At 47.0% G+C, this 60,948-nt stretch overlaps 1 protein-coding gene across 2 annotated transcripts; it reads right to left on the bottom strand.

Moving 5' to 3' along the window:
* Positions 1 to 2,932: 2,932 nt before the first annotated feature.
* VPS26C (VPS26 endosomal protein sorting factor C) lies at positions 2,933 to 48,122 on the bottom strand. 2 transcript variants are annotated; one of them, XM_019420334.2, is made up of 8 exons: positions 47,937 to 48,122; positions 23,529 to 23,672; positions 22,190 to 22,339; positions 14,782 to 14,862; positions 11,306 to 11,380; positions 6,627 to 6,777; positions 6,234 to 6,386; positions 2,933 to 3,645 (listed from the first exon to the last, which is right to left on the bottom strand). In XM_019420334.2, exons 1-8 carry the CDS (start codon positions 47,991 to 47,993, stop codon positions 3,563 to 3,565), a joined length of 894 nt encoding a protein of 297 aa, XP_019275879.1. In that variant the 5' UTR covers positions 47,994 to 48,122; the 3' UTR covers positions 2,933 to 3,562. The 2 variants fall into 2 exon arrangements, with proteins under 2 accessions (XP_019275879.1, XP_053759055.1); XM_053903080.1 differs by lacking the exon at positions 11,306 to 11,380.
* Between the last annotated feature and the right edge of the window lie 12,826 nt (positions 48,123 to 60,948).

Here is a 60,948-nt window from a genome sequence, read left to right as displayed (position 1 = left end):
AGCGCTGTTGATGGGGCCAGATCCTAAACGACGACAAACGCTCACGTATCTCCTACTCCCACTAGACCCAGAACCACCGCTGGTCTCTCTTTTTTTTTTTTTTTTTTTAATTTTTTAAGTTTATTTATTTTGAGAGAGAGGGGCAGAGTGAGAGGGAGAGAGAGAATCTCAAGTAGGCTCCTCACCGTCAGCACAGAGCCCGACTCGGGACCCGAACCCACCAACTGTGAGATCCTGACCTGAGCCGAAATTGAGCCAGTCGCTCGACCGACTGAGCCACCCAGGCGCCCCCACGGCTGGTATCTCAACATCCAGTGACTGGGAACCGCCAGGGTGGGGCACCCCCCACCCCCACCCTGAGCAGGCAGCTCGAGGCGCACCCTCTGGAGGGAAAGGAGGAGCCTCACGGGAGGCAGCACCTCCTGACAAGGTTCAAGGACAGGTCGGGGCCGGCTCAAGACCCTCGAGCCCACCCTCGCGAGCCCGCTGCAGCTCTCCCCCCAAAGCGGAGGATACAAGGATGCCGTGCAGCTGTCTTCCCTGAGTTCACTCTTGGTGCTAAGCCGGCCCTTCTCTCCGGGGAAACCAGCAACTTAGTCCTTTTAATCGACTGAGCACTAACCGTGAAAACCAGCCCTGGGTCCTTCCACTCGGGTCAGGGAGGTTTTCCTGGGTGGGGCCGGGCGTGGCCACCCAACGGGTGGCGATGGCGGCTCCCAGGGGAACTGGGCTTCCTCCCACCCTGGCACTTGGCCAGCCGACCCCAGCAGGGTTCTGGACCCCTGAGAGCCTCGAAGCCATCTCTCAGCTCGGAGGGTCACGAAGATGTTTGTTGCACACGCGTGGGTACCTCCGGCCCTACCAGGCCCGGGCCCCGGTGTGGGGCTCCTGCCCTTCCCGCCACCCGCTCTGGGGCAGGGTTGGGCTGCCAAGCCTCCCGGCAATCTGGAGGTCTGAAGAGGTGTCCCTTCCTTCCTCCCGTGGCCACACAGGGTGGGGAGGTGAGCCGTTCTTACACGTTCGGGGACGGGTGTCCCGCTTCTCCGCCATCCCGGAGGGCGCTGAGCTCCGGCTAGGCTGAGCTGGGCGGCAGGCTGCTCCTGGGCCCACGGCCTCCTCATCACACAACCACACCCAGCAGCAAAGGAGTTGGAAGTCAGTCCCTACTCAGGAGGCCTTGGGTTCACGGAAGCACATTATTTCGGAAAAAAAATTCTGAAAGGGATCGTGCGATCCCAGAGTGTAGCCATCTGCCACAGCCCACATCTCTGCCTGCACGTGGAGGTAATCTTCTCCCCTAAAGTTTTTTAAATACTTTTTTAAACGTTTATTTTTGAGAGACAGAGAGAACATGCGCAGGTGCACACAAGTGGGGGAGGGGCGGGGGGGGGGGGGGACAGAGGATCTGAAGCAGGCCGTCAGCCTGATGTGGGACTCGAACTCATGAACAGGGAAACCACGTTTACCTTAACTGATGGAGCCACCCAGGCGCCACCCCCCACCCACCCACCCCCGAAGTTTTAAGAGGAGAATTCAGACCCAGACTGGGAATTATGAGATTCCAATGGTGGGGGCAGACGGGGCACCAGGGTGTTCTTCCCCACCAGCTACCAGAGCAGGTAGGCTCAGGACATCAACTGGACGAATTCAGGCACAAACGCTTTGCCTTTTTCACACCTGATTTCTGATCTACCTCTTACCTTTACGCCGGAACTTACAACATGGCGGAGAACTGGAGCCAGGCCCCTTGCCTGCCGATCTCTGACAGCCGAAGTGCGTTCCTGCCTCGAGGGGCGTTTCCAAATTAATACAGGTAGACACTCACGGTTCAGACTCTTTCCTTCCCCCCCCCCACTCCTCTGCTCTTGCTCTAATGGGCGAATTTGGCGGCCCCGGGCACCTGACAGCGGATACCCCGGCCCCAGCCAGCCAGGACAGTAGCCGGGCGGTTGCCGCTGTCCGAGATATCTACACATCTGTGTTTCCCTTAAAAAGCCACGGGAGGGTAGCGGCAAAAAACAAAAAACAAAAAACAAAAAACAAAAAAACAGCCACGGGAGGTGTCTGGCCAGGAAGGGGAAGGACATGGCCAGCCTGAGGCCCTTGCCTGGGCCACTCGGGATCCAATGAGACGAAAATCAAAGCAGCCAGGCTGCTGGCAGGTCTTGAGTTAATAGCCCCTAAGAAGGGCAGTCGTCATATTTATATCCATAAAACCGGTTAGCTAAGGAAATTCTATAGCAACATACATCCCAAACCTTTTCTCAAAATTCTTATTTAGCTTTTTTCTTTTTTCACTAAAAATGACTTCTGCTTTTGAAATTTCCCAGAAAGTATGGCCTCTTTGTCTTCTGATACTCTAAACACATCATCAAAGACAATTATTAATGCCACGTGAGCATAAAGGGCGATTTATAAACCGGAAACGCGTTCTCTGGGAGCCAGCTTCGGAATGACTCCGTGGATAAGCGCTGTCAGTTTCGCTGGCGAAGCCCCAGAATAAGGCGGTGCCTGACCCAGGCGTGTCCGTCCTGGGCCTCACCCGTCGCAGGACGCCGTCGCGGAAGAGAGCGGCGTGGCCGGGGTGCGGGGGGGTCAGCCGGCCGCCTTGCTCAGGCCTCACCGGGCGGAGGGACCGTCAGGGAGGCCAGGGAACGTGCGAAGCACACGGCTTATCTCTGAGGCCTGTTCGTTGCGGACCAACAGATACAATGGCAGGATCAGAAGGAAGAAACGCGTCGCAACAGGCTCACATTCCGCGAGCCACGTGGCTTTACCGAACGCACCTCCGTCACAGGCTTGGGGGCAGGCCAAGTTCATCACGTCCGGGGCATTTTCCCAGCACCACCCACCGCAGAGGGGTCTTCGCCTACTGCCCCGGGCACAGGTCTCCTGCCATTCGGAACCCACCCAGCAACAACAGGTGCAGACAGACGTTTTTTCCTCCCATGCCAGGAAGGGACGCTTTATTCCAGTTCCCTCAAAACTTGGAAGTTGTTATGAAAAATGTTACAAAAGGACTACAGAACAGAATCGGGAAAAAATGCCACACCGTTCTAGAGGATGCCGCCTTGCGGCCCTGCGCGGATGATCCGTAGACCCCGTCCCCGCAGCCCCGCGCGGGCGGAATCCACCAACGTCGTAAGCCGGGAGCTTGCCCATGACCATCCGGCGAAGCTGCTTTGCTGCAGGGGAGTCTTCGGTGCGGAGGGTTTCCTCGGCCTCCGGGATCCCACTTTCCGGCCAAGCACAAACGGCTGTTTGTAGTTTTACTGCCTCTAAAAGGGGGCAGTTAAGTCAGGAGTCCCAGGAAGTTTTGCTTTCTGCCAAGCGATCTGGCCAAAAACAACGGAGTCCTGTTGAGTCTTAAAGAAGAGGTCTGACGAGAGGCGAGCACTGGAAGCAGAAGCTTCACGGTGACTGTGGTCAGGGGTCAGCTCCGTTTCTGACACAGATTCATCGAGAAAGGAAGCACAAGCTGCGGGCTTCGGCTCCCATGGGTCGGCCCCCCAGCCGCATTTCCGCCCCGCAGCTCCCGCCGTCCACACTGCCCGCTCCTGGGCTACATCCTGCACAGCTTCAGCGGAAAGTTCTCGGTGATGAGGTGATCGGGGTGGAGAAGCACAACGATGTTAACCTCAAATTCTGAGAAAAGAAAGAACGGGCGTCACACTCACCTGCCCCCGCAGCAGAGGCCACAGGCCCACCGCCCAGCTCTGAAGGTGAGGGGCGCACAGGCAGCCCTGGGGGCTTCTGTGCCCACGACCCGCGACGGTCACCCTCAGCTTCCAGGGGAACTGGGGAGGACTCTCTCTAGGGGAACTGGTCTTCTCTCCTTGGAACAGGAAGAGGTCAGCTTCTCAACCACACTTTCCTCATCCTCTGTCCTTACCAGAGAGAATCTTCTAGAATCCTTTCTGCTCATTCATAGTCTTGCTTTTTTTTTTTTTTTTTTTTTTTTTTACTTCCAACAGTTCTTCATGGAAGAACCGACTGGGAACTGGCCAGCTGTGTGGGTCCCTGTCTCCCGCCCCAAATGAGAGACTGCGGTTTCACTGTTGTTCTTTGCGGGAGGGGTTAATTCACCCCACACGCCGGTTCAAAGAACGGTCTCTCATTGATGACGGCAAAAGCGGTGTGTGTTGAGCGGGGAGCTCCGTGCCAAGAGGCCAGGGCCAAGCACCAAGGCAGCTCGGCTGGGGAAGGGGCTCTGGTCACCTCACCCAAAGCCCTCGTGGCTGGAGTCCTGAGGATAGTGTCCCCGAGGGTGTCTGTCTGCCTTCCTGGGGGGGGAGGGGGCGGCCCTGGCAGGAGCTGTCGGCCAGCAGTGCCCCCGTCTCTCTCCTCATGGTGACGATCGCCACGGCACTCGAACGGCCTGCTGGGACTCTGGTGGCCATCGTCTTCCCCCATCCCCCCGCCCCCCTGCCATCCTCCCTGGAGGGGGCAAGGCGTGGCTGGATGCCCAGCAGGCCGGCAAGGCCCAGGTCAGGGAGCTGGTGCTGGCTCTCCTTACGGCAGAGAACACGGGGCAGAACAGCCATTCCGCCCAGGCTCCGGGGCCCCGAGCCGGTCCCCGCGGGAGGACCCGGGCCCGACGGAGCACTGGGTCACGTGTGGTCAGCACCAGCAAAGCTGAAAGGCGTACACGCAGGTACCGCTGGACACTTGGGACGTACGGCTCGCTCCCACCTCCCAGCCAGACGCTCGGAGCCTCACCGCAGCCGGGCCCATGGACGGCAACTCCAGGGCCCACGGGAGCTGCGGGGCCCAGCCATCGGGCCTTCCCTCTGCTGCGTGCACTCCCGACCAGCCGTGTCCGGCGGCCTGTGAGCCCCACCAAGTCCCTACTGGTGTCCGGGAGCCTGTCAGCCCCAAACCACACGAAATTCACGATCAGGTCTGAAGAGCATTACTGCTGTCCCGGCTGAAGGACTGAGGGCATGATTTATATGGAAGAATCGCAGGCTCGCATGACATGTTATATGGATACTTTCTAAATCTGATAGAAACAGCATGCAAAAAGTTAGGTGCTTAAAATACAGCACAGAAGAACAAAAATGTTTAGAGCTCTTGAAGTTTATGTAGAAAAACCAAGTGAGAAAGCAACAGATAAGCTCCTCCTTCTGGCTTAAAAATCAAAGTATGCTGAAATAAAACACGGCCTTTAGGGCGCCGTGGGCAGCGTGCTGGGGGCCTGACGCTGGTCGCCAGGGGGGCACCTGCGGGGGGAAGCGGGCAGCGGAGGGCGCTCACTCTGCACTCCAGCCCCTGGCGCCCTGCCCTCTCTGCTGTGGGCACACACCAGCTATTCGATAATCATACACATGTTTTGTGAGAAAAGTCACAGCGGCGGGGCGCCTGGGTGGCTCAGTCTGTTGGGCGTCCAACTTGGGCTCAGGTCATGACCTCACGGTTGGGGAGTTTGAGCCCCGCATCGGGCTCCGTGCTGACAGCTCAGAGCCTGGAGCCTGGAGCCTGCTTTGGACTCTGTGTCTCCCTCTCTCTCTGCCCCTGCCCTGCTCATGCTCAGTCTCTTTCTCTCTCTCTCTCTCACTAATGAGTAAACGTTAAAAAAACATTTTTTTTTTTAATTAAAAAAAAAAAAGTCACAGCAGCTTAGCTCGGGTCAGATCTGACCCCACGCTGTCTTTAGCAGACATCGCCGTCTTTGTACGTGTTTGGCAAACAACGGAGTCTGGTACCCTCTGCTCCTGCCACGATGTCCTGACCCCATGACGTGCTTGTTGTGATGTCACATGGCAGGTAAAAGCACTCAAGGGGCTTCACAAATATTCGTCATGGAAAATGACCAAGACGCCGCCAGCTGGTGGAAGACAGCAGCCTTCACGGTGATCACACTGATGGTCACGTCCGAGTCTCCCCCAAATGCCAGCCTATCAGAGGAGCCTGCCTGACCTCCTCACGCACACGGCGGGCTTGCTCCCCGCTGTGCTAGTTTCCTTCTCGGACCCACGGTCCCTGCCCCACGGCGACAGGGCCACGCTGTCTCCCCGTGGAGGGCCGGCGCCGCTCACGTGTACGGCCAGGGCTGGCACGGCAGCCTCTCGGGGAGCTCCTGCCGAGCGGCCGGAGGACCGGGTGCTCTGGGCCGAGCCCGCCCCAAGCAGACCCGCGTGGGTCTGGGCCTCGGGCACTCGGTGGCCCTTCTGCGGGCCCCGCCTTCGCGGGAGAACCCCGGCAGGCCCGGGGCAGGGAGCCAGCGCGCTTACCCACTTTGAAGTTGGTGGTCTCCAGCGTAGGGCAGGTGAACAGCCGGGGGAAGACCATGTATATGGGGACAGACAGGCTCCGGCAAACATCTCCGTCGGCGATCTGAATATTCTGAATCTCCGTGGCGTCTCGGGCATATCCTTCGGCGCACCCTGGGGGAGGCGGGCCGCCGAGCGGTCAGGACACAGCGGGTGTCCAAACGGGCCGAGCGAGAGACCCCGGGGACCCCGTGAGCACCTGTGTCACCCCGCTCACCCGGCGCTGCCGTCTGCCCCACGCGACTCGAGCCGCCTCCCTCCGCGCGGCGCCTTCTCCCACGGACACGTCCTGGAAGCGGGAGGCGCGCCCTTCGGCCCGCTCCCCCCTCGGCCGGCCGGCCGCCGGGTCCTTACCGCAGGTCTCCACGCGGACCAGCTGCAGCTCTATGCTCTTGATGGCGGCCTCCGAGCTCTCGACCAGCAGCTCGCCCGTCAGCGGCTGCGTGATGACGCAGCTGGTTGAGCTGAGATGGCCCCTGATGAGAAACTTGGGGAGCAGGGCTCTCTAGGACAAACAGAAGCAAGACGTCAGGGACGAAGGTGCCAAGGGAGATCGCTCCACAGTCAGCCACTCGGTGCAAGTAAAAACCGAACGCGAAGCTGGGTAATTTTCGTAAAACCCACGGTCGGGTCGGCTAACAGACTGAATTACTCAACAGCTGCCCGCAGACACCAGGCGTCCACACGGCCCGCACGGAATGGCCGGCTCCCTCGGAGCTGTCCCGATCGCCTAGATCAGATCTGGAAAGCTCCTTCTTGCCAAGCAACACGACCGAAAAACGCCCGAGGAAGTTGCCAAGAGCGTGTAAGGGCCACGGGCAACTGGTCACACATACACCCAAAAGGTTTTAAAAAAATAATCAACTTAAAAATGCCCCCAATTATGTGCGCCTGGGTGGCTCAGTCGGTTAAGCGTTCGACTTCGGCGTAGGCCACGATCTCAGGGTTCGTGGGTTTGAGCCCCGTGTCGGGCTCTGTGCTGACAGCTCGGAGCCTGGAGCCTGCCTCAGATTGTCTCCCTCTCTCTCTGCCCCTCCCCTGCTCATGCTGTCTCTCCCTAAGAATGCTATGCTCCCAATTATGCAATTTTGAAAAGCCAAGGCATTTATTTTATTTCAAGGACATTTAAAAAATTTTTTTACATTTGGTTTTATTTTTTACTATTTTTTTAAGTAGGCTTCACTCCCGGTGCAGAGCCCAATGAAGGGCCTGAACTCATGACCAGGAGATCCAGACCTGAGCTGAGATCAAGAGCCAGACGCTCAACCAACTAAGCCACCCAGGCACCCCTCAAGGACATTTAAAGAAAACGATTGTCATCAATGCTTGACTAAACCTTCTGGATGCTTCCTCTGTAGACCTAAGAACCTGGTCACAGGTGGATGATGATTTCTTGTGGGAAGTGGATACAAACAGAGGTAACTGTTCTAGAAGCCTTCACCTCGCTGGTCCCAGTTACTAAAGTGGAGTTTGGAGCACTGCTGTCTCACAGAAACAAAATGCAGCCAAAATGGGAACCACCTATGTAATTTAAAATTTCCTAGTAGCTATATTTTAAGGAGTAAAAGGAAACAGCTAAAATCAACCAACAGGTCCAAACTCTCCCTTCCACATATAATCAATATTAAAAATTACATTTATATTCTCTTTCTTTTTGAAATCCAGTCAGGACCTGACACCCAGAGCTCATCCCAGTTCAGACCAGCCACACCTCAGGGGCCAGCGATGGCCGTGACTGATCTCCCCTGTCGGGCAGCGCCGGAACTGGGATGGAGGGACCCGCACCTGCTGGCCCCAAGGGCAGAGAGCTCTAAAAAAAGACTTGATTCAAGACAAAGTTCTAAAAATAACTACAGAGAGGCTATTTGTTCCGAAAACTAAAAAGCAGTAGCAGTCTGCATTAAAATTCTTTTAGGCAACTGGCAAAAAAGAAAAGCTCTCAACGCCCAGCTAAAGATTCTGACTAATAATTCACTTTACCCCTCCTCCCAGGGACATGACGTTGGCATAAACAAACAAACAAAAAAACAAGCTACACAGAGAAAGACTAGCCCGGTGAAGTGTTTCTGTGAATAAAAGTGCACGGACAGTGAAGCTCCCAGCTCAGGGAACCACGTCCTGCGGTTAGAAGGCAGAGCTCTGCACACGCGTGCTCCCAGCGGGCCCTGGGCAGCCCTGAGGTCAGAGGTGGGGCCCACCCGGGGAAGGGGCAGTCGGGGCGGGGCAGTCACAGGGATGGCGGAACTGGCCATGGGCGGCCTCTGTGGTCAGCGTGTCCCCCTCGAGAGGGACTTCCCACCCAGGACGCTCCCAGAGCTGGCTGGGCGAGCGTCCCCATTTACGGCCACAATGCAGAACGACAAGGCTCTGACCCCAGAAGACAAGCCACCTGCACACCTTCAAAGAGAGCCCACAGGGCCGAATGCCCTCCCCTGCAGCAGAGCTCCTCAGGTAGAGTGTGCGTGTGTAACCACAAGGACAGATTATCATTTGGGCCGAGGACAGAGAGTCTGGTTAACAAGGCCACACACGTTTGATCCTCGTTTATATAAACATAAGCTGACACCCAAAAACCGATAGACACTTGAGGAAAATAAAAGCAAGAAAAAGAGGCCGACGCCAGCCAACAGGATCACCAGGAAGAGAGATGAAGGGCCGTGTGTCTGCAGGAAGAGGCGCTATCTTGCGAGAGGAACTGCTTGGAGATGAATCACACCGCTGTTGAAGCAAACGTTTCTTTTATTATTATCATTATCATTATTATTATTATTATTTTTAACGTTTATTTATTTTTGAGACAGAGAGCGACAGAGCATGAACAGGGGAGGGCCAGAGAGAGGGAGACACAGAATCCGAAGCAGGCTCCAGGCTCCGAGCTGTCAGCAGAGAGCCCGATACGGGGCTTGAACTCACAGACCGTGAGATCATGACCTGAGCCGAAGTAGGACGCTCAACCGACTGGGCCACTCAGGCGCCCGAAGCAAACGTTTCAATAGCTGGGCTCCATACCAACCAAAGAGCAAATAAGTGAGCTGGAAGACCGAGCCGAGGACTCTGCTGGGATGCATCTAAGAGACACTGAGAGATGGTCACAGAGCTGAAGGAAAGACAGCTGAAGGAAACATCAAAATCTGGGCAAGGGCTTAGACGTTCCACAATGCTAAGGATGGGGAGATACTGGAAGTTTTCAGGGCTGGGTAAGGAAGAGGGAGGAGACACAGATGAGCTCGCACAAATTTGGGGATCAGGTCATCATCAGAATCACGAGGCACCAGAACACCAGGCAGCTACTTCCCAAGTTCTAAGGGCAAATGAAATTAGAGCCAGAGTCTTCGACCTGAACAAACTAGGGTTCCAGTGTCTGGTGTCTGTTAGACACTCAAGGATGTAAGTTCACTCCTTGCCCTTTCTCAAAGAATGACTCTAGGATGTACTCCAGCAACACAGAAAATAAACTGAAGACACACGAGAATGGGAGAGGAAGCAACAGGCAGCAATGACCACGGTGACACCTCCAGTAAAGCAGTGACAGTTAAATCCTGACTGTGATAGTTCAGGCAACTATGAGAAATGGCTTCTAAGCCAACAGAGGCTTAATTAACACTGAGAAAAGTGAAACAGACAAAGCGGACCTTAGATTTCAGACCATTTCAACAAACAAGGGTGTGGTAGGAGGAAAATGCGAAAATGTTATAAACCTTCCGGCAGAAGGTTCTTGTTCTCCGTGTTGTTACTGAAACGCATGATTGTCTCTGCATGTTTGAACATTTGGGGATCACTGTTAGGAAAACAGAAACAGGATGTTAGAGAAAAAAGGAGCAGGTAACAGTACGCTAACAGAAAAAAAACCCTCGCGACCTTAACCAATTAGACCAAGGCCGGGCAAAGAGAGAAACATTAAGGTCCACCAGAGGGTGCAGGACATGACGGAAGGAACAAAACACTCGTTCAAAGGATCTGGCTGGGTGCTCTTTACAAGACGCTCTTGGATCTACTCAGCCCCCCTCCCCTCTCCCGTTCTGTCACCTGGTTCTGTATTGTTTAGATTCCTAAGAAACACAAACCAGTTAAGAGCATGAGTGCCAACTGGGACACCACCGGGTAGTTCTCGGGCTGAACAGCCGAGGCCGGGGAGGGACCAGGGCAGTGAGATCCGGGCCGCGGCCGCAGCCTCAGCCCGTCACTCCCACCTGCACTCCCTGCACGTGTCCAGTCATGTTCAAATCCCTGTGAGAGTACGAGCCGACCGGGCCATGGGGGTCCTGTCCCCTCCAGATGGTAAAGGGACTTTCTGAGAGGCACCTGAGGACATACCCCTGCCTCCCCAGGGAGGCCAATAACCGCTCCTGTGCCCCAGGCCTCCCAGACTTGCCTTTAACCCAGATGACAGGGTCCGGACAGCAGAATGCGGGATAACAGCAGGGAAGAAGAGCCAGGCCCTTGGACAAGAGAGCAGGTGGCCAGCTAAGAAGTGAGGGGTGCGGGGGTGGTCGGGACTCAGGCAAAAGGGGCTCTGACTGCAGCACAATAAAACCGGAGGGGGGGGAGGACCATGGTGGGCATACAGGCTCCCGGAGCAGCCTCTGAAAAGCATTCTTCTTCCAAGTAGTTACCGAGTTTAAAAAGAAATCAAACCAGGGGCGCCTGAGTGGCTCAGTCAGTTAAGTGGCCGACTTCAGCTCAGGTCATGATCTCACAGTCTGTGAGTTCGAGCCCCTAGTCGGGCTCTGTGCTGACAGCTTGGAACCTGGAGCCTGCTTTGGATTCTGTCTTTCTCTGCCCCTCCCCCCACTCACATTCACGCGCGCATGCACACACACACACACACACACACACTCTAATACCAATAAACATTAAAAAAAAAAAAAGAAATCAAACCAAAAATCCAGGCTACTTTGGGTACAGAGATAATCAGAACGTTACTCTTTGCTGATGACCTCATACCCAAAGAAGGAACCCTTGGTCAACGGTCTGTCCGCGGGGTCCGGTCACCAAGAAAACATCTCTGGCTTTCAAGTGGGAAGTGCACGTACCTCTCGGACGTTCTGCAAGGTTTCGGGAGTGATAGTGAAGTCCACAGGGCTCGGGGTCAGCTTCCCCTTCTGAGGCTAAAACAGGAGGTAAAACCAACATCAGCTGCTTGAAGGCCCAGGGTTCCACGGGTCCAACTTCCCTTTCCGTTTTTAAACAGACGAAAGGCAGCAGAATGGATCGGGGGACGGGGGGGGGCGGGGAGCTGGCAGTGCAAGGCAGCTCACCTGGGTTCTACGAACACAGCTCTGCCGAAAGACAGTGTTGTGCTCTTTGTCACATTTCTTCATCCCCTGTGACTCAGTTTCCTCATCTGTAAAATGAGGGACCACTTTCTTAACCCATCAGGTCCCTTTCAGGTCCGGGAATTAAAAATCAGACCTAAGAACCAAGGGTAGTAGTATTGGAAGGTATTCACGTTAAAGCTTTAGAATAAGAGCCGGCGCCAAGTACCTCTGATGCGCTCCTGACCGAGCGCGACGAGCCTACGGGGTGCTGCTGCGGTCACCGGCCCCACTTCACAGACGAGGACAGTGAGGCACAGAGAACTCGGACGGTCTCAAGTGGCAGAACCGAGAGTCAAACCCGGGTGGTCTGGCTCCAAGGCCGGCACTGTGAGCCACCCAGCCGTCCAAGTGTCCACCGGGAGGATCACTCCCATTAAATAATCACAAATGTTGCCATCGTCAGCCAAGCACGGTCACCTCCACGTTGCACAGCTGCGGAACCCATCGGCACCGCCGAGCTTCATGAGGGCCTGCCTGGCCGATTCCGCTCCGGCGCTGGGATCCCGAGGCCACTGACACCCAGATGCCAGGAGCCAAACTGCCAAGTTTACTCATTTACCAAAGGCGTATTCTACGCGATATTCTTATTAATAGGTTCATGAACATAGTCTTTAGTGGACATATTCTTCCTCACGGCATTTAAAGGAGTATTTAACTTGTCGACTAGAGATCACAGCATGGTTTTAGCCTTCTCATGAAATCGTTCGTAAAAAAGAACAGGATTATTTTTGTAGTTTTTTTTTAAGATTTTATTTTTAAGATTTTAAGCCCCAACATGGGGCTCGAACTCACAACCCTGAGATCAAGAGCTGCATGTTCCAGCAACTGTGCAAGCCAGGCACCCCAAGAACAGGGTTCTTTTTTTATTATTAGTTTTTTAATGTTTATTTATTTTTGAGAGAGACAGAGAGGTAGAGTGTGAGCAAGGGAGGGGCAGAGAGAGAGGCAGACACAGAATCCGAAGCAGGCTCCAGGCTCCGAGCTGTCGGCACAGAGCCCGACGTGGGGCTCGAACCCACGAGCGGTGAGATCATGACCTGACCCAAAGTCGGACGCTTAACCGACTGAGCCACAAGGCGCCCCCAAAAACACGGTCCTTGAAGGCTGGGTGTTGGTAAGCTGCCAGGAGCATGGAGGAAGCCCCACACGGCCCTGACCCTGGTGCCTGCCCTGAGCTGACCTCGGACAGGGCCCTGCAGTCACAAGCAGGCTGGGGGTCAGGGGTCAGGGAAGACCTGGCCTGGAGTGTGGCTCTGGGCAGGGGGCTGAATTTGGGTTTACTCTCCTTCACAAAGCTGGAGGTTCTTTTTGTTAAAGACATAAAAGGGTGTATGTCTCTTTTACGGAATAATCCACATTAAAGAAAAAATATTTTTTTTTGCTTCCATGTGAAGACCTTTGATACAAAAAAGGAAAATACCTAAATCACATGACTTCCAAAAAAAGATAAATATTTTTAATATTTTATATAATACATTATCACTAAAAGACACTTAAACAGTGGTTATTAAACACTTAATAAGGGGTTAATGACAAATGTTAGACGTCCTAAAAAAAAAAATCACAAAAATGATGGAAATAAAGGACATCGGTGATTTTGCCCATCTTCTGCACAAGAGATTTAAGTCTTACATTTTTATGTAACCATGACTAAAAGACATCCATGGACATTTCATAACAGTACAAAAGAAATACAATTGCAAATTTTCCACAAAAGCAACGTGCCTCCCCGCGGAACTCTGTAGAAGCCCCCATTTACTAAGGCACGTGGCAGGGACGGTGGGAGACGTGTGGGGTCCCCGGGACGCGGCGCCTTGCGCAATTACCTACGAAGGGAAGCGAGTCAGGGAAAGCTAGTGGCTTCTGCGTCTGTCCAGTTTGGTGCCATCTTGACACGGCCCGCAGCCCCGCAGAACCCGTTCGCTCACGGAGCACACGCACGGGTCTTACCCGGCCCGGTGAGGCCCTCAGAAGCGGTGCTCCCGGGTCAGCCCAGGACGTGCGCCGACACGTCCAGACCCCGTTCACCTGGGCGCCTCCAGGAACCCCAGTTTGGCCACCTCCGTCTCCAAACTGCTCAGGATCAAACGAAAGGCAGATGCGCTGCGATCTGAGCCTAGGCGGCCATTCAAGGGGGAGCTAGGCTAGCGCTGGCCTAGAGAAAGCAGGAGCCGGCCCTGACCTGGAGGTGTGAGCACACAGCCCAGGGAAGGGAAGGACGACACGGCCTGCAGAGAGGCCCGGGAGACAAGGGAATCCAATGCTGTGGACATCCGCCACACGTGTCACACCTAGGGCGGACGTGGCCAGTCACCGTGAGGCTCTGCATGACGACCAAGGAACAGCACAGATGGGCTGCGGACTCTACCTTGAATTCACCCGGAATCGCCAACAGTCACAGGGGAGAGGGATCCAGTTCCCTCAGTCGGCACGTGAAAGGAAATTTTAAAGAATATGTTGTAAAACATTTTTAAAAAATGAATAAATAAATAAATAAATAAAATAAAGAATATGTTGTCACTGCAAAATAATAACAGAAGGTGCTGGGAGAGGGGTGCCTGGGTGGCTCAGTCAGTTAAATGTCTGCCATTGGCTCAGGTTGTGATCTCACGGTTTGTGGGTTCGAGCCCCGCGTTGGGCTCTGAGCTGACAGCTCGGAGCCTGGAGCCTGCTTCTTGTTCTGTGTCTCCCTCTCTCTGTGCCCCTCCCCCACTCATGGTCTATGTCTCTCAAAAATGAATAAAACATTTAAAAAAATGTATTAAAAAAAAAAAAAAAAGGAAGTGTTGGGAGACGCGACCCACCCTGACCCCGAAGGTCCCTGTGTGCTCTCGCTGGGCGTGCCAACAAGGTAAGGTCCTGACCATCCCTCGTCTGAGGCGGGCCACTGCTCTGGGTTGTGTGGCCGTCATGACCTTGGGAAAGGAAGAGATGCGTCCCTCGGAAACAGGCCTGCTGCTTCCTATGACAGAGGTGGCGCCCCTGCCCGCTGTTTCTCAGCGGAGGCACGGCCCCCTGGAGGGTTCTGATCCTGCCAGAAGACACTAGCGTCCCTGTCTCCAACCCAGGAGTCTCTTCCCCAGCAGCCATGACACAGCACCAGGCTAACTTCTTGGCCTACAAACGGGGGAAAAGACCAGACCCTGCGGAAGAGTCCCATCATGATGCGCAGAGCCCCAAACACAGCTTACAGCGGAGTGAACGATGAATTCGCAGGTCTTCGTCACGTCCTTGGCCAACAGAGACCGCCTCATGTCACAGCGCAGGGTGTACTGGAGGGCGAAATCGGACAAGAAAATGCCGTTTTAGTGTGGTCTGCTTCCACCTTGGAACTTTATCCAAAGACCCAAGAAAGCCAACTTTCAGGGAAACGTGGTCCAACTACTGTGTTCAATGAACTTAATATACATAACTGGGGGAGCCAGTGCTCAAAGTAAAGGCATTTCTATAAAAAGACCAAAAGCAAAAACACACTTTCGGGTGATGCCGCGGACGTCCCGTAGTTGACCCGCTGGTGCAAAGGCACAGAGTCTCACCTATAAGAGGCAGAGAGCGGAAAGAATGTGCACCGCCTTAAATCCAGCGGTCTGTCTTAGCGTGTGAACCCTGACAAATAAGACAACCCGTCTGAGCTTTAAAGAGGAGGGATCTCTTTAAAAGGGATATTAGTACCTGCCTGCAGCAAGGGCCGAATGAGATAACGTGTGACGCGCACTTAGTACAGGGTCTGGCACGTAGCAGCTCTTAGTAAAATGGCAGCTATTTTGTCCCGAGGATTAGAAAACACACAGGAAGGACAAGAAGCCCCAGGACAGCGTCTGGCATCTCACGAACCGCCCCTGAGAAGCGAGCTGCCCGTGGCACCGTGTGCACAGCACGGCGCCGGGTGACGGACCAAGATCGGAGTCGGACCCTGCACCCAGGAGTTCCGGCTTTAGCGAAGAGAGGACTCTGCGGTGACAGTGCTCAAGGTCTAAGACTCCAGGGCACCTCAAAACTAGCTCTCCACTTTTCAATTAACTGTTTTAAGGTCTATTTATTTTTATTATTTATTTATTTATTTTAATGTTTATTTATTTTTGAGACAGAGAGAGACAGAGCATGAACAGGGGAGGGTCAGAGAGAGAGGGAGACACAGAATCCGAAGCAGGTTCCAGGCTCTGAGCTGTTCGCACAGAGCCCGACGCGGGGCTCAAACCCACAGACCGCGAGATCATGACCTGGGCTGAAGTCGGACGCTCAACCGACTGAGCCACCCAGGCGCCCCAGGTCTATTTATTTTTGAGAGAGACAGAGAGACAGAGTGTGAGTGGGGAAGGAGCAGAGAGAGACAGAGAGAGGGGGAGACACAGAATCCGAAGCGGGCCCCAGGCTCCGAGCCGCCAGCAGAGCCCGACGTGGGGCTCGAACCCACAAACCGTGAGATCATGACCTGAGCCGAAGCCAGACGCTTAACCGACTGAGCCACCCTGGCACCCCTAGCTCTCCATATTTTAACCTTAAGAAGTAATAAAGAAGGGGAAATCTTTTAAAATGTTTATTTTGGAAAAGTCGACCATATGCAAAAGTAAAGGGAAGAGATAAAGACGCCCCACGTATCCAGGAGCCAGCTTCCACAGGGGTCGATGCATGGCCGATCTTAACTATTCTCCCTCTCAGCCGTTCCCCATGTGCCAATACACAGACATACCCTGAGTGCAAGGTGACAGGGACGGGTAAGGCAGGTGGCATCACGCTAGCTTTTAACCCGTGTTCAGTTTCTCTGCTGTGCCTGTGCTGTTTTTCTGAACCAGCCACTGTTCGTGTACCTCCTGCAAGACAGGCCCGGTTCTACCCAAGGGGGAGCGGGCCCCTCTGCGGGGCCGGTCCCTGAGCTAAGAGCTCTGACCTGGGACTGTTTCTTCACATGGTTCTTGTCTGTGGGTTGACACACTGGTGGTAACAAAAATCTATAGCATGATCACTGTCTTCATGCTAATCTAAAAAAAAAAAATCACATAACCCACATTGAAGAAAGTCAGCTACTGTTTTAATCATCCAGGAAAAACTTTAGAATTATGTTCAAAATATTTTATATAACTGGGACTACATGCATGGTTGAATCAAGAAGCTACATTATTATGAACGACCTGTCCACATTATACAAGAAGTTGCTATATATTTAAGGTGTTACTGGGATATTAAAACATTTTTAAAAATTTGTTTATTTCGGGAGAGAGAGAACATGAGCAGGGGAAGGGCAGAGAGAGGGAGAGAATCCCAAGCAGGCTCCACACTGTCAGTGCAGAGCCTGACACAGGGCTCAAACTCAAGAACTGTAAGATCATGGCCCGAGCAGAGACCAAGAGTTGGACGCTTAACCGACTGAGCCACCCAGGCGCCCCTAAAACATTTTTCTAAAGAAACATCCCTTGTCTACAAAGATCTTTATATATATAAAGATCTACAAAGATCTATATCTATATCTATATATAAAGATCTTTGTAGACAAGGGATGTATATATACGTGTGTACACACACACACACACACACACACACACACACACACACACATATTCTCTTTTGAGATTTCAATCTGGTCTCCCCAGCCAGACAAGCTCAGTGAGGCCTGGTACTGCTAGATCTGTATACGTGTGTGTGCACACAACGTGTGTGTATGCGTGCAGTCTGTGTGTATGCACACGCGTGTTTTGTCTTTCTCCTACACAGCCCACACGCTGTCCAGCATGGGCGACATTTTGATCGGACCGGCCTGGTCTCTTGCATTCTCTTCCCGGTGGGAACTTCCCCTTCCTCATTTTTAGCCTCAGGGCTTTGGCAGAGCTGACCTCCCGTCAGCCTCCTGGAAGCGACCGGCAAGCCAGGCCTGCTACGGGGACTGTCGGAAACAACTCTTTCTGCTGGGGTGCCAATCCAGTACATCATACGCCAGCCACACGCTAGCAGCCAGCTCTGCCGTGGCCAGCGAAGAACCCAGCTGAGAATGAGGCCTGCACAGAAGACAACGGAGCCGGGGACACAGCTGGCCTCCCGCACTTCCGGCTCTGTGATCGGATACCTTTTTTAGGCGAAGTCAGCTTGAACTGGATTTCCATCACTCGCAAAGCAGAACAAGTGGCATCAACTTCTGGCCACGGAATGTTTTGAAGTATGAAGGCAGTAATTCGTAACATGGGGCAGATGCTAACAAGCGAGGGTGGGGAGAAAGGCGGAGAAGAGGAACATGCTGATTTTTGTTCCAGGAATTATGTCAATTCTTTTACATGCACCATCTCAGTTAATTCTAACAACTCCAATAGAAGTGTTAGGATAATGCAAGGACAGCTACCAATACCTCATTTATATTCAATCATTCAACAAATACGGACTTGGACCATTCCATGTGCCAGGCACCGAGCTAACTAAGCACTTCATGCCAAGACCTCATTAATCCCCTAGGAGGAGGTCATGAAGGCTGTTCGGGGTCACAGAGGTGGGATATGAATTTACACCTGCTGGCTGCCAAAACCCATGCTCGGAATCTTTACACAACACGTAACTCAAGCCCAGATCTGTCTGCCGCAAAGCCCTCGATCTTTTTGCTTTATCGCGCTCTTGCCCGATCGTGAAGAAATGGTCCAGGTGGTAGGAGTTTCCGCAGGTCAGAGGGGGTCGGGACGGTCAGACTGAGCAGGGCTCCAGAAGGAGGTGCGAGATTGGATCTTCTATGACCGTCAGTAAACACAGAGCCAACAGGAAGAAGAAAGAAGACTGCCGATAGATTTGAAGCAGGCTCCCAGAAAGGATATTCTGAACTATGACAAAGAATGACTAGCATCTGGATAATTTTGAATTGCGATTTCAGACACGTTAGTACTGCTCTATGCTGTGTTATTATAGGACAAAACGTTGTTAGTATGGCCACATGCGTGGAACAAACATAATACAACTTGCCTACGATTTACATAACTTTTAAAAGAAAAGGCGCACCAAGGACAACTAGGGAAAGCGGGCGGATTCTCGTATGCATGATCTAATCATGAAGGTGAGAACAGGCCTGAGAAGAAGACGGGCAAACACCGCTGAGCCTCCGTCTAAGGAGTCACAAGGAAACCCAGACCCTGCAAGCTGGGAATTTAATACTGGCTGCGTCTTAAACCCTTTATTCTGTCTTATGGTTTTTACCGTTTTTACAATATGTTACTACAACACAATTCAAATTGTAAGTGTAAAATGTCTTTGTGCCCACGTCATTTGAGAAAGAGGATGTTACTAGGTTTAATAACACTTTCTATCTAGTTTAACACCACCTTCTATCCAAAGTAAACCGCCCACGAATCTGCAGAGTAAGCGTGGTAAGCGGTGGTGCAAAGGCCAGCCCTGTGACCACAAGTGGTCACCGTGGACTCTGGGAGGCACTTGCTCTGCTAATAAAACAAGAAGGCTGGCAAAAGACCCATCTAGAAACCGAATGACTGAATCAACCAATCAGTGAAAAGCAGATTTAAAAAACCCATAATCCTAGTTTTGCTCGAGAAGTATATTTTCAAGGGGCACCTGGCTGGCTCAGACGGTGGAGCGTGTGATATTCTTGGTCTCAGGGTTTTGAGTTTGAGCCCCACTGTGGGCTCTGCACTGCTTGGGATTCTTTCTTTCTCTCTGCCCCTTCCCCACGCACTCTCTCATGCTCTCTCTCAAAAATAAATAAACATTTTAAAAAAATAAATTAAATTGGGGCGCCTAGGTGGCTCAGTAGGTTGAGCGTCCGTCCGACTTTGGCCCAGGTCATGATCTCGCAGTTCACGAGTTCAAGCCCTGCATCAGGCTCTGTGCTGACAGCTCAGAGCCAGGAGCCTGCTTCGGATTCTGGGTCTCCCTCTCTCTCTGCCCCTCCCCCGCTTATGTTCTGTCTCTCTCTCTCAAAAAAAAAAAAACATTATAAAAATGTTTTTTAATGAATTAAATAAAATCTTTTTTTTTAAAGTGTATTTTCTCAAAAGAAGCAATGACAAATTTGAATATGAATTGGGAATGAGATGGTATTTGAGAATCCCTGTTAATTTTGATAGGTGTGAAAATGTCAACTGTGATTCTGTAGGAGAATGTCCCTATTTTCCAGAGATGGACATTGAAATGCCTCTAGATGAAGTGTCGAGATTCTGTAACTAACTTTGAAATGATTCAGGAAGGATAAATACAGATGAAACAAAGGTGGCAAAATTCTAATGAATGTTGAATCTAGGTGATAAGCTCTTATGAATCTAAGGTTAGGATAAGAAGAAATCCCCTCATCTTTAGAAATCTGTGAGATATTTGGGGAGGTAGAGAATTCCAGGTTGTAGCATTCTGAAGTTAACCCTCAAGGGGTAAGATCTTAGGGCCAAAATAAAGGTTGGGTCGGGAGAGTATACACCTCACTAAAAGAATTCACCACATGTTAGCCCTCTAACGGCATTTTAAAGAATTTCCAACTTACATACAGCTATGCAGGACATAAGTACACAAGTTTTTGTGTACAGTTGACTCTTACGAACAATGGGGAGTTAGGGGCACCAGTCCCAAAAACGCAGGTGTAACTTGTGACTTCCCAAAATCATCACTACTGAGAGCCTACTGTTGACCAAAAGCCTGAGTGATAACATTAACGGTGGTTTAACACATATTTTGTTAGGTTATATGTATCATATACTATATATTCTTACAATAAAGTAAGCTAGAGAAAAGAAAATGTTACTAGGAAAATCAAGGAAGAGAAAACACATTTATAGCACTGGACTGTGTGTACTGACAAAAATATCCACAAGTAAGCGGACACGCACGGTTCAAACCCATGCCGTTCAAGGGTCAACTGTAGATCCACATGCCCTTCCTGGCAACATCTGGAAAAGAATGAAATTTCCAATATGATTTTTTAAGGTTTTATTATTATTATTTTTTTAATATTCTAGTTATTTCTGAGAGACAGAGCGCAAGCAGGGGAGGGGCAGAGAGAGAAGGAGACACAGGATCCGAAGCAGCCTCCGGGCTCTGAGCTGTCAGCACAGAGCTCGACACTGGGGCTCAAACCCACGAACCGTGAGATCATGACCTGAGCCGAAGATGGATGCTTAACCCACTGAGCCACCCAGGCACCCTGAAAGATTTTATTTTTTTAAGTAATCTCTTCACCCAACGTAGGGCTTGAATCCACAACCCCGGGATCAAGAGTCACATGTTCCACCAACTAAGCCAGCCGGGCGGCCCTCCAATTTGATTTCAAACAATTAATCTTTTAACAAAAACAAAGAATATAGGAGGAAGTAACAAGAAGTATGCCACTGAAACTTGAACGCTATTCTATTCGGTTTGTAATGAACATATGCTTATGTTATTAAATAAACAGGATTAAAGAGCTACCGTGTCAGGAAAGTGCGGTGATGCTGATTCTGGAAAGAGAATAAATATGATTTCCAAATAAACGTTTGAGATAGTCTCAGTCTTGCTAAAAAGGCATTTTGCATCTATGCTCTTATACGGTGAAAGTGCTCCCAGCCTAGAAAGCTGGCCAGAGGACTCACGTCTATGCAGGCAGGTTCCTTCCAATCTAGACGCTTCCCCACTGTTACAAGTACTTCCTACGGGCCTGTCCAAAGCCTTCAGTATACAGACTGCCTGAAACAGGTGCACCAATAACAAAGGACTAGATGCAGTTTTTCTTTGGAGAAAGATACTCAGTGCAGCACAGTACGCCAGGCGGCACGTGGTTCTTGTCTGCCCATCTTTTAAGCACTTCACGGAACTCGCGCGTAGACAGACCTTTAGTTAAAACTCTCAGGAGTGTTTTGAGGAACCGCATTTTTAAAGTGTTGCATTTTTAAAGTGTTACACTCGAGGCAGGGGAATGGGGACTTACCAAGACCAAATTATCGGCTAAAACTCAATAAATCAAAAAACTTCCCAACTTGCTGCCCTCTTGCACGTACGTAAGACAAGATGGTTTTGTCTCATCCCGCAAGGGGAACCCTGCAGAGCCGGCGTCACAAAAGTACCTTTCTTTCCACTGAATAAAGGAAAGGCTCTCTCGCTCGCTCGCTCGTTCTGAGTCATGACTCCAAACTGTGCCTGACACAATAGTGGCTGTGAAAGGCATCCTGGGCTAGCGGAGGTAGACAGGAAGTCATAATTCACTTCCCCTCATTTACAAGGTTTGTTCAATAAAGAATACAAGCCTATGTCAGAGTAGTAGCCTTTGGATGTCTAACAAAGAGAAATTTATACGTAGAAAATAGACAATTAGTGCGGGTGCCAGAGAGACGTGAGGGCATATCTATCACCAAACAATAAAAGCACCCCTCACGCGGCGTCCATGCGGCCTGAGTGGGGGCCAAAAGAAACGACGGAGTTTTTTCAAAGAAGCCGTGTAGCACGGGTCCTCTGGGACTTCTATCAAAACTAACAGCCGCACACAAACCGTGTTCTGCAAAGCAAAATGAGAAATCAAAATAGAATACACACAGGAGGTCTCGGCAACAACTACAACATCAACTTCTTGGGTCTGTTAACTTTCAGTGAAAGAGACACGGAGCCGTTTGGCACAGGAACAGCTGTGAAGGTGGCCCCGCAGCGTTAGGAAGCGCTCACCTGAATGTTGACAAACACGCCGTGGTAAGTCTCATACAGGACTTTGTTGCCCTTCACGTGCAGGGGAAATTCAAAAGGAATTTCTGTTTTGCCGCTGGGAAATTTTCCTGGCTTCACCATTTCGATGGTGCTATTGATAATCTGGATAGGCTGTAAAGACAAAAAAGCAACTCCGTCTATCAGCACGCACTTCCGGATGTACTTCCAAATCACTGTGTCCGTTAACGATCCCCTGAGAGCCGCGAGCCACGAGCCCTTGGGTGCCCCCCTCCCGGTGTCCTGGGCCGCACAGCTCTGTATCTGCAGGTGAGCACACAGTCGGCTCAAGTCTCTGGCACAATAATGGTTCCTTCACGGTACCGGATGCTTCGATGTTTGGGGCACATCTGAAGCGGTATTTCCTCTCCTCTCCCCAAAAAGCTCAGTCAACTATCCTAACAACCCTCCTGCCTGGCACTCTGACCTTCGGAATGAAGAAGCAGGTGCAGCACAGTCAGGATGAGCGGCCAGGAGGGCCGCCACCCGAACCGGGGCTTCTCACCAGCTGGCACCCGCCTCGGACACCAGCCTCCCGGGAGCCTGCCCACCGCCCGCCCGCCGTGTGCGGAGGGAGCGGGCCCGCCCGGCCTCAGCCCTGCGTGCCTCTGCATCACACTGGGAACCTGCCCGAAGGCAGCCATCACGCCGTAGTTAATGTGTTCCAAGCCCTGGGTTAGCATCACTCAGAAGATCTCCGGCTTCTGAAGTGAGTCTCCAAGGGCTGCTGGAGGAAAGCAGGGAGACTGCGGAAGAGGGCGGGAAGGCCGGAATCGGAACGCGGGCAGCAAGAGCCCTTCTCTCCTCTCACCTCCTTCCCTCTCAGCACTGAGAGTTAACATGTCCTTCAGGAAACGGACAGTATAAGTACGGAAAAAGAGTTGATATTCCGGAACACAGACCTCTACCCAAAATGACAAAAAGGAAAGAATGGCCACTGCCCTACCTGCGTCTTATCTGAATATCAAGTAACGGTTTTGTTTTGGGAAGGTGAGTGCCAGAAGCCAAAGGCACAACGTCTCGGAAGGGCTCTGGTCTCTTTAAAGGCTGAATTTAGACCACTTATAGTTTTCCTCGTCCTATCTTCTAGGAATAAAAACAGACTTTCAATCGCAGGAGAGATTCAGAATCAAAATATCGGAGTATTTTTTTCAGTTTGATTAGTAAGTATTAAAAGTATGACTATCACTATACCTTACAAAACGACGACAGGTAACAACAATAAAGCCAAAAAGCAAGCAAAAAAACCCACAATTATGGGGATAATGAACTAAAAAAAGATGTGCAACCTGAGCATTCTTACCTTAACGGAATTATAGAAAGCTTCGAACACACCCACGCTCTTGGCGCTGAGCTGGAGGTTCACACTTCCTTCCACTGTCAGAGACACTCCCTGGTGCTGGATTGAATCCTTGCCAGATATGACCACCACGCCCGAGAGGACTTCCTAGGAAAGCACAGACAGCCACCAAATTAACGTTCCTTTGCATTCACCTTATTAGCAAAATAGGTCTCCTTAAGGATCTGTTCAAAGATGCAGACATTCACTGAGCACTTATTACAGACCAGAGGCCTGGATGCTGGGATGGAGAAGGCACAGCCTCGGGTGGGGGCGCCGGACGGCCATGGACAACTACATGGACAATTAGCTGGGTGACACTGCCGGGGAGCACGAGGCGGGGAGCGGGCGAGGGATCTCATGCGATCGCCCCCTTCCAGACACACCCGCCCTCCCGGCTGGGGGAATCCCAACAAATGTCTGATTTCAAAAGGGCAAAGACAAGGGCCTGAGGCAAATGGCAGATTCACAATCATGTTACACATGAGCACGTATAATGACTTCTTCAGAAAGAATATGATCAAGTAAGACCCTTTTCTTTGGGTTCTTTCCCGATTATGCTAAAACGACTACACATTTTCAAATGCGTAATTTAACACAACTCCTTGTTAAATGGTGCTCTCTCTGCCCAGGAAGCCTCGCTGGGGGGGGGGGGGGTCTCGAGACTGTCCACACAACACGTGAGTGCAACCCAGCCTTTCACTAAAGGTCTTCCCCAGTCTCTCCACGTCCAGGTTCACTCTGCAGACATTCGAGCCCAGAATTCCCTGGATCATAAATCATTTGAGAACGATTTCACAACAGATCGTGTATTCATTTGCCTGAAGATAATTACTGAGCAACAGAATATGGACATTATACTCTCGGCTGGATGGCAGTTTCTTCCTGTCGCCATTGAACTCGACAGTCTCAATTTGCTATGGGGGTTTTGGGTGGAAAAGGAAGTTGAGATTAAATAGCATCCACCCGAGCGGAAAGAGAATCCACAATAAATTCAAACAATGTGTTTCTGAAATGACCTTCAGAAACAGCATGCGTCTGTCAAGCGGTAATATGATGGCAGAAAACTGGGGGCAACAACACAAAAAAAGGAAAACAGCAAAATTAAAACGGGCCCACAGATCAAAGCATTAAAAACCATCTGTCCTATTGATGTTGAAACCTCTCCATCTCCTCTAGTCATCCAGTGAAAACCCTCTGACCAAGTTATCATGGTATATGGAATTTGGGGAGCAGGGAATATTCTATGTCCCTTAAATATGCTAAGTATTTTGTTTTTGTTTCCTACTCCCCCATAAAAAGTACGTAGGCAAATTTAAATGAAAACCCCTCTGAAATAATTTAACTTTTAAATGTAATTAAAATTAATTCTACTAGTTCTTGTACAACCCATATTAAACAGAAATCTAATTTTTAGAAGTTTAAATTCACTAGTATATTTTTAAAAATCTACTTGACTAGTGTATGCAAGAAATAAAATGAGCCAAAACAATTGCATGAACTTTATCACCTAATGCAACACAGTCATGCCTGGGACAGTTCTGCTCCTATCTAATCACAACATTTTCAGTTAATGTCACAGGAGCAGGGTCTGGGCTGACCGCTGGTTGGCATATTATAATCAGTAGCACCTTTCCTTCCCTCATCCCTATGGCATGAGAAGGAAAAAGAAGCAAAGCACCTTGGAAGTAAGCAGAGTAAATAATTTATGACCCAAGGGACTCTTCTGTCACTCGCTGATTTAATTCAGAAAGAACGCAGTAGAGAGAATACAAAATTAATCAAATAGTAGATAAGTTAGTTGTTCCTATGATATACAGGTCTGTTCAATCTCTGCCAATAAAAGAAGGATATAGAATTTGTCCAAGTGTAGGGGCGCCTGGGTGGCTCAGTTGGTTAAGCATCGGGCTCCTGACGCCGGCTCAGGTCATGATCTCACCGTTAGTGGGTTTGAGCCCCCCGTCAAGCTCCGTGCTGACCGCGAGGAGCCTGCTTGAGATTCTCTCCTCTCTCTCCCCCTCCCTGACCTCATCTCTCAGCCCTCCCCCTCAATCACTTCACTCCAATCCTCCCTCACTGGCCCCCCTGCTAGTCCTTTAGGTGCCTGCAAATTCCAACCTCAGGGCATTTGCACATGTCCTTCCCCCCACCCCCCAACCTGGATGTTCCTCCTGCACATCCCCACATGGCTTGTGACAAAAATCCTCTCCTTGACCAAACTCTACTCAGCTTCTCTTGAGCTCTTTTTCAACGAGGCCTCAACTTCTGGACTCCCGTGTTCACCTCTGCAATGTCTGACTGTAGCAAGAATTGTGCTAATTGCTTTAGCCACCCCCCATATCTGATCACCCTTGCTCAGGTTCCTCACCCAACACATGAGACCCCGTCAACCTGGCCTGCCTTCAGCAAGAGTCCCATTAGATTGGTTTAGCCAGAATCCCCACTCGGACTCAGTCCCCGTGTCTCTTCCTCCCCACCCCCACTCTTTACCTACACCGTGATCAGAATTGAGCCTGTTCTCTCCCCTGAGCCCACCACAGAAGTCATCCTCGAAAAAGCCTGCCCGACCATCTTTAACAAGTGTCACGGATCGTTTTTCTTCAACACTCACTCGCTCATCTCTATGAAGTCATCATGCAAATGACCCCATTTAGTGAGGCTCTCGCAGACCGTGCTGTCCAAAACCGCCCTCTCCCCAACAGTCAGCCCCACCTCAACTCCACTCTGGGGCACATGTCACCTCCTAAAATACACACAAGTACATCAAAAGATGCTCAATGTCACTCGTCATCAGGGAGGCACAAATCAGAACCACAATGAGATATCACCTCGTGCCCGTCAGAATGGCTAACATTGACAACTCAGGAAACAACAGATGTTGGAGAGGATGTGGAGAAAGGGGAGCCCTCCTGCACTGCTGGTGGGACTGCAAACTGGTGCAGCCACTTTGGAAAACAGTGTGGAGGTTCCTCAAAAAATTAAAAATAGAATGACCCTATGACCCAGCAATTGCACTACTAGGAATTTATCCAAAGGATACAAAAATGCTGTTTCAAAGGGGGCACCTGCACTCCCATGTTTATAGCAGGGCTATCAACAATAGCCAAATTATGGAAAAAGCCCAAATGTCCATCAACTGATGAATGGATAAAGAAGATGTGGTATATATACGTATGTGCACACACTTACAATGGAATACTGCTCCGAGGTCAAAAAGAATGAAATCTTCCCATTTGCAACAATGTAGATGGAACTAGAGGGTATGAGCTAAGAGAAGTCAATCAGGCAGAGAAACACAAATATCGTAGGATTTCACTCATGTGGAATTTAAGAAACACAACAGATGAACATAGGGGAAGGGAAGGAAAAATAAGATAAAAACAGAGAGGGAGGCAAATCCTAAGAGACTCTTAAACACAGAGAACAAACAGGGGTTGCTAGACGGGAGGTAGGTGGGGGGTGGGCTAAAGGGAGCATGAGTTAAACGGGCGACAGGCATTAAGGAAGGCACCTGTTGGGACGAGCACAGGGGGGCGTATGTAAGCGATGAATCACTGGGTTCTACTCCTGAACCAGTACTACACTGTATGTTAACTAACTCGAATTTAAATCAAAAATCAATCAATTAATCAATCAATAAAATACACATAAGTAATTCTCTCTTATTTATTATCTGTACTCCTGGAACATAAACTCCACAAGGGCAGAGTGATTGCAACCACAGGCCCTCGATCCATATTCATTATTCAATCTTCATAAATGACCATTCACCAGGAAAAACAGTATCATCAAGCAGATGAACACTGTGAAGATGCATTTCACCATGAACTCTTTAAACTGCTTCTATAAAGGATGGACACAAAACAGAGCGGTAAGAGCTCAGGGATAATGACATGATGAGGCCACAGAAAGAGATAAAGGTAGAAGAAAAACTCAGAGAAGAAGTGGAAGGAAAAAAACGAAAACACCACAGAAAAGGGGGTGAAGCCGAAAAGGGCAAAAAGTGCATGCAGGGCAGAAATAAGAAAATTCAAATTAAATAAAAATTTAAGAATTAAAAAGAATCACAAGAACAATGACAAACAGGACAGACTGTGAGGAACATCCAACAGGTGCATAACAAAGTTCCCAAATAAGAAAACTGAAAGAATGGAACAGAACACGTCGTCACTGATCAATTTTAAAATACCGAGAGGGAAAATGAATCAGGAATGGTCAGAAAAAGGACAAACTACAGTAAAATTATTCTAAACCAAAAAAGAAAATCCTTTAGGAGTCAGGCAGGAAGATTAAGTCACTCACAAGAGGGGAGAAAAGACTCTCCACAGCAAGACACAAAACGAAGGGACAGCAAAATGCCTGACACAGTGCTCAAAGAACAAAGTGATCCTAGAATTTTATACCCACTTCAACAGTCACTCCAGTAGAGAAGAGTTTTAAATGTGCAGAAACAAATAAAGCCCAGGGAACACTGTATGAAAATCCTCCTTGAGGAATTTACTACATTGCAAATTATATGCACCTGTGGGATGGCTAGAAAAACCGTGTCAAAAAAACCCACTTGTGGGGCACTTGGTTGGCTCAGTGGAGCGTGTGACTCTTGGTCTTGGGGTTGCAGGTTTGAGCCCCACACTGGGTGTAGAGATTCCTTAAAAATAAAGTCTTTAAAAAAACAAAACAAACACGAGAAGATTCAATCCATTCAACTCTAACGACGAGATACGCAATGATGACGGTAGAAGGATGCAAAATACCTCACAGTGTAGAAGTGACTTAAGTGACACTAGTTGGGGAAGGAAGGGAGAGACAACGCAGCAAGTGGCATAATGTCCATGGTTTTCCTGACTCTCACAGCTGGGACTTACAAACACTCCAGTAAAGCCATGCTCTCCAGTATGGTATCCACCAGCCACAGGTAGCTATTTAAATTCAAATTTATATAGGTTAATAATAAATAAAATTTAAAGTTCAGCCCCTCAGTCGTCCTAGCCACACGTTCAAGTGCTTAAAAGCCACTTTACGGCCAGTTGCTGTCATAACGTACAGGACATGCACATCACTGGGGAGAGTTCTATTAGACGGTGAGGATCTAAAGGTAACACGTCAAACCGTACAGTACAAACTTAACAAAGGTAGACGCCAGTAGAGTTAATATTTGTAAATAACTAGGACCAGTTGGTAGAAGAGAAAGGAAGAAGGAAAGAGGGGATACAGTCATCTCATCATCGTTCACAAGAGGGAATTATAAGTAACGTCTAAAACACGGCAGATGTGGGGCACAATAAAAAGTTGTAAGGGTAACAACTATAACAAATAAAACTCCAAAGTATTAGAAAATCAACACAAAGCAAAGAAAATAAGAGAGGAAGAAGTTTTAAAAGGTACTTAGCCATCCCCTCGAGTGACAACAAAGCAGCAGTGACAGAACTAATGCCAAACATATGTCGCGTTAATAAATGGGCTAAATTAACGTCTATTAAAAACAGACATACAGATTATATCTTAAAGCAAAACCCAATTTTATGGTGTATGACAGAGAAGCACCTAAAAGAAGAAGAAAGGATAAGCAAAGGACTGTGAGGCAAAAGCGAAGAAATAAATCACGGGCTGTAATCTTCACATCAGACAAGGGTGAGTTCAGAGAAGGAAGGGCTGAAGCAGAAGGGCGCTGTACCACCCGAGGCAGTGCCACTCACAGCGATGACCTGTGGCAGTACTCGCTGCAGATCAAATAACACAGCATCGAAACGCAATGCAAGAACCACAGGGGAAACAAGGACAAATTGAGGGAAACACGTTAGTTGTGGGAGGTGTTCATTTACCCCCTTGGCTCATGACAGATAAAAGGACAAAGAGAAGAAAGGCTATAAAGGACCTACGTTCCGTGTCAATGAGGTACGACTGATCGGTACATGTGGAACTCTACCCCCTGGAAACTGACATACACACTTAATATCCGTGGTTCCTTCACAAAAATTGACCAAGCTGGCCCATAAGTAAGATCAACAGTTGTTTTTTTTTTTTTTTTGGGGGGGGGGGGGGGAAGCAAATGACTATCAAGAAAAAAAAAAGCACAAATTTCCACAATAAGAGGGAAGTATCAGAGATACAGAGGTTATTAAAAGAATAATAGGAGAACACATTATTCAACTGCATGTAAGTAAATCTGAAAAGTTGATAAAGTCAATTATCATTCTAGAAAATACAATCAACCTAAACAAAGGAGCCATGAAACCGAATCAATCACCTTAGAAAAAGTACAGAAAGGTATAAATAAACCCCTGCTCAAAGCGCCAGGCCCAGAGAAATTCATAGACCACTCCCAAAATATATGAAAAGCAGAAATTTCCAATATTAAACTATTCCCAAAAAGATAAAAGGTATATAAAATATTAGCAAATATAATCCAGGAGCAACTTAAAGGAATATCACATCATAATCAAGTGGGATTTAGTCCAGGAATGGATAGCTCGCTTATTGAGAAAAATTATTAATACAGCGCATTAATAGCTCTCCAGAGAAAAATACAGTCGTCTCCAGAGATGCACAGAAGTCACTTGCTAAAATCTAATACCCGTCCTCAATAAAATTCTTAGTAACATTAGAAGGATACTTCCTTAACATGACAAAATATATCTACTTTCCCCAAAAGCCAGCCTCAGCCTTGATAGGAAATGAGATACACTGCCTTTAAATCAAGAATAAAACAAAGATCAGGGCACCTGGGCGGCTCAGTCAGTTAAGCGACCAACTTCGGTTCAGGTCATGATCTCATGGGTTCGTGAGTTCCAGCCCCACGTCAGGCTCTGTGCAGACAGCTCGGAGCCTGGAGCCTGCTTCAGATTCTGTGTCTCCCTCGCTCTCTGACCCTCCCCCGCTCATACTCTGTCTCTCTCTCTAAAATATTTTAAAAATTTAAAAAAAGAATAAAACAAAGATGAACACTGTCACCACTATTATTGTACTACAAGTACTAGTTAACATAATGAAACTAGACAAATAGTATGAAAATTGAAAAGTAGAAAGCAAAATGGTCATTATCTGCAGATAATATGATTGCATGCCTAAAAGAACCCAAGAGAATTCACTGAAAATTATCAACATGAAGAAAATTTCAGGAAGACAGTTGGGTAGAAAATTAATGCAGAGAAATGAATAAGGCATCCTGTATAAAACCACCACCAATGAGAAGACATGGCTGGAAGTAAAGACTTTATTTCCAAAAGCAACAAAAAGTTAAAATATTATATGGGAAGCTTTTTTTTTTTTTTAATGTTTATTTATTTTTGAGAGAGTCAGAGACAGAGCGTGAGTGGGGGAAGGGCAAAGAGGGGGAGACACAGAACTCTAACTCATGAACTGCGAGATAATGACCTGGGCCGAAGTCAGATGCTTAATTGAGCCGTCCAGCTGGGCCACCCAGGTGCCCCCAAAAGTTAAAATGGTATAAATTAACTTAACAGGAAATGTCCAAAACACAGATAAGACAAAAACTTAAAACAGCTGAGGGCACAAAATAAATGAAAAGCCATACCATACTTATGAACACGAAGTTTTAACACCCTAAGTATGCCTACTTTCCCAAAGTTAAGTCTATAAAGGCAACAGAATCCTAAAGAAAATAATTCTCTTTTGGAGGGGTTTGGTGGGGTGAGACAGACCAGACAAGCTGATTCAAAAATTCTTTTTTTTTTTTAAAGCTTATTTATTTATTTTGAGAGAGAGAGAGGGAGAGAGAGAATGTGCATGCAAGTGGGAGAGAGGCAGAGAGAGGCAGAGAGAGGGAGAGAGAATCCCAAGCAGGCTACATGCCAACAGCACAGAGCCTGACACAGGACTCCATCCCATGAACCATGATCATGACCTGAGCCAAAACCAAGAGTCAGAAGCCCAACCAACTGAGCCACCCAGGTGCTGCTGATTTGAAGATTCTTATGGAATAGTCAATAAATGTTGAAAAGAAGGAGACGAGCCCCATGAGATGTCACATCGGCACAATTATTCACAACGTGAGGTGCAGGGCATGTACAGGCTGAAAGGTCAACAGAAGAAAATAGACGAGTCCAGAAATAGACCCAGATAGTAGGGGAATTTAACAGATAATAAAGGTAAGCGTTTTAAATCCAGAGGAAAAGATGGAAAAGTCACTAAATGATACTGGAAAACTGGCCTCAGAACTGGAAAAAAAATTAAGCTGGAGCCATACTGTAAACCTTTGTTCACAGAAAAGTTCACAACGCATCAAAGACTTAAATGTAAAAACAGAAACAACCAAAATATTGGAAGAAACCATATAGGATGATTTTTATCATATCAAAGTGGGGAAGGCCTTTCTAAGAATGACTCAAAATTCTGAATAAATATGACTACAGATACAACCTAAAGTTTGTTTCATAAAAGTGATTATGAGCAAATCATTTACATAAATGATAAACCTGGGAAATAATGCAACTCCATGTAAAAGGCAAAGGGCTGATGATTTCTCTAATACTTTAAGAACTCCTAAAAAATAAATGGAAAAGATAAACAACTTAACAGAAAAATTAAAACATGGGCAAACGAAGGGACATCCGAGTAGCCCAGTCGGTTAAGTGTCTGACTTTGGGTCAGATCAGGATCTCCCAGTTCGTGGGTTCAAACCCTGCATCGGGTTCTGGAGCCTGCTTCAGATTCTATGTCTCCCTCTCTCTCTGCCCCTCCCCACTCGCACTCTGTCTCTCATTCTCTCTCTCAAAAATAAACAAACATCAAAAAATATTTTAAATATGGGCAAATGATAGGAACAAAGAGTTCACAGAAAAAGAAGGCAATCTATTCCACACCCATGAAAATACGCTCAATCTCAACAGCAATAGAAGAAATAATAAAACTATCCTAAGTGCCATTTTCCACCATTTTCCATCAGATTACTAAAGATCAAAATATTTTATCGTGTTGTGTTAAGGGAGGCAGCAATGGGTACTCTCAGATGTTGGGGTGGGTGGAGTCTGGAGTACCATGACCTCATAAGGAACATCTGGCAATACCAAAGGCATTTCACTAACACGCGGGCTGGCAATTCCTAGCTAGGAATTTTCCTGAGATATACCAGCACAGGTGAAATGACTTAGGAACACGGTTACTCACTACAACACTGTTTGTAATAACAAGAGGCTGTAAACAACCTAAATTCCAACAACAGGAAAATGGTGGTTTTCCCCTTAACAATACCTTGGAAATCATTCACATTAGTATATACGTGGTTATTATTTTTTTTCTAAGGATGCATATTGCACCATTGTGAAAAAAAAAGGGGGGAGAGAAAGGCCATATGTATGATTTACTTATATATGCATAAAATCTCTTTGGCAGGAATCACAAGAAATAGATAGCTTTTGGTTGCCCCATGGAGAGGACCTTGATGGATGGTGAGGGGTAGATGCGTCCATCCTGGAACTCATGAATTTTAAACCATGTGAATTGATTAACTATTAACATAATAAATCAATTTTAAAGTAAGATCAATCCCAGAATGGGTGGCCTCTGGACCTAAAAGTACAAAGACTCTAAGTTCTTTAAATTCTGATAACCTGCTCGCCTTGGGAAAAGATCTGAAGACTGTATGCTAGAAAGTCACAGCTGGATTATCTCTTGCTTTGGACTTGAACACAACTGCCAGAGAGGCAAAGGCCTCTTACTTGATGCCTCAGCCATTCTCTCTCCAGTATCTTTCGGTTCTGATGGTCCCAGAGGAGCCGGCACTGTTCCCAAGAGTCCTCTGTGTATCCAAACAAGTCCCTCCTTCCTAATGCTGCAGCACTACTCAGAACCACCCTGGGATTCTCACACCACATTTGGTCTAGAGATCTTGTACATCGATAATGGGCTGTCCTTTCATTTACCAACGAGAGAATCAAATGCACAGCAAAATCGTAAGGTAAATCGGCGAGCCAGGTGGGAAAACGCAAGTTAGACAATTAATCGCGAAGACAATTGCTGAAACACTCGTCTTTCTTAGTAGCACTCAGAGACCCATTCTGTTTGGAAAACAGAAATCAGAAACATTAGGGAGATTTCAATTTGTGAGGTACCCCCATTTCCACTATTCTGTATCACAACTGTTTCCCATCTTGTCTGAAAAGCAGAAGCATCACCAGATGGGTCACCACATAGTCAGTAACGGCCAGTATCATGTGGTGTTTACTGAAGTTCTAGAAAGGAGAATTTAAGAGACTGTATCGCCTCTGATCTGTCATTGAAACCTATAATGCTACTTAACCCCATTTATAGGTGAAATGAAAGATTACGTCCACACAAAAATCTGTACGCAAATGTTTCTAGTAGCTTTATTCCAATCACCCAAATGTCCTTCAACAGGTGGATGGCTGGACAAACAGTGGTACATCTATACCTGGGAAGACACCTCAGCAATAAAAAGGAACAAACCACTGATACGCACAACAATTTGAATGAATCTCAAAGGCATTATGCTACACGGTAAGGCCAGATTCAAAAGGCTACATATCGTGTAATCAAAATTAGGCCACTTACAAGATATTCTGGAACAGGGCAACCATAGGGGACTGAAAACGGACCAGAGTTTGCCAGTGGCTGGGGTGGGGGTGGGGGGGTAGAGGGGGGAGAAGAGGTTGACTACAGAGGACACAGGGGGTTTCAGGGAGTGACAGAACTGTTCCAGGTCTTTTTTTTTTTTTTTTTTTGAGAGAGAGAAAGAGAGCACATGCATGCAACCCGGGAGAGAGGCAGAGAGAGAGAGGGAGAGAGAATCCCAAGCAGGCTTCACATGGTCAGCACGGAGCCTGATGTGGGCTTGATCCCACGAACCATGAGATCATGACCTGAGCTGAAATCAAGAGTTGGACACTCGACCAACTGAGCCACCCAGGTGTCCTTGCTCCAGATCTTGGCTGTGGTGGCGGTTACTGTCTCAAAAGAACTCTTCGCTGAAGAGTGATCTATTGTATGGGATAACCTCAATTAAGAAACCCACAGAGATCATTAAGTAGAGACGGAAATACAGCCATACTACTCTCTCTCTCTTTTTTAATATATGAAATTTATCGTCAAATTGGTTTCCATACAACACCCAGTGGTCATCCCAAAAGATGCCCTCTTCAATACGTACTACTTTCTCGACAACAGAGTCACAGTCTGCAAGTGATTAATATTTAAAGATTTTTAAAATATTTATTTATTGAGGAGAACATGAGCAGGGGAGGGGCAGAGAGAGAAGGAGAGAGAGAATCCCAAGCAGACCCTGCAGTGTCAGCACAGAGCCCAATGCAGGGCTCGAACTCACAAACCACGAGACCATGACCTGAGCCAGAATCAAGAGTCAGATGCTTAACCGGCTGAGCCACCAAGGCACCCCTGAAAGTGATTAAGTAAAAATCGATGAAAATCAATCGGTTCACTGACAACAGAACGGTAACAAAATACTGAGATACTAACTTGTTTGGCTTACATTCACATACGTATTGCCAAAATAGCAGAAATAACGTCATTATGTATTGAACAAACATTTTGGGTATGCCTTCTAGGAGTCAGACACTGTTCCAGGTACCAGGGACAGGGCAGCGGACAAAAGAGACAAAGTCCCTCTCCCAAGGCTTGCATTTTAGTAGCGCATTCTGATGCTGTACTACTACGCTGAAAGACAGCAGGTTTCTTCTTTCTAGGTATAGAAGTACAGGTGTAAATACTAAGTAAAATGGGCTGACAAACTCATGGCAGTTGTCCGAGGGAGACACCTCTGCAATTTCCAGTTCCCAAACTTTCTGGAGTCTGGAAAAGAAATCTGAGCCACTGAGTAAAAGTTCTGGAAGGGGCAAAATAAGATTGCCGACGCCAGTCACAAAAAGTGAAACCTTTTCGAGTCTTCAGGACGGGAGGGTCACATTAGAATCCTGGTGAGCTGTGTGGTTTCAGGGGTTGGATACTGCATATCGGCAAAGTGATGACTTAATAGAGATGACTGGGTTCAGACTTCGAGAACAGTAAAACTCACGGAAACTTGGGAACACTGACATTTGTCTGCCACTGCTGGCATAAGGGAGCATAAAGGCTCCAGACTACAAACCAAGAGCTTCAGGGAGCTCCCGTCACAGAAGGCTGGGAGCTGGCCTGATTATATGCCAGAGTAATGACCGAGGAATACAGCGAGCTGGCCAAAGAAAACGCTTTGAACGGCCAGCCCGCTTACATAATGAACTCCAACAAGCCACCAAACTGAATCCCAGGCAGAGGGAACTCTCATATGAATGAGAACAGCACATCAACAACGTACACATCAACAGTGTATCATCAACAGTGTAGCATCAGTCCAAGGCAGAGCCCGGGCCCGGGAGCAGAGGGCGAGAGGTGAGGGGAGCAGGGCCCACAGGCGGGAGCGGGGCCAGAGAGCCCAGGGCCAACCGATCGATCGCGCTTCCCAACGCAGCAGCAGCCTCTGCTCCAGGCGGCCCAGTGGCTCCCGGGCACCCTGCCCAAAGAGACTGTAGGACCCTGCCACAGCGGGAGGCTGCGAGTGTCACGTGCTAATTCTTGGGCGCTTACGGGGCAGTGAAGGAGGGGGACAGGGAATGCTACTTCTCATCTGATACTCCTTCCTCTTCCTTAAATTTTCTTAGCAAGGGAAAACAGATTTTTTTAAATTTACAAAATAGAACTTTTTTTGAAAGATCTGAAACGCATGGCCAAATTAACACCACTAGATCTTTTTTCAATAAAAAAAAAAAGTGGCTTTTTTTTTTCCTGATTATTATTGAAGGGAGGAATTTCTGTCCTTCTATCCCTCACTTTTCCATTGATGGGACTTCTGTTCCTTTCCTAAAGATGATGACTCGGGTTTTAGAGTAATGGTCTTAAACGATCTTTTCTGAGAAGCAGAGGAAGGGCCGATTTTTGGCTGACATCATGCCAGGTGTGTGACAGAAAACCATAAGCATAGAGAAGCACGTCAGCATAGAGGGCGGGGTGCTGGGGATGAACGGAGCCCAGCCATCATTAGAAAGCCCAGGGGCGCCTGGGTGGCGCAGTCGGTTAAGCGTCCGACTTCAGCCAGGTCACGATCTCGCGGTCTGTGAGTTCGAGCCCCGCGTCAGGCTCTGGGCTGATGGCTCGGAGCCTGGAGCCTGTTTCCGATTCTGTGTCTCCCTCTCTCTCTGCCCCTCCCCTGTTCATGCTCTGTCTCTCTCTGTCCCAAAAATAAATAAAAAACGTTGAAAAAAAAAAAAAAAAAAAAAAAAAAAAGAAAGAAAGCCCGTGTGCCAATGTCACACACCGTGAGAACCTGCTTGACAGCCAGGAGGACAGCTGGTGGGAGCCCAGAGTTTCTCAGAGGCAAGCCCTTTCTGAGCATCAGCATCCGGGGTCAGGAGAGCATGACCAGGTTCAGGTTCCCAGCAAGAATCAAAGGCTCTACTGACAATCTGACACCGCTCTTCCCACGGCAAGCTTAATCACCCACTGGTAAGGAGAACAACGGTGAAGGTGGCCAGACCCCACCGGCTTCTGCTGGGACTACTGGCCCAAGAACCCCAGGTGAGCGGGTTGTCAAGGAGGAAACTGGCAGAAGACTCACCAGCAAGGGTGGGTCTGGAATCTCGTGTAGAGTAGGAGGCTACCTCTTTTAATTATTATTATTCTTTAAATACTCCAGTGAATGAAAGCAAAATGCTTTAAGCCTGGTTGCACCCACTGCATTATATGTGAAAGTTAATAGAGCTTTCAAGTTCTGGCATAAGACAAAATAAAATGGGATGATACAAAACTTCAACTTTGTTGGCTGTGGCCAGTCATTACATCATACAACCAGTACTTTTCAAGCTGCGAAACGCTGAGCCCCAGGCCTATGCAGACGCCTCAGCAGCCACTTTGGGATCTGAGGATGAGTCAGGGAAGCCAGGGGAAACCTCCTCAAAGGGAAAAGCTCTGATTTTATATGCTTATAAAACATACACTTACAAAAATTGGTTATGTTAGAGTTCTATATAAGATTTCATTTAACATAAGAGGTTCAAGGCTTAAATTTGGGTGGGGGGGGGGGAATCTTCATTCTAAACGATGTTGTTCATTTTCTTGAGCTGTTTATAAGGAAACACTCCCTTTAGTTTTGGGGATGAAAGGGGATATATATCTTCCATCACCTCAAGAAAGGCACTGTTGCTCTGAGCCTGAATTTTCTTCTACCTACGAGTAAGAAAGTAGACTTTGTTCTCTTCAATAAGGACAATAGAAGACCAACGCAGTCTTTTTAAGAGCTGCTCACCATAAAACTGTGTCCGGAAAGTGTTGTGTGCAGGTAGGGGACACTAATTGAAACTGAAAGGAATTCTTCACTTCACAAAAGTCTTTTACAAAAATTGGATCTTTACCTGTCTGTGGAAAGCATCTGGAAGGACCCAGAACCCCACAGCCGGAGAGGAACAATGCCCAACACACCAGAGCCCAGCACCCTGCATCTCCAGCCACACGTGGCAATCACAGTGGCTCACAAACACGCACCGCGGGACCTACGTCTCCTTCAACCATCCATCCAGACAGGGTCAAGTTCATTTCTGAGCTTCAGAACACTGTCCTTTTCTTGCTGGCACGAGACCCTCAGTTGCTAATTTGTTAATAATGCTCTTCGGAAACTTCCAAGGCTTTGTGCGCTCATGGGGAGGGGAAACAGGTCAGCCCACCCACCCAGTGGCTCACAAGGGACTGTTTTCTGAATGAAACAGCTGAAGCCCAGAAAACTAACAGGGGGTGGGGGTGAGGCCATTGATTTGTCTACTAAAAGAATTGCATTTTTGTGTAACAACTACTTGATTTAGGGGGGAAAAAAAAACCCAAATGAGATGAAGAGATATTCAGAGCTGGGGGGATAAAAACTCCCGCGGTGTAGCTGAAATGAAAGTGGGAAGCAAACGGAAAACAGACTTCAACTTACAGCTTTTCTAGAACATGCCTGTGCTCAGAGGGCAGAGGACAAGCAGGGTGGGCAGAGGTGCAGGAAGAGTGATGGAAGTAGGAGGAGAGCCAGGGCCAGGGAGTCGGTCCAGCTCAAAGCTGAGGGGGTGAGCAGCCCATGGTTCACAGGTGCAAGAGGACCGAGAGTGGGGGGGTAAGGGAGACATAGCAGGGACCGTCCATCCGTAGCGTTAGCTGAACCTGAAGTCTGGAGAACAGCCCAGCAGGGCTCTGCTGACTCGGGTTGGGGCAGTAGTGGGGACGGAGTCAAGAGGGGGGATGAGACGGGGAGAGAGGTGGCATCTCCCCCAACCTGCCCATGCTACTGGCTCTCCAGCTGGGGGACCATCACCGCAGGAAGCAGGCAAGGCAAAGATGCGGGTCTGAGCCCACGGGGAGGGTGCGGCTGGTTCCACCAGCAAATCCAAGATGATGCAAGGCCAGGAGGTCCGAACTGGGGACCGGCATCCACAGGAAGGCAGAGGAAACCCAACCACCCTGCTGGAGTCAGGGCGGCCTGGCCCTGCGTGCTGACACTCGTCCAGCTGCTGCCGAGTCTAGAAACCGGCACACCCAGAGCGGTCAAGCAGGCTTTCCTAATGCTCAGGTCAGTACAAAACCCGCTGTCACAAACACCAACTAGAGAACTACATGAATCATTTTACTGCACCCAGTTTTCAAACAGGCTTGGATAATTCTGAAAATGCCTCTCATGCATTACATAAGGGTTAGGTTACGATTCAGGAGACAGGCCTTTGGAGGAGCATTCGATTATTCTAGAGGCCTATTCTAGATTCTATTCTAGAGACCCACTAGAATCTCTAGATTCCATTCTAGAGACCCACTCCACGTTTCAACGACAGAGATTCCTAAAAGGTTCAGACCTCCCCCACATGTCTTAGGATTACTCACCCCTCCTGGCTCAAAGATCTACATCTTTGTACCCTAAGTACCTGCATCAGCATTCACCAGAACTGATCATTCGTGCATCAAGAATCCTGCAGTACAAAGTACAGTAAGGGGCTCTTTTTCCATTCCAGTCCAGTCCTGCAATTTTTCCTCAGAATAACAGTTACATATAGGATTTTCCCTCTTTAATTTTGTAACAAGAAAGTACATGCAAGCCAAGTAAGACAAGATGGAAATCTAGCGGTTCTCACGCTACAGTAATCAGCGCACTGGGCACAAATCCCTTATCACTGTGACCTGGCTATGCTGGAGAGCAAAGCTCTTATTTATGTTTGGCACAAGCACATTATTTAACAGCATCGCTTTCATGAGTACATGTGCCGGGATTTTAGAACATAAAACATTCTGAATTTATAAAAATAAATGAACCGTGTTTACATTACCAAAAGATTTACTGCAAGTTTCTTTCAACCAATAAACTTCCCCGGTACACTGAAAACAATAATTTACGGTGCAATGGAGTCAAACTTTTTGATCAAAAACACATCTACTGCACCGTGTGAGGAGTGTATACAGGGAGACCAACACTCCACTCAGCTTTCAGTGCCCAAAACTGCCGGGCTCCCTACTGGGGCTGCTAGGTCACTGGCCCTCCTTCCTCCAAGTCCACGGTGGAGAGACATCTGAGGACGTGAGAAGCATCTGATACAACACTTACTTGTACGCCACTTGGAAAGTGCACTAACACAGCGATTCTGTGTGAACAGACACTATCGGAAAACCTCGCGATACCAACACTTACCATTTGAGCCCCTACTAAGGGTCAGAGCCTACAGTAAATGTCTTAAAACATTATGTCATTTAATTTTACAATAACACTTCTGAGTAGGTATCAGCTTCCTCCTCCAGCTGAGAAAAATTAAGGCCTTAAAAATTAAGACAAGGCATACAGAAGCCCGATTTCAAATATTTCCTCTCATCAGTGTATGTCACTGAACTCTCTGAGCCTCAGTCTTCTCAGGCATAAAATGCGGGCATTCTTCAGTGTTGGTGGGGATTAAAGTTGGAATGGGCCATATTAGTATATGTTATTATAAAGCAATTTTAGTTAAGTGCTCTCATGGGATATCAGAATGTTCACTGGAAATATGGAATTAGGGAATTCTTTTTAAATCATATTACTGATTATCTTGTATCAGACATACATGGGGCTTGGGAAACACTAGTCAAATTTCTGAACTCAATGAGGATTCTCAGAGTGGAACGGCAATGCTGCTTTAAGCTCTGAGGAAGGTCTACTCACTCTGCGCTATGTAAATTGTGATGAAGGCACAGATCAAATTTTGGACCACTTTCTACTATTTTCTGTTTCTGAATTGCAGAGAAGAGAATCACGTTGATAGGAATTTGGAAGTCTCCATTCCCGTATTTATTTGAATCATTCTTTTAAGAATGATCGTCATAGGGGTGCCTGGGTGGCTCAGTTGGTTGATCGTCTGACTCGTAAACTCGGCTCAGGTCATGATCTCACGGTTCGTGAGATTGAGCCCTGCATCGGGCTCTGTACTGACAGTGTGGCGCCTACTTGGGATTCTCTCTCTCCTTCTCTCTCTGCCCTCTCCCCCGGCCCACGCTCACATGCATGCTCTCTCTCAAAATAAATAAACATTAAAAAAAACCCATAAGAACGATAGTCCTAAAGCAGATACAAATAATGGAGAGGGTTCGCACATAGCTCTGGGGCTATGCCAAAATAAGAATCTTACCAACATCTGTCTAGAATTTATGCCTAGAGTATTATTTGTAATTACAAAGGAAAATCTATAGTATACCTATGAAACCATAGCTTTCCCTTTCTGATTGATGCGTTTAGAAAACTATTAGCTTTATGAATTTAGTTTAAAGGCTTCAACTATTGTTTAATAAAGTCTTAGAGTGCCTACTGAGTAGGCAGGTACTGACGGCCCTAGGTATATAAATGTAAACAAAACAGTATTGTAGTTAGGAAGATTCAAAGAACAAGTTAATTGCAACAAGTTTAACTGGTGCAATGATACAGGTACCTATAAACGGTGTTGCTGATGCATTACAGGTTACTACTGAGTTACAGAAAACATGGCATGATACTAAGTCTTTTCCTGACCACCGGACCAACACCTCTGCTCCACCATGATCACACATTCCAGTTCAAGGTACTCATAAGGAATTTTCTAAAATTCAAATTTGCAATTTAAGGACTATTCTAAGTTGGGGCGCCTGGGTGGCTCAGTCGGTTGAGCGTCCGACTTCAGCTCAGGTCATGATCTCGCAGTTCGTGAGTTGAAGCCCCGTGTCAGGCTCTGTGCTGACAGCTTTGAGCCTGGAGCCTGTTTCCAATTCTGTGTCTCCCTGTCTCTCTGCCCCTCCCCTGCTCGTGCTCTGTCCCTCTCTGTCTCTTAAAAAATAAAAAATACAATGTTAAAAAAAAAAGAATTATTCTAAGTCTATGAGTGACAATTGTTTTTACAACAGAAATGAAAACACACACTTCTAAACAATTCATGTGTCAAAGGAAAAACCATAGTGGAAATTGGAAGATATTGTAGCGATATCTCATTATAAAGTATGAAATGCCACAAATCACACCTCACGCGACACGGTGGTAGAGTGATTTGGGGGTCTTCCCATGTCTGCAGAGTGTGAGGTTGCTGTGCCATGCAGTCTCGGTGGGGTCCTCTGGAGCCGTGTCTTCGGGCAGCGCGTAGGCAGAGCAGATTTGCGGTTGTAACTAAAGCAGTCCTTAGAGGGAAATGTCTGCATTTTTAAAAGGAGGCTCTAATTTGATATGCTGAACAGTCAAGTTAGGAACATAAAAGACAACAACAGGAAAAAGGCAGAATAAATTCAAGAAAAAGAGGGGAAATATTTGGAAAGATGATAAAGTGAAATCCCTTTTAAAAACTGCTGTGGGGGCACCTGGGTGGCTCAGTCAGTGGACCGTCCAACTCTTAGTTTTGGTTCAGGTCATGGTACCAGGGTGGTGGGATCGAGCCCTGTGTGGGGCTCTGTGCTGAGTGTGGAGCTTGCTTAAGATTCTCTCCCTCTCTCTCTCTTTTCTCACTCTCTCCCTCTCCCCTGCTCGTGCACTCTAAAAAAAAAAAAAAAAAAATTACTGCCAAATGGGATTATAGAAGTCACTGGAAAAGCCTACAAAAAAAGGTCCGAAACCTTTTTACTGGACTCGGACTGCTTTGCAAATGTCTGCGGGTTCTTGTTCACTTTGCCGCCCTGTCTATTCCTCCTGGTGGGAATGAACAGGCCCGGTGGGGAGGGAGACCCCAGACCAGTGCTTAAATTTCAAAGCTAGGTGCAAACATCACCGCCAGTGAGCTCCAGAGGGCCCTACTACTGCCCGCCCGAAATGCGGATGCCCAACTTTGTGCTCATCTGCCACAGACGCTCCTATCTGAGCTCCTTCTCACCTTTCGTTTATATAGTTACCCATCTCTCTCTCTGACCGCCAAGCCTCATGAGACCAAAGACACGGGGTGAAAAATTTGTTTAGATTAAGTAACAACTAAAAAAGGAGGAGACTGATGGGGATGTGGTGATATGAACAGGTATCCAAGACAAAGAGACACTGTTAAGCAGAAAGAACAAAGTGTGTGTGTGTGTGTGTGTGTGTGTGTGTGTGTGAGTGCATGCACATGTACACCTATTACTCATAGGCAATGCCTGGACTAGTACGTGAACTGCTAGGGGATACCTCCAGGGTACAGAAAAAGGGGGGAGAGGAGGAAGAACTTGCTTTTCACTTAGCAGCCTTCTATAAAATGTTAAGTGGTCAACAAGGCATGAATTACATTTTTATTTTTTAAATGATTCAACTGTGACTTTTTAAAGTCTATCATTTTGTCAATAATAGGAAAAAACTTTTTTTTTTTCTAGGAAAAAACCCAACTGCCAATTTTAAACCCAAGGTAACTCAGGTTCTCTGGCATCTGCAGAATCAAAGCCATTTTCAAATGCTTTTATGATAAGTAAAATACTGAAAAGCACAGTAACAGAATCAGTACATTCTTCTGAGTAGAAGTCATAGTTTTTGTTTCGTTTTTAATTTTTTTAAGAAACCAGTGGTTTCCATGGTTTAAGGGTAGGGGAGAGGTTCTGATTTATTTTTTTATGTTTTATTTTAAGTTTATTTATTTATTTTGAGAAAGAGAGAGAGTGCACGTGCACATGGGGGAGGGGCAGAGAGGGAGAGAGATCCCAAGTAGGCTCCACACGATCAGCACAGAGGCCGAAGCAGGGCTCAAACCCACCAACTGTGAGATCACGACCTGAGCCAAAATCAAGAGTCAGATGCTTAACAGACTGAGCCACCAAGGCACCCCTATTTTTTTATTTTAAAGTTTATTTACTTATTTTAAAAGAGAGAGAAGGAGGAAAAGAGCTAGAAGGGGGGCGGGCAGAGAGGGAGAGAGAATCCCAAACTCGATCTAACAAAGAGCTGAAATCAAGAGTCAGATGCTTAACCGACTGAGCTACCCAGGCGCCCCAGAAGTCATAGTTTTTTAAATGGAAATATTATAATACTATTTATAGCACTCTTAGGAAATTAATAACAACTATTTCTACATTATAAATTCTACCATGTTGCACAAATATAGTCACTCTTAGGGAGGCAGGATGGCAAGACGGCTGGATGGACGAAGCTAGCTGGCCTGAGCTGGAATCCAGGCTGTCACGAGTTGGGTAACCTTGGGCAAGTTTCTCAACCTGCTTATGCCTCAGTTTCCTCATCAGTAAAACGGACTGATACGGCCTGACTAACAAACCCATACCAGTGCTTACCAAGTACGTCTGAGTGGAACAGAAGACCGCTTTATGTGGTTACACAGGCAAACATGTTTTGCATGAATGGCAATCACTTATGACCTAAGGATCGGGCTAACGTAGGTGGTAGCCACGTCAAACGATGACAGTTACAGGTACTGTGCTCTGGTGACCCACTGAGGAGTCAAATCTTGAGTAACGGAATCTTTACCAGCGCTGTTGAGATGTGCAGGGAAAATCGAAAACTTGTATGTGATTAGTTCCCCTTGCGGCCAGTAAGAGTGGGAAAAAGAGGCCACCCCTCACACGACCATGGCCCAAACTATGCTTGAAACACGCACTGTCCACAGGCCCTGAGAGCATCAAGCAATTGGCCAGCAAGGGTCCTGCCGGCTGGAGCCTAGGAAGCCACCATAGCAGTGCTGGCCTACTCCACCTATCCTGAATCACAGACCACGGAGTCTGACATCTGAGTCACAGGCACATACGTCCAGATACATACTTTTGTTGGTTGATTAGACTGCCCAGTGTAGTAACATTTCTTCTTCCTTTGGCTTCTAAAAACATAGACAGCAACAATCTGTTTAGGAGACGTTACCTCGATTTTTCTCTTCTACTCACCATGTACGGTCTCCCAACGCAAGATTAAGAAACACTGCTGTAGGGGGGCACCCGAGTGGCTCAGTCGGTTAAGTGTCCGACTTCGGCTCGGGGCGTCATCCCACGGTTCGTGGGTTTGCGCCCTGTGTCATCTGTGCTGATCGTGTGGAGCCTGCTTGGGATTCTCTCTCCCTGACCCTCCCCCATTCATGCTCTGTCTCTCTCTGTCTCAAAAATAAATAAATGTTAAAAAAAAAAATTAAAAATAAATAAATAAATAAATAAAATGTTAATTAAATTAAAACCGCCATAAGCCAGCAACTACAGGTTCTATTCCCCGTTAATGGCACTAAGGGACGTGCACTAGTAGCTGTGCAAAGCTGACACCACCTTCGACTCCACCACCCACGAGGCCTGGTCCTACAAGTGGAAGACTTCCAGCGGGGGCAACTTCACCGCTTCATTTCTTGCAGCTTTTCTAGATGCACCTTCGATTACTTGTTCCATTATTTAAAAGCCACAGAAAACATCTCAGCTGGCCCAACATCTCTGAATAGAATGTACTGACTTTTTAATGAAATGAAAATGATTAAGGCAAAATGTATACAGTCTCCTACCACTGCCTGCCCCCAATTCTTATTCTGAATTTCCAAGCCACAGAAAAGTTCCTAGAACACAAAATAGTAGGGAAACTGGAACACTCACACACAGTAGAGCAGTCCCAGTGCTTTGGAAAACAGTTTGGTGGGTCTTCAAAACGTTAAACATAAAATTACTGTATCACCCAGCAATTCCACACCTCTGTGTATATGCAAGAGAAATGAAAACCTATGTTCACACAAAAACTGGTACAGGAATGTTCATAGTAGCATTCTTCATAAAAGCCAAAGTGAAAACAACCTAAATGTCCATCCACAGATGAATGGGTAAATAAAACACGGTCTATCCATGCAATGGAATATTAGTCCGCCATAAAAAGGACAAGGAACTGATTGACATACGCTACATGTATGAACGCTGAAAACATGCTAAGGGAATTAAGCCAGTCATGAAAGGCTACATGTTGCATGATTCATTTATATGAAGTTTCCCGAATAGGCAAATCCATGGAGACACAAAGTAGATCTGTGATTGCCAGGGGCTGAGATGTAGAGGGGATGAGGAGTATCGGCTAACGGGTGGAGGGTTTCTTTTTGGGTGGATCAAAATGTTGTAAAATTACATGGCGGTGATTATTCACCCAACCCCGTGAATATGTTACAGCCACTGAATTCTACACCTTAAATGGATAAGTTTTACGGTATTTGAATTACATCTCAATAAAATTCTTATTAAAAAAAGAATACAAGGGGCGCCTGGGTGGCTCGGTCGGTTAAGCGTCTGACTTCAGCTCAGGTCATGATCTCGCGGTCCGTGAGTTCGAGCCCCGCATCGGGCTCTGGGCTGACTGCTCAGAGCCTGGAGACTGTTTCAGATTCTGTGTCTCCCTCTCTCTCTGCCCCTCCCCTGTTCATGCTCTGTCTCTCTCTGTCTCAAAAATAAATAAACGTTAAAAAAAAAAAAAAAAAAGAATACAAGGTAGACTCGAGCAGAGTCCTCAATTATTAACACTTTGCCCCACTTGCTCTCTCTCTTCTCCTCACATCCACGCACACACAATATGTGGGTGGACTATTTAAAATCTAGTTATTTCCACACTTTACTCCTAAAGACTTCAGTATGTGGAGCATTCTCCTACATAGCCAAAATACAAATATCCCACTCGGGAAATTTAACACCCATACAAAATTATTTTTCGTACAGTCTATATCCAAATTTATTTATCAGGAATTACACACTGTATTTAGTTGTCGTATCTTTGTAGGCTCTTTTAATCTAGAAAAATTGCTTTTCATGACATTCACATTTTTGAAGAATCCAGGCCAATTATTTCAGAGTGTTCCTCAATTTGGAAATGCCTGATTGTTTCCTTATGAACTGATCTAAGTCGAACCCTTTTGGTAGGAATATCACATCGAAGGGCTTTTGCTTTTCAGTGCCATCAGGCCAGACCCTTTATTATCATGCCAGAACTAAACCTCAGTGTCACTAGTGGTGGCAGTGAGGTGATGCTCACTGTTGGTTGTCGTTGGAGTCCTGATAACCTGATTCCTCCATTATAAAGGTAGCTTTTCCCCTTTGACATTAACAATCTGGGAGGTGACCATTTGAGTCTGTGTAAATATCAGGTTTCCCCAGCTGTGTTGCACTCAAAAGGTTTAGCATCTGTTCATGATCTTTGCTTGGTCTTCGATCCTTTTTGAGACTGCTCTGCATTAATGTGACCAACTGCTACTCGCAAGTTTGTTCCACAGTGCAAGCCAGCTGGGATTTTAACACCGGCTGCACATTACAATCAATGGTATCTCTGGGAGTGGGGCCCTGGCTACCATATTTAAAATTCCCAAGGTGACTGATTCTACTGCAGAGTAGGGTTGAGCTACAAGAACCTTGCATCACCCTCGTTTTGCAAATAAGGCAACTGAGGACTGAGGAGATTAAGTGATTGGCGAATGGCAGGCACAAAACTTGTTAGTGCCATAATTAAGATTTTTATTTTTTTGTACTTGCATTTTGATATGCTACTCCTTCTGTAGATCATTCAAACAATAAAACCGGAGAAATAAGTCACTTCTGTACGGTGTTAGAGCTGACCGGGGCCCGAAGTGCGTATTTCTGCTTTCAAAGCGAATTCTGCTTTTCGTTCAGTAAGACCCCTGCAGTCACAGCAGGGGGAGCGAAGGAACGGGGCAGGTGGTCACCGAGCTCCTCGGCCCTCACTGGACAGCTCAAGCTCCGGAACCAAGGCCGAGCCGGATGTTCACGAGGCCAGACGGTAAACGCTGCAGCCCAGGCGCCGGCCCCTCCGGCCCCCAGGCCCCGCCGACGCGGTGGCGACTCCGCCCGGGGTGCCCTCCTTAGGGCTGCGGGCCGCGCGCGGAACACACCTGGCGGGGACGCACCTGGAGGGACGCTCTGCCCCGCCCAGGCACACCCAGAAGTGCGCGGGGCCCCGCAGACGACGGGACCTGCAGGCCCGCCTACCCTACTTACCCCGGCGTGATAAACCTTGTTCGCTCTCTTAATCTTAATATCCAGGCAGGTCCCCATTTCGAGTACTCCGCGGCCGGCAGCACTTCCTGCCGCGCGTGACCCGAGCGGAAGGCGAGTCGCCCCACCCCTCCGACCCGGGCCCGCCCCTTTTCCCTTGCCGCTAGCTGTCTTTCCTGGAGACCTCGCGCCTTTCTCGGGATCGACTCCCCCGCCTTCCTTTTTCCGGTGCAGGGGCGGGCCTTAGCGCGGGCCGAGGGGCTGTCACTCTTCACCCCGCCCCTGCTGGGCGTGAGGGGCGGGACCGGGCCGGCCCCACCCTTTCCGTAAGGACTGTCCTAACACCGGAAATACCCTCCAAAACGGCTCTCTCCCGGCGTGCCCCGCGGTGGGGGGTGGTGCCGAGGTCGCGTAGCGCGGGCCCTGCCTTTGCGGGGTAAGTGAAGCTCCCGTCAGGCTGTGCGGCCCAGGGGCGCTGCGCTATGTTGGCCTTAAGGTGGTGATAACTGAGGACTGAGTTCCCTCCCTAGTCTCCTGCCTCTCGCCGTCTCTAGTCCTCCCCCACTCTCTCCCGAGGGTTCTGAAGACTGGCGTCGTCGCCTTTGCGGCACTGCCTCCCCTGCCCGCGGCCCCGCGCTCCCGGCCCGCAAGGCGCCGATTGGCGGGCGGCCCGCCTGGCCCGCCCCTGCCGCTGGGCCGCGGGCCAAGGTCTCGGGGAGCACCAGGTGACCTCGCCCCGCTCTGAGTCCCCGGAGGCCGGCTGGGCGGGGCCGCGGGGGCTTGTGGGTACTCCCCCGGCGCGCGCCCTGGAACCGGGGGCTGAATATTCATGTCGGTGCGCAGGATGCGGGGAGGCGCGGCCCGCAGGCCGTGGGTGCCGGCAGCGCGCGCGGATGGGAACCTCGGCGCCGAAGCGGACCTGCCCAGTCTGTTTTTCATTCCCGGACGGAGCCGACTGAAGCAGGCACAAGACATATTGGTTTTGGGGGGAGTGGCCTCCAGGCAGGGCAGCAATAAAGTGGTAGGAAACGTTTTGCCGTGACGAATAAAATTCCTCGTAGATGTTTTAAACGAGGGCTTTGCCAATAAGCAGGCAGGTAACATTTCGTTATTTTGGCGATGCGGTGAAGAAGTGCTTTTTGTTCTTAAGTTCTTTAGTTCTGATGTTTGTTTTTCAATGTGCACTGGTTACAGGATGACGTTAGAAATCTTCCGTAAAACGATTTCGTGAATTAGTGTGACCGGTGCCTCCCTCTTGAGAATTTAAGGCATTTTATAGGACGACACTGATGGTGCTGTAGCTACAATTGCTTTTGAAGGGTGATACAAGGTGGTATTTCCCAATATTCAGGTCTCCGGTTTCAGCTCCTCTCTGCCCTCAGGGCTTCAGTCTCTGTCTTGGATGTCTTCCTGCAACTCAGACTCAGCAATTCTAAAACAATTCATTAGGGAGTTGATAATCACAGACTAGTCTATTTGCAGTTCAAGAAATGAATCCCTTTCCACTAGACTCACCTAGCATTTCCAACTGGTAAATCTCAATCTCAGTAGACAATGCAGGGAAACAGGAAAAGAAACCTCTCACAGGGATCCACATCCTAGACTTGTCTGCCTCTGCAAACCTGCTTTCTACTTAACTTTACAACCAAACATTTCTTATTCCCTGAGGTCAGCTAGGCCATGTTTTTATTCCTCTTTGTAAGTTGTACACAATTTGTGTGGAATGCTGGTGCGGAGCAAAGAGCTCTGGTTCCAGCAATTGTCAGTGTAATCAGTTTGGGGGCCCTCTCTGTGTGATGGCTTTCAAACATGAAACGGTCCATTTTTCTCCAGTCACTGTTGTTTTGAATCTTTTCTCCATCCCTCAGCTACACCTTAGGGCATACTCCTGTCTGGTCAGTTTCAGTTACTAAAAATCAGACCACATCAAAGTGCCAATCTCAGGACATGAGTGGGATCCCAGATCCTTAGTTGGGAGTGGGAAGGTACGAGTCATGCTTCTGGCTCAGACACTTCTTCAGCGTCCTCTTCAAGGCCTGGATGCTTCTGTGTTGAGGCAAGCATCTTTTAACTGGCCACTGCCAAAGTTCTCTCTTAATTGATTCCTGCTTGTCTTGATAACTGGTCCTTGTTCAAAACTCCTTTCGTGGGGCACGTATGAGAAGGTCTGGTGGGCCTTCTCCCTCCCATGCATTTCCATGGAAGATCTATCTCCAGCTCAATATTTTCTTATCATCCCCCTACCAGCACCCAGTAGTACACCCAGCCTCTTTGTGACGGTTCAGCAAGGCGGCTCAAGACCATTTATCTCCCACGGAGTCCGCGTGACCCATGAGAAATACACATCCTTGCCACACAAAAGGGCTGGACTGGAACCTGCCCCAAGGCCTCTCCTCTCCACCCTGCTGTCTTTCTTCAATCTTCTTGCTCCCTCCTAAAATGCAGGCAGGAATAAATCAAGAATGTAGGCCAGACAGGTTTGCAAGGAGTCAATGAAAGACCAGCCTCTCCTTGCAGTAGTCCCCACCAATACCAAGGAGAGATTACCTTGCAGCCTCCCCCTCTACGTCACCTCCCACCAGAAATGCTGAACTCTCTGCAAGGCCAACTGCCTCCTTTTATTCCTTCCTCTCCCTCCCCATGTCGACTGAGATGGAGAGGATTGGGGAAGTATTTGGTGGAAGCAGGACTTGACTGCAGCTCTTTATTAAGCTCTGGGGAAAATACCTGCCTCCAAGTGTAGGCATCTTTTGTTGGAAGATGGGGCACTATGCTTGTTTCAGCTGTGAGCATATTGCCCATTCTGGGACTGTAGGAGACGGACCACTAAACATCTTTTAGTGGAGGCTGTGTTGCTCTGTTCAGACCTTTTAGGACTGAGGAACGTGTTTCTGAGCTGCTGGGAGTATTGCTCTCAAAAGTTGTCGGCTAAACTCACTCTTTAAAGCTTGCCCTTAGCTGAGGAAAACTGCATTGCCCAAAGTCATGGTCATTTGGGTGGGGGAGGGAATTTGGGGGAGACAGCCCACCTGTAATGACTAGTCAATTTAGAACATAAAGACTTCTTCCCTTCACCCCAGTTTGGAACGACTCTGAAGGACAAGTCAGCTCCCAAGATCCCTATATTAGTTATCTATTGCTGTGTGATAAATTACCTCCAACAATTAGCAGTTTAACACAACAAACATTTTTGAACTCGTAGTGTCCGTGAGTCAGGAACTCAGGAGCTGGGTAGGAACTTCACTGGGTAGTTTTGGCTCAAAAACTAAAAAGTCAGGGGGTTGCAGCCAAGTCAACAGTTCTCTGAAGGCTGGACTGGACTGGAGGATACACTTCCAAGATGGCGCCCTTACATGGCTATGGGCTGAAGGCCTCAGTTCCTCACCACGTGGCACTCTCCACAGGCTGCTTGAGAGCCCTCACAGCATGGCGGCCAGCTTCTCCCATACCAGGCAGTCCCACAGGGAGAGCAGACCGAGCTCTGCAGTGCCTTCTATGGCCTAGGCTCTGAACTCTCACGTTTACATTTCCTTTATTGGTTAGAAGAGAGTCTGATTCCAGCCCACACCCAAGGGAAGGGGAATTTGGCTCCTTTGGAAGGGAATATCAAAGAATCTGTGGACATATTTTAAAGCACTCTGCGCCCATTGGCTGGGGAGCCTTCCTGTGATTGCATCACAATTAAACTTTTCCCTCTGCCCGACCCAACCCTGCTTGCTTCACCCCCACCCCACCCCCAACACCTGTTGATCTGGGGAACACTCCTTAATTTATTTCCTGCACATTCATCTCCATCTCAGGGCCTGCCCCTTGGCAACCAGCCTGCAACAATCCTGTCACGCCAGCTTCCTGACTTAACTTCTATGAGCCTCTGTAAAATGATCTCAGTGCTTCTTTCCTTATAAAGTGATTCATAACAACTCACATATATATAAAGTACTTGCTGTGGATCAGGCACTGTTCTAAGCACTTGAAATATTTTAATTTGTTCCATCCTTATAAGTACAGTTATGACTCCCTCACCTTACAAAAGGGAAAAACAGGCACAGAAGGGTTAGTGGACTCGCCCGAAGCCATGTAGCAGCTAAGTGGCAGCCACCCATTTTGATCCAGAGCTCACATGTGCAATCACCAATCACCATGCTACGTATGTGCACGCGGCAAACGTTGGGCTTAGTGCCAGGGGACAGAGGGTCTTGATGAAAAGACCGGGCAAAGAACTCCCAATGAAATGTGAAAGTCAAGCAAGAGTTCGACTTACAGTCAAAGGTGATTTGAGAGAACTTGATGGTGAAGGCACACGCTGTAACAGCCATAGGAGAATTGTATGGCACATGAGCTTACTGGGGCCGCCATCAGAAAGTACTGCCAATGGGCAGCTGGGAACCACAAACATTATTCTCTCTTGTTTGGTTCTGGAGACTGAGGTCTGAAAACAAGATGTCAGCAGGGTGAGGTCCTTCCAGCAGGAAGGTTAGTTCCTTCCAAGGGCTGTGAGGGAAGGTTCTGCGCCAGGTGCATCTCCCTGGCTTGCAGATGGTGGTCTTCCTCCGCGACCCCTCACACTGCGTTACTTTGTGTGTCTTCATCCTCACCTGGCATTCTCCCCACATGTGCGTCTGTCTCCAAATGCCCCCCCCCACTTTTTAAAAAAATATTTGTATTTATTTTTGAGAGACAGAGACAGTGCATGAGCCAGAGAGGGACAGAGAGATGGAGACACAGAATCCAAAGCAGGCTCCAGACTCTGAGCCATCAGCACTGAGCCTGACGTGGGGCTCGAACTCACGAACCGTGAGATCGTGACCTGAGCTGAAGTCAGCCGCGTAACCAACTGAGCCCCCCAGGCACCCTTAAGTGTTCCCTTTTTGTGGGGCGCCTGGGTGGCTCAGTCGGTTAAGCGTCCGACTTCGGCTCAGGTCACGATCTCATGGTCTGTGAGTTCGAGCCCCGCGTCAGGCTCTGGGCTGATGGCTCAGAGCCTGGAACCTGCTTCCAATTCTGTGTCTCCCTCTCTCTCTCTGCCCCTCCCCCGTTCATGCTCTGTCTCTCTCTGTCTCAAAAATAAATAAATATTAAAAAAAAAGTGTTCCCTTTTTGTAAGAACACAGTCATGTTGGAGTGGAGCCCACACTAATGACCTCATTTTGATTTGATTACCTCTGTAAAGACCCTATTTCCAAATACAATCATGTTCTGAGGTTCTGGGGGTTAAGACTTCACCATATGAATTTGGTGGGGGCACAATTCAACTTGTAACATATGGCAACAATATATAGACAAAAATATTTTTTAAAAAAATTTTTAATGTTTATTTCTAAGAGGGAGAGAGACAGAGCATGAGCGGGGGAGGGTCAGAGAGAGAGGGAGACACAGAATCCAAAACAGGTTCCAGGCTCTGAGCTGTCCACAGAGCCCGACACGGGGCTCGAACTCATGAACCATGAGATCGTGACCTGAGCCGAAGTCGGACACTTAACCGACTGAGCTACCCAGGTGTCCCAAAAACATTTAGACATATAAAGATAAATGTACAGTTAGTAGATACAGTTAGTAGAAGATTTTAACAAAACACAACCTGTTAGAGACTGAGTGCATAAACAATAAAGGTATAGAGGATTTTAAATAATTAAGTACAATGAAATGTAATGGAATCACAGGGAATTCATCTTTTCAAGTTATCTGTAAGCATTGATTGCATACTATACCACAAAGAAAATCTCATATTCAAATAACTAAGTATGGTCCAGATACTTAAACCAGCCAAATTTTAACTATTTAGAAATTCAAGTAAACTTTCCCAAATACATTAGGTCAAGGAGCAAATAAAAATACAGTAATCGACTAAAAATAAGGAAGTGTGAATGCTTCATACCAAAGCCTTTGGATACACTGAAGAAAGATTCCTCTGAAAAATTATTAGAAAAGGCTTTAAATATTTGGCCACGTGAAATGATATGATATGTGGAATTTGCTTTAAATTAACTCCACAAGGGGCGCCTGGGTGGCTCAGTCGGTTGAGCACCGGCTTCGGCTCAGGTCTAGATCTCACGGTCCGTGAGTTCGAGCCCCGAGTCAGGCTCTGGGCTGACAGCTCAGAGCCTGGAGCCTGTTTCAGATTCTGTGTCTCCCTCTCTCTCTGACCCTCCCCCATTCATTCTCTGTCTCTCTCTGTCTCAAAAATAAATAAACGTTAAAAAAAAAAAAATTAAAAAAAAAATAACTCCACGAAGGAGGGAAGAAAAAAGAGAGCAGGTATGGTTGGGACAGGGCCATGGGTGAGAGATGTTGATAATTATTGAAGCTGAATAATGAGGGCATGGAGCTTTATTATACTATTCTCTGTGCTTTTCTGTATGTTTGAATCCCATAGTAGAAGGAGACACTATTTTTGAAATACTAGCCAACGTATTTTTTTTTATCCCTTGTAATTCCTAGTAGGTACGCCACCACCAACCCTCCCTCCACCAGATTTATGCCCCGGATCACGAATTTGTGATAAAGAGCATTTTGCCAAAGACATGAAATAAATGTGTCTGATCTACAGGAAAAGGCACAGAAAGAGCAAAACCGATCTGGGGGCGAGGGCTGGCTGCCTGTCCTCTGGAGTCACCATCCTGGTTGAGGATGGGGCTGGGCTGGGCTATGAAAAGAAAGGAAAAAGCAGAGAGCCTGAGTGAAAGAGGAGAGGATTAGAAGACCCTGCAAGAGTGAGCTTCGAATTGAGTTGGCAGTGGGGAGAGCTCAGGCTTATTCTAGCAAAACGCTCTAGCATAGTGTTGGCTGGACCAGGAGGAGCCTACAAACTGCACCAGCAGGGATACTGGCTGAGATATATGACATTTTTGAACCATCCACCTCTCCCCATCCCGGATAGAATTATTTCAGAGAGAAGGCAAGAAAGAGAATGGGGATGTGAAAATGGAATGTAATATAGTATCAACTGAGTTCCAACTACATAGTAAGATTGATTTTTTTTCCCCCACCCTCAGCAGAAACGGTTGCTGGAGAGCTAAATCAGGTTAATTTACAGAGAAATGAAGACTGTTACTTTTTTGACCGTTTATGTGTTGTGCCTGTAGATTTTAAAACAGCTACATATACAAAAATCAATAGGCATTTCTATTTAACAGCAGTAACCAGTCAGAAAATAAAATGAAAATAAGGATTGTATGTTCAATAGCAATAAAAATATAAAATACTCAGAGTAATTTGAATGTAATAAATGTTTGAGTTACATGAAGAAAGCTACAAAGCTGAATTAAGAAATATAAGATAGGGGCGCCTGGGTGGCTCAGTTGGTTGAGTGCCCAACTTCAGCTCAGGTCATGATATCTTGGTTCATGAGTTCGAGCCCTGCATTGGGCTCTGTGCTAACGGCTCAGAGCCTGGAGCCTGCTTCAGATTCTGTGTCTCCCTCTCTCTCTGCCTGTCCCCTGCTTGTACTCTGTCTCTCTCTTTCTCTCTCTCTCAAAAGTAAATAAGCATAAAATATATATATATATATGTATATATATATATATGTATAAAATATGAAAAATGGAGATATGCACAGTACTTCTGACCAGGAAATCTAAATTTTTTAAAAATGTACAGTCTTATAAAATTAATTTTTAGGCTTAATTCCTCTCAGTATAATTTTTAATGAGGAAATTTAATGGCAATTTTTCTTAAAAATAATGGAATTTATATATCTTTAAGAAAAGTTAATTGTAGGGAAAAGAGCTCTAGTAGGCATAAAACATAGTAAAGCAATAAGAGTTAAAACAGCATCATTTTGGCATAAGATCAATTGGACAGAGTAGCTCAGAACAAATTCCAATTTGTTAGTATATATGAAATTTTATGGTAAAAGATGGTAAAAGATTGCATAAATCTGCACAGAACAAAGGATTATTCAACAAATGATATTAGGCTGAATGGCTTTATACTTAGGTGAAAAGATAATTTAGATTTTGCTATCCTGCCATAACCCTCTTCCCCCCACCCCCGAAAACCTACTGAAATTAAAAAGTTTAGGACATAATAGAACAAGTTAGACATAGGTTTAACGGGAAATGTGGAAAAATTATTTGAGAAACACTAGTGAAGTCTTGTAGAAGACATGACAGCAGCTTTGAAGGGAAGGAAAGGCATACCATGTTCTTGGATAAGAAGGTTCAATAGCATCAAAATGTTCATTGTCCTCTGCTTAATTGATCAATTTAAAGCAATGCCAATAAAAATATCATCTACTCTTTATTCTTGCAACCAGTCATGTTGATTATAAAGTTTATTTGGAACGATAAATAAGCAAGAATAACCAGCAAAAGAATTCCAACAAGAAATGAGCAACTGGGGAGGTGAGGGTCCTGGGCCATGTCATACAGATATTAGCACATATGACCTGCTTTAACAAATAGCATGTGGAGGGAGTTCTGGGCCTGAGCCTTCAAAAGGCCTAGCAACTTAATGCTTTTGTGCTTTGGGAGCTCTGAGAACCATGTAAGGAGCCCCAAGACACTGGTGGAGAGACCATGTTGATGAGCTACAGGGAGAAACAGAGGCCTTGGACAATATGGAGGGAAAAAGAGCACCAGTCCCCCACCACTAAGACCAGCCTTCCTCTTGTCCCCTCCAAGTACCTAACACATATGAATGCAGCCATCTTGAACATTCCACCCTTCTTACTATCTGACCACAGCCACATGAATGACACAAAGCAAGACCAGCAAAAGTACCACTTAGCTGAGCCTCAATCGACCATCAGAACTGTGAGAGATAACAAAAGGGCCATTGCTTCAAGCCACTGAGTTTTGACATGGTTTGTGATGTAGCAATAGATGACCAAAGTAAATGCTTACCTAAGGAGAAAAGACAGAATGGGGTGGGTGTGGGGATGGAAGCTACTAGACTTCTTTGAATGTTCCATGCCACACAATTTGACTTTAGAATTATATACATGTTTCATTTAATAAAAAGGCATTTTAATTTAAAAATTTAAACCACATAAAGAGCTAGAAAATATAATTGAACTTTAAAAACTGTGGGGGAAAAAAACTGTGGAGCTGGAGTAGATTTGGGAAGACTTTGTGACTGGAGATTGACTGATAGAATAGTATCATAAAGGAAAACAAAAGAATCAATTCAATGTATATACATTTTTACTATACACAAAGGGAGAAAACCCCTAATAAAAAGAATGGGAAAGATGTGCAACAAATATGACAAGCAAAGATCGTGTCTTGTTTAAAGAGGATGCATTAGTTTTCTATGGCTGTGTGACAAATTACCACAAGCTTAGGGATTTGAAATAACACTTGTTTACCAGTTCACAGTTCTATCAGATATAAGTCTGGGTGGGCTCAACTGGGTTTTCTGCTTAGGATCACACATGCTTGAAATCAAGGTGTCTGTTAGCTGAGCTATTTATCTGGAGGCTCTGGAAGCCTCACTTCCAAGTTCATTCAGGTTATTTGCAGAAGTCATTTCTTGTGGTGGCTGGACTGAGATCCTGCTCACTTGCTGGTTGTCAGCAGGGACCACTCTCAGCTCGTAGAGATCTGTCTTTCATCCTTCCACTGGACCCCTCCATCTTCAAAGCTAGCAATGGCGTGTTGAATCCTTCCTGTGGTTTGAATCTCTTTGAATTTCCTTTCGATCTTACCTTCCTTCCTTCCCAGGGACAACTTTCTGCTTTTAAAAGGCTCATGAGGGGCGCCTGGGTGGCTCAGTCGGTTGAGCTTCCGACTTCGGCTCAGGTCCTGATCTCACAGTCTGTGAGTTCGAGCCCCGCGTCGGGCTCTGTGCTGACAGCTCAGAGCTGGGAGCCTGCTTCCGATTCTGTGTCTCCCTCTCTCTCTGACCCTCCCCCGTTCATGTTCTGTCTCTCTCTGTCTCAAAAATAAATAAACATTAAAAAATTTTTTAAAAATAATAAATAAATAAATAAAAGGCTTATGATAACAAGTTTAGGCTGATCTGGAAAATCTCCCAATTTTAAAGTTAATGGTGTCATATAACATAACATAATCTTGGGAATGATATTTCATCATACACCCCGCGTCCACCCACCCTCTAAATGGAGGGGATCATACAAGGGTAAGGTCAGTGGGGGTCATTCTTGGAATTTTGACTACCAGCAGAGATAACATTTGAATCTGTAAGAACTCTAAAATGGGGTGCCAGGGTGGTTCAGTCAGTTGAGCATCTGACTCTTGATTTTGGCTCAGGTCGTGATACAAGGGTCATGGGATCAAGCCCCACATTGGGCTTCTCGCTGAGCATGAAGGCTGCTTAAGATTCTCTCTCTTTCTCTCCCTCTGTCCCTCTCCCCTGCTCATTCTCTCTCTATAAAATAAAATAGTAATTTTTTAAAAAAACAAGAAGAACTCTAAGAAATAGGACATGAGTAACATTTGCAAAAGATGAAATTATGGAGTAAGCAGACATATGGAAAAATGTTTACCTTCAATAAAAGAAATTCCAGAAAGAATCTTCCACTTCACAGGTTAAATTAGCAAAATACTCAATATTGACAGAGTATTCATTCATTGTGATAGCAATGTGATTGGTACAACACAGATAGGAAGAAAATTGGTAATATATACCGAAGCCTTTAAAATGTCTATATTCCTTGACCTAGTAATTTCACTGCTGTAAACCTATCTCAAGAAAATAATGCTAGGGGCACCTGGGTGGCTCAGTTGGTTAAGCAACCAACTCTTGCTCTTGGCTCAGGTCTTGAGCTCATGGTCATGAGTTTGAGCCCTATGTTGGTCTCCACACTGGGCGTGAAGTCTACTTTCAAAAAAAGAAAAGAACCCTAGGTTTGAAAAAAAAACCTTAAAAACATTTTTTTTGCATTTATTTATTTTTTGAGAGACAGAGCACAAGTTGGTGAGGGGCAGAGAGAGAAGGAGACACAGAATCCAAAGCAGGCTCCAGGCTCTGAGCTGTCAGCACAGAGCCCGCCATGGGGTTCAAACTCACAAACCATGAGATCATGACCTGAGCCAAAGTCGGACACTTAACCAACTGAGCCACCCAGGTGCCTCAAAAAAAAAAAAAAAAAAAAAAAAAACCCACAACTTTAAATGCCATGATGTTCACAGCAAATTATTAATAATAAAAATTGGAAACAACCTAAATGACAAAATGGGCAGATCTGGTAAACTATACCTCCAATTTGGTGAGATATTATCTGTCACTAAAAACATGACTATGCTGGAAAGAGAAGTTGTAAATTGATAGAGAAATATTCCATGTTTATGAAGTATAAGATTCAGTGTTATTAAGATGTCCATTCTTCCACTCAATGTAATCCCACTCAACAGTCCAGCAGCCTTTTCTGAGAAATGGACAAACTAATTAAAAAATTGATACGATGGGCGCCTGGATGGCTCAGTTGGTTAAGCGTCCAACTTTGGCTCAGGTCATGATCTTGCAGTCCATGAGTTTGAGGCCTGTGTCGGGCTCTGTGCTGACAGCTCAGAGCCTGGAGCCTGCTTTGGATTCTGTGTCTCCCTCTCTCTGCCCATCCTCCAACATGCTCTCTCTCTCTCTCAAAAAATGGATAAACATTTCAAAAATGTAATATGATAATGCAAAGGACCTAGAATAGCAAATATAATTTTGAAAAAGAAGAACAAAGTTGAAGGATTTATACTGCCTGACTTTAAGACCTAGGATAAAGCAATGGTCAAGGCATAAAGACAGACAAATACAGCAATGGAATAGAATGGGGAGTCCAGAAATAAACCCATACATATATAGTCAACAAAATCATATGAATTTCAATAAAGATGCCAAGATAATCTTGATTGGGAAAGAGAAACTTTTTCAACATAGGGTTTTGAACTAGATATTTGCAAAATCATGAAAAATTTATTTGGAAAAAAAAAGGACCGCAACCCCTACCTCACACCATGCATAAAAATTAACTTGGAATAAATCATAGTCCTGAATGTTATAAGGATAAACTTTTTGAAAGAACACATAGGAGACAATCTTCCTGACATTAGGGTAGACAAAAAAAGTCTTAGACTGAACATAAAAATCATGGATTACAAAAGGAAAAATGCTAAATTATACTTCTGCTATTCAAAATATACCACTAAGAAAATGAAAAGGCAAGCAACACATTGGGAGAAAATATTCACGGTACACATATCTGACTAAGTACACATATCAGAGTGTGTAAAAAACTCTTAAAACCCAATAATAAGACAAAGAGCCTAATTAATAAGTGGCTCAGCATGTTCACTCCTAGTGTTTATGCAAGAAAATGAGAACATATGTCCACACAAAGACTTCTACTTGCATGTTCATAGCAGCATTATTCATAATAGAGAAAAACTGGAAACAACCCAAATGTTCACCAAGTGGTGAATGGATAAACAAATTGTTGTATATCCATACGATAAAACACTATCAATACAAAGGGATAAGCTACTGACACACACAACAGCATGGATGGATCCCAAAGATACACTGAGCAAAAGAAGTCAGCCATAAAAATCTATATACTTAATGTAAGTTCCAAGTAGGTAAAACTAATCAATATGACATAAAACAGATAAGGGGATGTTTGAGAGGTGGCCAGGGAGGGTGGGGCTGTGACATAGCGGTGCTGCCCTCAGAGGGTCAGGAGGTTACATTTAAGGCAATGGAAAAATCCATATCTTGATTGGGGAGGTAGTTACAGAGGTTATCTATGTTGTTAAAACTCATAAATCTGTATATATACACACACAGCAGATATGTTTTGTATAAATTATACTTCTATAAGTTGACTTCAAAAGTATAGTTACGAAGATCACATGCTAACATTGGAAAATGGTTGTGTTAAAATCAAAGTTTAAAAAAATTCAGAATTTTATCTATATGATCACAGTTGTGAAAAACAGGCAAACAAATAAAACACATGCGACCTAAGTCTCTAGGTTAAACAAACAAAAAGCACAGAAAACCTAGCAGAGAAAGAGATGCCCCTGAACTGTCAACAATGTCTGTGCTGGGGTATTTAGGACATGGT

This window comes from Panthera pardus, unplaced genomic scaffold, assembly GCF_024362965.1.
Source record: "Panthera pardus isolate Hobbes unplaced genomic scaffold, ASM2436296v1 HiC_scaffold_16, whole genome shotgun sequence".
In the NCBI taxonomy this organism is placed as follows: Eukaryota; Metazoa; Chordata; class Mammalia; order Carnivora; family Felidae; genus Panthera; species Panthera pardus.
This window is presented reverse-complemented; position numbering and strand designations above follow the sequence as displayed.

What these genes read in the sequence shown, in the direction of transcription:
- VPS26C (XM_019420334.2), bottom strand. Translation starts at nt 47,993, where the DNA reads ATGGGGACCTGCCTGGATATTAAGATTAAGAGAGCGAACAAGGTTTAT. An exon ending in ACAAGGTTTATCACGCCGGG is followed by an intron (nt 23,673 to 47,936) that starts GTAAGTAGGGTA and finishes GTGCTTTCCTAG; the next exon opens with GAAGTCCTCTCGGGCGTGGT. An exon ending in GGTCCGCGTGGAGACCTGCG is followed by an intron (nt 6,387 to 6,626) that starts GTAAGGACCCGG and finishes CGCCTCCCCCAG; the next exon opens with GGTGCGCCGAAGGATATGCC.